This window comes from Vitis vinifera, chromosome 10 (genome assembly GCF_030704535.1).
Source record: "Vitis vinifera cultivar Pinot Noir 40024 chromosome 10, ASM3070453v1".
NCBI classification, from domain to species: Eukaryota; Viridiplantae; Streptophyta; class Magnoliopsida; order Vitales; family Vitaceae; genus Vitis; species Vitis vinifera.
The window spans coordinates 20038698-20102964 of NC_081814.1; the positions used below are offsets into that span (position 1 = coordinate 20038698).

The 64267-nt window shown below is 35.9% G+C and overlaps 3 long non-coding RNA genes across 7 annotated transcripts; all 3 read left to right on the forward strand.

Moving 5' to 3' along the window:
* The first annotated feature begins 15542 nt into the window (after positions 1-15542).
* LOC100241100 (uncharacterized) lies at positions 15543-17175 on the forward strand. Its single transcript, XR_002029404.2, has 3 exons — positions 15543-15857; positions 16220-16267; positions 16363-17175. It is a non-coding gene; the product is annotated as an uncharacterized LOC100241100 (long non-coding RNA).
* A 14845-nt stretch (positions 17176-32020) lies between these two features.
* LOC100854989 (uncharacterized) lies at positions 32021-41977 on the forward strand. Of its 2 annotated transcripts, none has more exons than XR_009466829.1 (4): positions 32021-32631; positions 35319-35469; positions 37546-37671; positions 39202-41977. It is a non-coding gene; the product is annotated as an uncharacterized LOC100854989 (long non-coding RNA). The 2 variants fall into 2 exon arrangements; XR_009466830.1 differs by having other exon boundaries at positions 39290-41977.
* A 2370-nt stretch (positions 41978-44347) lies between these two features.
* LOC132254541 (uncharacterized) lies at positions 44348-60053 on the forward strand. Of its 4 annotated transcripts, none has more exons than XR_009466832.1 (3): positions 44348-47253; positions 58282-59018; positions 59756-60053. It is a non-coding gene; the product is annotated as an uncharacterized LOC132254541 (long non-coding RNA). The 4 variants fall into 4 exon arrangements; XR_009466834.1 differs by having other exon boundaries at positions 58958-59018; XR_009466831.1 differs by having other exon boundaries at positions 58958-60053.
* The last annotated feature ends 4214 nt before the right edge of the window (positions 60054-64267 follow it).

The window sequence follows — 64267 nt, forward strand, 5'->3', positions numbered from 1 at the left end:
ATTGGCAACTTCAACAATATGATGTGAAGAATGTTTTCTTGCATGAGGACTTAGAAGAGGAAATTTGTATAAGCATTCCACCAGGATTTGAAGGAGAGGAAACGGTTAATAAGGTGTGTAGATTGAGAAAGGCCTTATATGGGCTGAAACAATCGCCCAAAGCTTGGTTTTGAAAGATTTGCTAGAGTGATGAAAGTAGCAACGTATAGACAGAGCCAAAGAGATCATACTCTTTTCATCAAACATTCGACCACAGGGGGAGTGACAACCTTCCTAGTATATGTTGATGATATTATTGTTACAGAAAATGACAAGAAGGAGAAACAAGATCTGAAACAGTGTTTGATCAAAGAATTTGAAATTAAGGAACTTGGAAGACTGAAATATTTCCTTGGAATTGAAGTCTCATACTCAAGATAAGGAATTTTTATCTCATAGCAAAAGTATGTGATAGATCTCTTGAAAGAAATAGGAAAACTTGGTTGTAAACCAGAAACTACACCAATTGAGCCAAACCAAAAATCAGGGGAAACAAAAGAAGAACTAGTTGTTGATAAAGAAATGTATTAGAGATTGGTAGGAAAACTCATTTATCTTGCTTATACACGACTAGATATAGCATACTTAGTAAGCATGATTAGTTAGTTTATGCATGATCTAAGGGAGACACATCTTCAAGCTGCCTACTGTGTGTTACACTACCTAAAAGGTAGTCCAGGAAAGGGAGTTCTATTCGAAAGGAATAATGCACTCACACTAGAAGCCTATAGAGGTGCAAACTATGCTGATTCATCGGTGGATAGGAAATCAATGTTTGGTTATTGCATGATGTTTTGGCCTTCTATATGTAGTCCTCAACCTCCATCTCTATTCTGCATTCCATTAGAACTAGTATAATCAATTCTTTTGTATGTATGTATGTACCCTTGCCATAAGTCTATTAATTGAAGGTTAGGTTGAGTGGATATTAAACCCTTTTATTATTGTCCAAACCAAAATCCCAACCCAACATAAAACAACTTTTGATGATTTTTTTTTTTTTTTGTCATTGTTACTTCTTACAACAATAAGAATTGATTAAAGCAAATCACCAAGCAAGTGAGGAAAAGAGACAATTAAATACTTGGTCATTGTATAGGTAATGACGTATCTCCCGTTGATGCTAGGATGACAAAATTGTATTTAAAGCTCCTGTTACATATAATCGGATAACCTATCTCATAATTGGATGTGGTAATATAACGATTTTAATTTAATTAAGAAGCATGCTATTTGTACATCGTAAGGATGAAAGTGAGGTTTCAATTATTTTGGAATCATTCTTGATTTCATTTTCATTATCACTTAAATTATCCAAACATGAGAATCGATAAGAAAATAAATAATATATTCATACCTACTTCTCATTCCCGTATCTCAAACATGCTCAAAGTATTATTTAAAATTTATGTTGTCATACTAATTGGGTGTTTGGCAAACCAACTTAAAGTGATTTAATAATTTAATTTAAATCATTAAGTAAATTAAAAATATTTGGTAAAATAATTTAATGATATGACTTAAAGTAAAAAAATAATTTTAAGTAATAAGTAAAACAATTAACTTATTTTTAATTTCATATCTTCATTTTATTTTTTTACTCTCATTTATCCTAGTTAACTTCACGATTTCCTTTGTTATTTTACAACTTCCACTATTACTCAAACTCTTTTGCCTTAATTATAATTTATGACTATAAATATGTCAATTTAATGATTTAGAATAATTTAAGTTAATTTCACCAAATAATCTTAATACATAAAGTAAGAATTAAATAATAAGTTTTAAATTAATAATTTAAGCATATTATTCATTTGATATATTTTTTGACTTTATATAAAAATTAAATAATTTATAAATATATAAATTTGTAATTAACTTTAATTATATTTGAAGGAATATTGTCCTTAGTTATTTCTAATTTACTTTTGAGGAACCAAATATAATTTTAGTGTGCTTTTTTTCCCTCTACTTTCAAGGGAAAAAAAATATTAAGGGATTATTTACTCATTTTTTTTAAATGAAAAAGAGGGCAGTTTAAAAAAAAATTATATTATTAAATGATTTAATATATATATATTTTGTAATAGAAAAAAATCTGTTTTTTTTGCTACATTTTTGTAATATTTTTCTTTTTTGCTTTCTTTTAAATTTTCTAAAAAATTTCTAAGTTTACAAGTTTAAAATATATATTACAAAAATTCGAGAAAAATATAAATAAAATAAAACAAAAAAGTGAAAAAATAGAAATAAATATTTTTTTTATGAATAAATAAAACATTGAAATATTATGGGGAATGATTTATTGACATTGTCCCGTTATCTAATTTAAAAAAGTACAATTTCTATCCTAAACATACCTTTTTTATTTAAATAATTTAATAAAACTCAATATGATTGTGGGCTTAACGGCATCAGAACTCGTTCAAGAAGGCAGCTCTCACGTGACGTCTTCAAAAGTGGGAGCATGCTCTTGCTCAAGAACACCGTTGGCTTCAAAAGTGGGGGAGTAGGCTGAGCTGCCAACATCAATCTGTAAAACCCATTACTCAGCTCTCATTCTCAAGGATCTCGACGTCTTTCTCTCCCTAAAAGTTTCCCCATAGGTAAGTTGAAAACCTAGTTCTTAAGTTTTATTTTCACCCATTTTTCTTGTAAATGTACTCTGTTTTCTCAATGAATGAATTCTCGTTGAAAAAACCGATTATGAGTTCTTGAAAACCTTTTTTTTTATTGGTTCCTGGGATAAACAGATTATGACCATCAACAGAAAAACCCTTCAATTGAACTGGGCTTTTTTTTTTCTCGGGTATGCTCCGTTGCTGTTCAGATGATCTAATGTTGATTTAATTTAGTTTAGTTAGTTTGGATGCCGAGAAAGGGTGAATCCCATCTCTGGACTGGTCCTAATGCAACCTTTTGGCCCTGTAAAATTTTATTTTCATTTTCTCTTCTTTTTCTTTGGTTTCTTGGAACCTAAACGGACCTTTTGGCCTCATTGGACAGGGGTTTTTGCAGAAATGGTTGGTACTTTTTTTCTTGATGTTGGTTTATCTTCTTGAGTTAACTACTAAAACGTGTTGGGCTAGGATGCACAGTGAAAAGGAAATTGACGATGAATTTTAATTTCTGGGGGTTTTTCTTTCAAGTTGATTTCTTCTCTTTGCATATGCATAAATTTCATTGTCTTTTCAATTGTAGAACCAATTGGTGCTTTTTTTTTTGGATGTCCTTTGGCTGGCGGCTTCTTCATTTCTGCGAGGGGGAAATTTTGATTAGTGTGAAAAAGTATTGGATGTATATATTGTGTTTGCATATGTTTTCTACTCTGATAGTGATTGATGATGCAAGTTAGAAAATCTCTGTGTGGTGTTCTTCGTTTCTTTTTGGATGAGCTGATTGTGTGTTGTTCTTCATTTTGTTTAGGATGAACTGATTTCAAAACTGTGTGGTTTACAGTGTTTCTCAATTTCCATACCCTATATTTGGCTCTTGGAAAATTTGAGGGAAAATGCAACGAAAAGAAAATATTTAAATAATAAAGAAAAAGAAAAATATAGAATTAAAGTTTATAAATTATTTTTACATCCTTCTTCAAACTCATTACACTTATTTTTCTTCTTTACAGAGATTAAACTATATGAATGAGGCCTACATAACTTCTTGGGCAGCCATAGTGGATCCACCAAAAATGGATGAAAGCCCAAAAGCGATCAGGTTCTATATTGTATCAAAAATAAAAATGACTGATTAATGGCCTGATAATCAGAATAAAGCTAGTTTAAGTAATTAAGTGGGGCCATTGGATCCTGACCATAGATTAAGATTTCAAAATAATTCCCTCCTTTTTACTTTCTACAGTAGCAGCTTTTCAAGACTTGTATGAGGAACTGAATCACCCACCACAGTTGGAGAAGTAGAGATCAGATGTTGGGGATCCATGTGATGAATCATGGAAGGGAGTCATGTTTTAGGTGAATTATCATTTTCATGTAATGCAACATAGGTCCTCTTTAACTATGTGCACAATTTGGATGATACGTGATGGACATCTTGGAGGCCAGCTCCATAATCTTTATAATTTGAAGCAACTATATGAGTTATGTCGATTTAGATTTAGGTTTATGTAAAATTATGTGAGTTTTATTCACTAATTGTTTTTTCAATTTATGCTTTCTATTAGGGATGTAAGCTCCAATGACAGTCAGGGTGAAATTCCTTACAGGTTACCCCTAGTGCCACTGATATATGAGATGCTTGATTATTAGTTTGTATTAGCATTCTTAATGATTTATTTAATTTTATCTATGGTTTCATTTTCTATAAATGCAGAAATTTGGCATGCTAGAAATTGAGTCAAAATACTTCTTAGTCTCACACTTTAATGAAAAATCTTCAATTGTTTGTCCTGGTATTGCTTATTTGTCTGGTTACTATAGTTGGTTTAGTTTAATGATTCAAAAAAGGAAATTTCATTCTTCCAGGGATTTGAGCCTCAATTCATTATTTGAACTCATTGGCAACGTGTTTGCGGGCTTACAAAAACTAAAAGAAATGTATAATTACTAGCCTGTATGACTTGAAAGGAAGCAAGACAGTTATACTATTGGTATTACATGGTGGTAGTGGTTTTTTTTTTTTGAAGCTTATGACACAATGATAAGCCCTCTTTGTATTGATGTTGTGTGTGTTAATGTTCTATCATTGGAGTGGAAACTAGTTGGCAGTTGCATGAATTATTTTATACTCATTTAGAAATCATAATGTTTATATATTATCTAGCCTCTTCTGTTGGTATCTTCTATCAGCCAAATTTCTAAGCCTTGAAAATCATATTTGGATCTATTGTCATAGGGATATATCATCAAGCTACTTTATTGAGTCTATATATGATCTTCTCGTCTGATCTCCCACTTGTAGGTTCCTTCATAGCAGTCTTTCTCATAACCCGTGTTATGTGTTTTTCTGATTATAAGACACGTTTTTTCTTGCCAAGAACATCCGAAGCAACCTTTTTAGTGGCATTATCCCTAGTTGGGACCACTTGTGGGACACGTGGCAGTAGACCCTCCATTCTGTTGGTAGATTTCAGAGAAAGACAGAGAAAACCCAGAGAGCAGGAGGCTCCTTTGGCAGTGTGGGTGTTGGTTAGAGCAGAGAGAGCAGGTTGGGGGAACTGTTAGAGAGAGAGTGTGTGGGACAGTTGGAGAGGAGGAGAGAAACTAGCAGAGGGATTTTTGTGATCATGATGGAAAAAACAGCAGAGGAAATCCGGAGCAAATAAAAACAAGCTATGGGGGGTGGGTGTGTTTCTAAGGTTTTTGAGAGAGAACAGGGGAGAGGCTTGGAAAAATGTTTTGAGAGCTGAAGTTGTGAGCAGGAGAGGGTGAAGTCTTGGTGGAGTTTTTCTAAGTGGTCTGAGAGAGGGAATTTTAAAGAGAGTGACAGGGGTATCCATTTCAGAGGGGAAGCTACGGTTTTGTTGGTCCTAGAGGAAGAGAGAGCGTTGGAAGCTGAGCAAGCTTTGCTTGAGAGGCTCAGGTATGCCCATTATGGATTTCATTCTCTTCATCATTTGTTTTTGCTGATTTTGAGCATTGTTTGCTGATTGGGTGTGAATATTGGATGTACAGACATTGCTTGTTGCTTTCTAAGTTGTTGATAGACTAGATCTTTCCGTATTCATATACTGCATCTTTGGTTTTCTTTGAGATTTATCTTCAATATGATTCAGCTTCACTGTGTATGGTATGAGAATCATGCTTCTGCCCCTTGTCTCTTTCACCTGCTTTTGGCCCTTTGATTAAAACATGAAAATGGACCTCATTCAATAGTTTGCTTGCTTGCTTGGCTCCTCTTGGGTCTCACCTGTTTTCTGTTTGTGTTTTTCTCTCTCTGTTAATGGAGGCCATGGGGTCAGAATTTAAAATCCATTGGGTTTGGGGAGATTGCGAGAGAAGGGTGGGGTGAGTTTCATTCACCACTTGATGCTTTCAAAGTAGATTGTGAAGGCAGTGAGGTCCGGGTTCAGACTGAGACTACCTTTGCTAGAGATCTGTCAGATGGATATCCCAAGTTTGTTAAAGCTGAAGGAGCTTTGGGATTGTACAAATGTCTTGTTCCTTTTTGGGGATGTCAGATTCCATATGCAATGATCAAATTTGCTTCTTTTGGGATCATTATTGAGTACAAGGATGCCATTCCTACTCTGAAGGATCAGTGCAATAGAAGTCTGCAACTTGGTGTAAGCTTTGCTGATAGATATGGCTGGTGTTTTCTGCTCTATTGTTTCTCATTCAGCTGATAATCTTGTGTCCTTCCTCAACAATCCTAAGGGAGTTGTGTCATCCCTTCAGCTTTGACTGTGCTAGTGCTATGACTGAGCAACTCCAGACAGCAAGGTGGGTACAAAGAAGGTTAAAAAATGCTGTGGAAACTGTTCAGAGGATTAAGAGAATGGAGCTAAGCAAAATACTTCTTTAAGGGGAAATTCAGACTTCTTAAACCAATGAACGTGCCTATTTGGACTGTCAATCCATTAATTATTATTTTTTTATTCTCTCCACTCCCTACATCTTCTTTGAAACCTTATAAACCCTAACTCTCTCAACCAAAGGGGTTTTCAGAGCTCAATCTTCTCCATTAATGGATGAACTGGAACAACTAGAAACTCACTCTTGTCACAAGGAAGCCATGCTTTGGCCTCCCAGCAACTTGCCCTTCTTGCTTACATCTACCTCAGATTCGCCCAAGTTCCCTTTGATCTGAGTTTCAATTTCATTCATCCTGATTATGATCAGATTCCTTGCATTGAGTCTGGTGCTTATGTGGCCTATAACAATAAGAAGAGTGGCAAACTTTTGAAGGGTATTCTGCATATTTATCTAAGTGGCCTGTGGATCAGAAGTTGCATTCAGATTTAGCATATGGTCTCTCAAGTTTGACATACAGGAAGCCAATTTTGTGGATTTACTGAATTCTTTGGAGCCTGGACATGCATATCCTGACGGGCAGAAAGGTCATCCTTTGCGAAATGGATTTCAAATACAGCTTTTAAATTTGGAACATGGATTCTATCAGAAATCAGATGCAGAAAGAATATCCTTGATAGGACCTAGTTCAGGACACTCCCTCCAATCACTTGGCTGTGACATGTGAATGATAAATGTCCTAAAGACACCATACCCATCAGAAGAACAAAGCAGGATAATATTTGTAGTGTATGTTCAGTGAAAAGATATGGAAGGAAGAGGCATGAGATCATTTCCTGCCAAGGTCTGCAGATCCAGACCTCAATCAATGAGAGTGGCCATCAGCATGGAGTTGTTTATGTTGAAGGAGATAAAAACTATGGAGTTAAAGCCACCATTAATGTTTGGGAACCCAAAATACAACAGCCAAATGAGTTCAGTTTGTCTCAACTTTGGATATTGAGAGACTCATTTGGTGAAGACCTTAACAACATTGAAGCTGATTGGCAGGTCAGTTCAGATCTACATGGTCACAACAATACAAGGCAACATCAAAGGAATCTCAGAAATGAAATATCTTTTCTCCAAGGTAGTGTTGCTTCAATTCTGATCATCACCAGATTCATTGGTTATTAAAGATGATTCGAAATCAGTCGGTTGTAGTGGAGAGAAAGGTTTTCCAGGTGAAGTCTGAAGATTACAATGGAGGAACGTGGATTTCAATAACAGAGAGAAGTCGAGGTTTTGTGGTTTCTTTAGGTTTTGGAGAGGAGGAGATGGGTTGGCTAGTGGAGCAGTTAGAGAAAGCTGTGGAGTTGGAGGATTCCAGGGGTTTCATTCGAAAAATGAGGGGCAAGACTAGGACTCATCTGATGGAGATATGTTTTAATAGCAGAGGGAGATATATGAAAATCACAGAATACGTTGCAAAGAGAAAACCTTTGGTCTTAGTTGTTCCAAGAGGTGTTAATGGCTGTGGGTGGGAAAACCTTAGGAAGGTGATTGTTTCAGTCCAAGAGATCTCTGTTCAAGCTGAAAGAGATTCGAAGGAGAAGCAAAAAAAAGCCTCAAGAGAGCAAAGGAATGTACAGAGGTGAGAGGACCTATGCTGATGTGGTGGCAGAGAAAGGAACTAGGAATGGTGCAGAGATGCCAGTTGGAAAATGGGCAAGAGCTGTGGTTTGTGAAGGCAAAGGAAAAATACGAGACTGGTGTGAGGTTGGAAAAGCTATAGCGAGAAGGGTGGGGATGAAAGGAATGGTGTCTGTAACACCCATTTCTGCTTACAAAGGGTGTTTTTTTTGTGGAAACTGCAAGGAAAGCTCAGTGGATTGAAGAACGAGGTAGTTTCACAGTGAGAGGAGAGGTTTTTGCTCTGAGGAGATGGTCGCCAAAAGAGAACTCAGTTGTTAATGGAAAATTTAGACGGGGGTGGCTGGAACTAAGAGGTCTCCCTTTCCACCTGTGGGATGAGGTGCAGTTGAGACACATTTTGCAGTAGTGGGGGAGGGTAACGAAGGTGGCGAGAAAATCCTTGAAGTTTGTTGATTTGTCGAAAGTAACATTGCGGGTGGAGATGCTTCCAAATGTCGTGCTTCCAACTCTATTAGAGGTAGAAGATGGAGAGTGGACATACATGGTTGCAATTACAGTCACTGGAGAAGATGACGGAGGAGACTCTATCAGGCCTGAGTCGAATCGCAGCAAGGACGAGCTGAGGTCAGCCGGGGGTTGCGTCTTGCAGAAGCCACAGATCGTTGAGGGGCTACGAGCTATTGACAGGACCATTGACTGCCATAGCTGGATGCCTCGTCATCGTTTCCATTTTAGTTCTTCAGATTCAAAATTGGCTAAGGGGGAGAAAGGAAAGGGAAGGTGGGTGTTGGGCCCAACGGCGGGAAGCAATTTCGGGCCAACACCAGACGTCTTTGAAGACCGTTCTGATTGGGCCCAATTTGGGGCGAAGGATTTTGGGCCAATAGCGGGTCCAGCCCATAAAGGATCCTCTAATGGCGGCCTAGCTATATCTTCGTCTTCAAAGCTCCAAAGACCAAGGCTCACGGCAAAGAATAAAATGTTGGAAGGTCTTCTTCAAGTGTCGTCAAAGTCGAAGGGATCTCCAGTCTCCGTAAGGCGCAGAGCAAGAAGTGGGCCACCGAGATTTGAGGAGGCGTCTTCTTCCCCGAAGCGAAGCTTTGAAGGAGCTGGCTCATTGGAGACAAATCGAGACACTTCTCGGGGCAAATCTCACTCCAGAAAGAGCGATCTCTCCACTGGTTTGGAAACATCCAAAGTTTCTACCGGCGAGATAGAGGGAGAAGAGGGGATTCTGCAATGCAAATTGATCAATGAGGTGCGTACTCCTTTCTCAGTTGTATCTGAGCGAGATCTTCCTCTATCTGGGGCTTTTGAGCCAAATCTTATTCCCGAAACCTCTGTTTTGGTTCATCCTTTTCGCTGTCACTCTTCTTCTTCGTTTCCGTTGGAGTCAAGCTACGCTTTTCAGCGTGGGTATGTTTTTATCTCTCCTGTGGTGAATGACAACCATCGTGGTGGTGCGTCCTGTTCGGAAGGTGTGGTGGTTCCCCTAGAAACCTCTAACCAAAAATTTAAAGACCGACCTCTCCTTAGGGAAACTCTCAACAACCTTGAGGTGCGTGGTGTCTCAGGTGAGGCTTCGTTCCCAGTGCAAGAACCTTCCACTCTCCTGTTGGAAGGTTTTCAGGTTGAGGGGCTTACGCCTCGGAAGATGGTCAAGGTTCAGTCGGTTCTGGAGAGTTTGAGGGTTAGAATTGTCAGGGATAATGGGAAAGGTGTGGAAGGAGAGAACAAGAGTGCTCTCTCTGCGGACAAGGTTTATTCCAGAAGAAAGAAGAAAAATGATTCTGGAACTCGAGGAGAGGATTAGTTCTGGGTGCGGGTTGTTTTTGTTCTCATGAAGATTTTAAGTTGGAATACAAGAGGTTTAGGATTTAGGAAGAAAAGGAGGTCTGTGAGAGGGTTTTTAAGTACTCAAAATCCAGATGTGGATCAGCTTCAGGAAACAAAGCGTGAAATTTGGGATAGGAGGTCAGTGAGTAGTGTTTGGAAAGGTAAAAGTCTGGATTGGGTTGCTCTTCCTGCTTGTGGGGCGACCGAGGGGGGGGGGGATTGTGATCCTGTGGGATTCAGTTAAGTTCAATTGTTCAGAGAAGGTGTTAGGATCCTTCTCTGTTACTGTAAAATTGAACTTTGATGAGGAAGGGTTTTTTTGGTTAACCTCAGTGTATGGCCCGAATAAGGCGGTGTGGAGGAAGGACTTTTGGATGGAGCTTCAAGACCTACATGGTCTGACTTTCCCAAGGTGGTGTGTAGGAGGGGATTTTAATGTGATCAGGAGGATATCTGAGAAGATGGGTGACTCTAGGTTAACAGTCAACATGAGGTGTTTTGACGAGTTTATAAGGGAAAGTGGTTTGTTGGATCCCCCTCTTAGGAATGCGGCTTTTACATGGTCAAACATGCAAGTCGATCCTATTTGCAAGAGGTTAGATAGGTTTTTGTTCTCTTCTGAGTGGGATTCTTTTTTCTCTCAAAATATTCAAGAGGCCCTTCCTAGATGGACCTCTGACCATAGCCCAATTTGTTTGGAAACTAATCCTTTTATATGGGGGCCGACTCCTTTTAGGTTTGAGAATATGTGGTTGCTCCATCCTGAGTTTAAAGAGAAGTTTAGAGATTGGTGGCAAGAGTGTACGGTTGAAGGTTGGGAAGGTCACAAGTTTATGAGGAAACTAAAGTTTATTAAATCAAAGTTGAAAGAGTGGAATACAAGGGTCTTTGGAGATTTAAGAGAGAGGAAAAAGCATATTCTTACGGACTTAGGCAGAATTGATCGAATTGAACAAGAAGGGAATTTAAATCTTGATCTAGTTTCGGAAAGGACCTTAAGAAGGAAGGAGTTAGAGGATTTGTTATTGAAGGAAGAGGTACAATGGAGACAAAAATCTAGGGTTAAGTGGATTAAAGAAGGGGATTGCAACTCTAAGTTTTTTCACAGAGTGACCACTGGAAGAAGAAGTAGGAAGTTCATAAAGTCTCTGATTTCTGAGAGAGGGGGAGACTTTAAATAACATTGAGGTTATTTCTGAGGAGATTGTAAATTTCTTTGGGAATCTCTATTCCAAACCCGAAGGTGATTCTTGGATGATTGAAGGGATTGATTGGGCCCCTATTTCTGAAGAGAGTGCAATTTGGTTGGATAGACCATTTTCGGAAGAGGAGATTCGAATGACAGTTTTCCAATTGAATAAGGAAAAGGCCCCTGACCCTGATGGCTTTACTATAGCAGTTTATCAAAAGTGTTGGGATGTGATAAAAGAGGATCTTATGAGGGTGTTTTTTGAGTTCCACACTAAAGGGGTAATAAATCAAAGTACAAATGCGACATTCATTGCTATGGTGCCTAAGAAAAGCCAAACTTTTAAAATCTCAGATTATAGACCTATTAGTTTGGTTACAAGTTTATATAAGATAATTGCTAAGGTCTTATCAGGGCGTTTACGCAAAGTTCTACATGAAACAATCTTTGGCTCTCAAGGAGCCTTTGTGGAAGGGAGACAAATATTGGATGCTATATTGATAGCCAATGAAGTGGTGGATGAGAAAAGAAGGTCAGGAGAGGAAGGGGTAGTTTTCAAAATTGATTTTGAGAAGGCCTATGATCATGTGGATTGGGGCTTTTTAGATCATGTGCTTCAAAGGAAGGGGTTCAGCCATAAATGGAGATCTTGGATGAGGGGCTGTTTATCTTCTTCTAGTTTTGCTATCCTAGTTAATGGGAATGCAAAGGGTTGGGTTAAGGCCTCTAGAGGTTTGAGACAGGGAGATCCTCTTTCTCCTTTCCTTTTTACTCTAGTAGCAGATGTTCTAAGTAGGTTGATGATTAGAGCTGAGGAAACTGGGATAACTAAGGGTTTCCTTATGGGGAGGGATAGGACTAGAGTGTCCTTGTTACAGTTTGCTGATGATACCATATTTTTCTCTAAAGCCTCTTTGGATCTTCTTCAAAACCTTAAGATTATCTTTTTGGTTTTTGGGCAAGTATCTGGTTTAAAAATCAACTTAGAAAAAAACACCATTTCAGGTATTAACACTAGGCAGGAAATGTTGTCTAGTTTGGCTTTGGTTTTGGAGTGCAGAGTGTCAGAGTGGCTTTTGTCTTATTTAGGCCTTCCTTTGGGAGGGAACCCAAAGACAATAGGATTTTGGGATCCAGTGGTTGAGAGAATTTCGAGGAGGCTGGATGGGTGGAAAAAGGCCTATTTGTCTTTGGGAGGGAGGATTACTTTAATTCAGTCTTGTCTGTCTCACATCCCTAGCTACTTCCTCTCCCTCTTCAAAATCCCTGTATCTATAGCTTCAAAGATTGAGAAGATGCAAAGGGATTTTCTTTGGTCTGGGGTCGGGGAAGGGAAGAGAGATCACCTAATCAGATGGGAGGTTGTTAGTAGACCAAGGGAGATGGGAGGTTTGGGCTTTGGGAAGACTTCTATGAGAAATAGTGCCCTTTTAGGGAAATGACTTTGGAGATTCCCTAGAGAAAGGAGCGGTCTTTGGCATAAGGTTATTGCGAGTATACATGGGACACATCCTAATGGATGGGACGCCAACATGGTGGTTAGATGGTCTCACAGATGTCCTTGGAAGGCTATTGCTCAAGTTTTCCAAGAGTTCTCCCCTTTTGTCCGCCTAGTGGTGGGCAATGGGGAGAGAATTCGGTTTTGGGAAGATCTTTGGTGGGGAAACCAAACTTTGTGTTCTCGATTTGCTGATCTCTACAGAGTTATTTCTGTGAAAAACCTTACTGTCTTAAATGTCCTTGGCAATTTCTTACCATTGTCTTGGAATTTTAACTTTCGCCGCAATCTAACGGATTCAGAAATTGATCTCCTTCAGAGATTAATGTCCTCCCTTCATTCTGTGCTTCTTTCCCCTTCTTCATCAGACTCAAGAGCGTGGTCTTTGTCTTCGTCAGGCTCGTTTTCAGTGAAATCTTTTTTCTATGCCTTGTTAAAAGATTCAAATCCTTTAATGTTCCTTCCGGCCAAGTTTTTATGGAGCTCAAAAGTCCCTTCAAAGGTTAAGGCCCTCACTTGGTTAGTAGCACATGGGAAGGTAAACACTAATGACAAGTTGCAACTCAGAAGACCCTACAAAGCCCTCTGTCCTCAATGGTGCATTCTTTGCAAAGGAAATGGAGAGTCGATTGACCACCTTTTTCTTCATTGTCCCGTTACCATTGGACTTTGGCACAGGTTGTTCAATCTAGTAGGTGTGATTTGGGTCCCTCCAAGGAGCATTGAGGACATGTTGGTTATTTCTTTTAAAAGCTTGGGGAACTCATTAAGAGGCAAGACACTTTGGAAAATTGCTTGCCTTACTTTGATTTGGATGGTGTGGCAAGAAAGGAATAATAGAATCTTTGAGGATAAAGGGAGAACGGAAGAGATGGTTTGGGATTTGATCCGGTTTTATTCTTCTCTATGGGCTTCTTGTACTGAAGCTTTTAGAGGAGTTCCTCTAAGCATTCTACAACTCAATTGGATTGGGGTTTGCGTTTCAAGAGTTTGAAGATTGTTGGGGTTTCTTTTGTTTTTAGAGTTCTATTGTTGGGTGTTTTTCCTTGGTTCTTGTGTAGGAAGGACCTCTCATCCTTCCCTTGGTTTTTTTCTCTTTCTTTTGTCTCTTTTTTCTCTCCTGTATTTGTTCTTTTATTAATATAATCTTCTTCGTTTCTGATAAAAAAAAAAAAACAATACAAGGCTATTCACTCATTGGACTAGTGATGCATGTCTGGCCACAACATGCTACAGTCTTCTCTGCTCAGGCTTTATTCCAATCGACAGTGAAGTAGCAATGGGCAAGATGGTACTTCTATGATGAAAGTTGAGGTAAAGGTGCAGGCTCCAAAGCTCCGCCATATGCATCTCAACTGTTTTGAAGTTGGTATACCCCAGAATGGTTAGACTCGTGAGCATACTTTGCTTGCCTTCATCCTTGGTGTCAAGGAAATAATAGGTTGTTGCAATGAGATGTATGCAACAACACCAAAGTATTCTAAAGCCAAGATGTTTACAAGATTGGTGGTATTGGCACTGTTCATGTTGGTTGTGTTGAAACAGGCATCCTTAAACTTGGTATGATTGTCACCTTTAGACCAAATGGAGCGCTACTGTGAAGCCCTTGTCCAGGAGCCTGAGGAAAACCAGAAGCAGATGCTGGAAGAATTGCAGAATCTTAGAATTGAGCACTCTACTTGCGTGTACGCAATTTCATCCACGAAGGCCCAAATGGAGACAATGAATCAAGACATGAATGAGCAGATCTTAAGATTTGCTGAGGATGGACATGACTTGGATTCCCTTAATCAGGAGCTTGAAATAAGGGCTATTACCTCTGAAGCAACACTTAAAAAGGCACATAGTCACTCATTATTAAGGATGAGTGCTGCTTGTGCCACTTGGCCATTGGTGGTATGCAGAGAGTTGCTGTTACTGCTAAAACTCCTCTTAGAATTAAATCTAAAGAAGTTTCTGAGATAAACTATAATAGATCTATGCAAGATAGGGGAAATTCTACACCTACCTCAAGTACTGCTGATAATCAGAAAAACGCCAAGTCAAAGGAAGGGCCAGACTGGAATCCAGACTTAAAATTCAGGAGTATAGGCAACCTACTAGGTTGTCCCTGCAGGCTTTAACCACCCCAACTGTGCTGTATCAAGTAAGACTGTTATTAACTGACCAAGAATCAAAGTTTGAAGTTGAAAATATGTTTAGAAATCAAATTGCAGGCAGGTACTAAATGTTTCGGATTGAATTCTTTGTGTCTGATTTCATTCTTCTTGAATTATGTTAGAGAATCTTGTTGTTGTGGGTGTTGCAATTGGGAATCGAATTACTTGGATTTGATTTGACTGTTCTGGATTCGTGTGGATTAATCTTGGTCTGATGAGTGTTGCGATAAAGAATTGAGGTTTAAGAATATTAATCTTGATATGTTTTGGCTGTTGCAATTGGGATTGAATTCTTTGTGTTTGACTCGATTCATCTTGATTTATGTTAGAGAATCTTGCTGTTGTGGGTGTTGCAATTGAGAATTGAATTGCTTGGATTTGATTTGTTTGCATTTTGATTTGATTATGCTACTAAATCTTTATTACTGGAAGAATTATACTTTCATATAAGACTGCTTTTGGTTCAATTCCACGCCAATTATACGTTATAATCAGGAAAACAGTTTCCCTAAGTTTGCTTTTTTAAGTTTATATCAAGGAACTCCTGATTTTAGGTTGTTATAACTCCAACTCTGTGAAGCTCAAGTACTCGTATAGTCAACCTAGGTGCAGATGCATTCAGAGCAATCTGTTTCAGATTACGATCACATTGAATGCGGTAATGGATTAAAGCCTCAATGTCCATTTAAGATACCCCGGTACCACACTCTCCTCCTCTTCCACTAGACCATCTTAAAGCTTCAGAATTTCCTCCCTCAACATATTAGGCCAGACAACATGACCTAACCTTTATTGATCTTTCCTTCCTCTTTATGTATCCTTGGACTCTCTTGCTGAGCATATATCATAACCCAATCCAAGTCATCACATGGTTCAAATAAATCTCTCCTCATCATCTTGCTTCAACCTCAATTCTTCCTCCAATTATAATTTCATTTTCTTTATTTCTTCACCATTAAAATTAAAATTACACTAATGATCAAGATTACTTCTTTCATGGCAGCACTGAGAAGCCTATGGAGATTGATCATCACTTTTATGAATTTGGGTTGGTGGAATACCATGTCCAGGTAAAACCTTTGGCAAGTTTCTCACATACTTTAAATACTACACTTTAAATAAGTTTTCCATTTTTTCCCCCGATCTTGATTGACCATTCACTAAACAGATTAATCAACTGCTCCATCATGTATCATGTATCATTTTTCATGGAAAAGTTACAAATTCAAAACCATGAGATAATCTAGACTCAAGAATTACTCAGTTTTGGGAATAAGGTGCATCCTAGGGCAAAAATAGTTTATCATCTTAGAACCATATCAAAATATTGACAAATAGTTTCAGAATTTATGACATTTTTGTGGTTAACAGTCTTCGAGTGAAGTAAGCGTTTTCTTGATTTCTCTTTGCTTATTGCGTTCATGTTGTCCAGCTTTGCTACTGACGCTTTTTAGGATAGTACAACTTCTGAAGCTCACAGGTATGAATGGTTTACGGTTCTTTGTTTATTTTGGTTGGTGTGTTATGAAAATGATATGAAATTGTCTCTGATTCTTGTTTCTCCTTGTTGATTAGTTTTTGGAATTATGTTGTCATGATGATAAAGAGGTTCTAACCACCTAGGTTGTCGACAATGTCCTGAACTTGGCGCAAGGGTTGCTCGACCTCGGCATCTATTCCGAAGATGTCCTCGCCATTTCTGTTCTCAACAGGTGCATCCTGCTATCCTACACCTTTGGTGGTGGTGATCATGTACTGTGGGGGCTCTTTTTAGAGCGCAAGTTAGCAGGACCACTACAAGAATAATTGGAAAATGGGGATTCAGCACCAAGCCTAAGGCAAATGAGGATTCAGAACCAACCGAAGGTTACCGGTTATCTCTTGTCTCACGCTCATCATTCATATTATGCATTTATTTTTTATTATTTTGAATTCTTGAATTTTCTTTTTAAGAGATAGTCATCGGAGAGGAGAGAATTTTCTAGCTCTGTTTTCCTCCTATGGTCACAGCTACTTAGAGAAAATTCATTGTTTAATGATTATAACAAATTGGGCCAAATTGTATATTTTTAATTTTATACATTTTGTTATAAATGCTGTTGCTTGATTTATTCCAAATTTAAAACTGAAAATAAGAAATTAGCCGAACTTCCTGATTTTCTTTAATTTCCTCCTCCCCCCCCAAAGAAAAGCTCCAATTTTAGCTTCATGTATAAGAGAAATTATTAAAATCATGAGCCTTATCCCATATCATAAGTAAGGATTGCATTTCTTTTCTTGTTGATGCTACCTGCTACTAGCTCTTTTGACAATCCATGAAATAGAGCTAGGTTCATACTCTGTTTCTGTGTTTTTCCTCCTCTGTTTATTGCTCTATTTCTTGTTGATGGTGGGGTGATGTCATCAATGGCCAATTTTCCGGGCGAGTATCGGAAAAAGGTGGAATCTCTGCGAGTACTGGAATACTGTCCTGACGAGTACCGAAAAATGATAGAATTAGTGTGAGTACCGGAAAATTGTTGAATCCGGGCGAGTACCGAGAAAAGGTGGAATTCGTGCGAGTACCTAAAAACTTTCCGGACGAGTACCGAAAAATGGTAGAATCAGTGTGAGTACCGGAAAATTGTTGAATTCGGGCGAGTATCGGGAAAAGGTGGAATCCGTGCGAGTACCTTAAAACTGTCCGGACGAGTACCGAAAAATGGTAGAATCGGTGTGAGTACCGGAAAATTGTTGAATCCGGGTGAGTACCGGGAAAAGGTGGAATCCGTGCGAGTACCAGAAAATTGTCCTAACGAGTACCGAAAAATGGTAGAATTAGTGTGAGTACCGGAAAATTATTGAATTCGGTCGAGTATCGGGAAAAGGTTTAATCCGGACGAGTACCGAAAAATTGTAGAATTAGTCTGAGTACCGGAAAATTGTTGAATCCGGGTGAGTATCGGGAAAAGGTGGAATCCGTGCGAGTACCTTAGAGCTGTCTAGACGAGTACCGATAAATGGTAGAAGCAGTGTGAGTACCAGAAAATTATTGAATCCGGGCGAGTATCGGGAAAAGGTGGAATCCGTGCGAGTATCGAAAAACTGTTCGGATCAGTATCGAAAAATGGTAGAATCAGTGTGAGTGCCGGAAAATAGTTGAATCGGGGCGAATACCGAGAAATGGTGGAATATGTGCAAGTACCTAAAAACTGTCCGGACGAGTATCGAAAAATGGTAGAATCAGTGTGAGTATCGTATCGGGAAAATTGTTGAATCGAGGCGAGTACCGGGAAAAGATGGAATCCGTACGAGTACCTTAAAACTGTCTGGACAAGTACCGAAAAATGGTAGAAGGAGTGTGAGTACCGAAAAATTGTTTAATCCGGGCGAGTATTGGGAAAAGGTGGAATCCGTGCGAGTACCGAAAAACTGTTCGGACCAGTATCGAAAAATGGTAGAATTAGTGTGAGTACCAGAAAATTGTTGAATCGGGGCAAATACCGAGAAAAGGTGGAATCAGTGCAAGTACATAAAAACTGTCCGGACGAATACCGAAAAATGGTAGAATTAGTGTGAGTACCGGAAAATTGTCCTGACGAGTACCAAAAAATGGTAGAATCAGTTTGAGTACCGGGAAAAGGTGGAATCTGTTCGAGTACCTAAAAACTGTCCGGACGAGTACCGAAAAATGGTAGAATCAATGTGAGTACCGAAAAATTGTTGAATCCGGGCGAGTACGGGAAAAGGTGGAATCCGTGCGAGTACCTTAAAACTGTCCGGACGAGTACCAAAAAATGGTAGAATCAATGTGAATACCTGAAAATTGTTGAATCCAAGCGAGTATCGGGAAAAGGTGGAATCCGTGCGAGTACCGAAAAACTGTCCGGACGAGTACCGAAAAATGGTTGAATCAGTGTGAATACCGAAAAATTGTTGAATCGGGGCGAGTACCGGGAAAATGTGGAATCCGTGCGAGTACCGGAAAACTGTCTTGACGAGTACCGAAAAATGGTGGAATTAGTGTGAGTACCGAAAAATTGTTGAATCCGGGTGAGTATCTAGAAAAGGTGGAATCTGTTCGAGTACCTTAAAACTGTCCGGACGAGTACCGAAAAATGGTAGAATCAGTGTGAGTACCGGAAAATTGTTGAATCCGGGCGAGTACCAGGAAAAGGTGGAATCCGTGCGAGTATCGTAAAAATAGTTTTTTAAAACAAAAAACAAGAAGCTTGTTTGAGTAAAAGAATTTGTATTGTTTTTAAAGATAATGTATTACTTTTATTTTATAAAAAAATTATAAAATTAATTTATAACAATATGAAATCAAATTCAAATTAAGTCTTATTAAAAATTAAAAATTAAATTTAAAATTATATAGGAGTTAAAGATAAATAATTTTTTTTAATTATGAAACAATTTTTTTATTGTAGTGAAACAAAATTTCTATAAGATAAAAATAATTTTAATATTCATTTTTAATACAAGTCGAATAAGTATTTTAATTAATTTTTTAAAATTTTTTGTTTGATCATAATTTCTCAAATTCAAATTAAGTCTTATTAAAAAATAAAAATTAAATTATTATATATGAGTAAAAGATAAATATTTTATTTTAATTATAAAACAATTTTTTTTATTGCAGTGATGCAAAAATTTCTATAAGATAAAAATAATTTTAATATTCATTTTTAGTACAAGCCAAATAAGTACTTTAATTAATTTTTTTAAATTTTTTGTTTGATTATGATTTCTCATGCTTTTTTTTAGAGACTTTTTTTTTTTTAAGTTTAAAAAATAATTTTTTTTAAGTTTAAAAAATAATTTTTTTTAATGATTTATAAAATTAAAGATATTTGATAAATTATTTTTATAAAAGGATTTAAAAAAATAAGACTTGTTCGAATAAATTATTATTTTTTTCTAAAAAACTGTTTTGATTTTTATAAAACATTTCAAATTCAATAATATAATATTAATTAATTAAATTTAATTGAAGTCTTATTGAAAATGAAAATAATTTTGTATACTATTTTAGTAGAAAATATACTATTTGATTATATGTTAGAAAGATGATATTTTATTATATTCATAAATTTTAGGTATTAATAATTTATTATTTAAGTGTTTAATTATTTTTAAAAATTAATAGACTTGTTAACAAATCCAAAGCATTAAGTTTTATTTAATTTGGAGTTAGGGAAAAAAATGAAAAATAATAATTATATGTGGAAGATAAATAATACAGTGTGTCTTTTTATTATTTTAAAAAACGGGTGAAAACAACTTTTAATTGTTTTATAAAAGGTGTTCTCTATTTCACTTATTTTTAAAAATTGGAAATAGAGAACAATAACCAAATAGTGTTATGAATTTTTAAAAAATGTTTTTTATTTTTAAAAATAGAAAATTGTTTTTTAAAACTATGTCAAAGTCGTAATAATTTCATTAATAATTTTTTAAGGATTTTTTAAAGTAATCAAATATAAATCACTTGATAGTGATAAAATTTTTATTTAAAAAGTAATCTATGATGTAAATATTATTAAAACTTAGGTAGTCAACTCTAAATTAAAAAATATTTGATGAAACCTAAAAATCTAAACATTTATAAAAATCTTTAAATTATCAAAAAATAACCTATCAATAAAAAATATATTTGATAAAATATCAAATATTTAAACAAAATTAAATTTTATTAGCAATTAAATAACATGTATTTGAATAATTGTATACGAATTTATGAATTAACAACTATTTAATTAAAACTAAAACTCTAAGCATTTAAAAAAAAAATCTCAAAATTAAATAAAACATCTTACAAACAAAAAATATTTAATAAAACATCAAATACAAAATTATAAAAAAATAATTTTGCTAGATCTATTTTTTTTGTATATTAGGATTCAAGTAAATTTAATTTAATTAATATTAAATAAATTTAAAAATAAAAATACATGAATATTTTATAAAATTTATTCCATATTCATGCTTACCTAATTTTTTTATTTTATCTTTTTTTTTCACAAACAAAATTAGTTTCATGGGGCAAAGTTGTACCTAATTTTTGAAATATATTGTTAAGGGATAAAATAATTATCAAATTGGAAATCTAACCCTTCACATGTTATTTATGAAAAAGTAACTGTAGACCCCCATTTGGGGCTCATTTTCTGCAGCTTGATTTTGCCAAGTGTCACGATCTCAAGGAGCCACGTGTCCATGCATGGTTGGTTGGTGAGGAATCAGGTTAGTGGTTTGGAGGACCAACGAGAGGTTGACACGTGGCAATGAGATTCCAAAGAAAAGCTGCAGGCCGTTGCAAGGGAGTGCGGGAGCTGCAGGAGAGAGAGGTGCCTTTTTCTGTTGGGGGAGGAGCGTCTCTGGCAGCTGGAGAGGGGGTGCTTTTTGCAAGGCTGCAGTTAGAGATATTAGGGGGAGGATTTTTCTTGGGCTGCGGAGCTGAGTGAGGAAGACGAGGGAGAGAAAATAGAGAAAAATCAGAGGAGAAGAGAGTGAGAGAGAGGATTCCAGAGAGCACTGAGAGGAGAGGTTGCAGAGAGGAGTCCAGGGAGAGTTTCCATTAGAGAGAGAAAAACAAAGGAAGAAGAAGAAAGGCAAACTGAGAAAGAGGGAGGAGAGAAGAGAAACAGAGTAAGCTACAGGAGGTATGGAGCAGAAAGAGTGAAGTAAAGCAACTCGATACCCATCTGGTCTTGCAAGAAAGAGGTGTTTTCAGGATTTGAGAGAGGAGCAGGTGGGATTAGAGAGGGTTCTCTGGCAGCTGCAGGGAAGACAAGGGAGGATCTCCAAGTAAGTTTATCATGGTTTTCCAGTCTTTTTCTTATTATGATAATTGATCCATCATTCTTCCTGCTATTTCTGGGTATTGTTTGATGGCTTGAGTGTGGATGCCCCCATTGTTTGATTTCTATTGGTTTCATGGTATGAATGTGGATTTATTGTTATAGTTTTTTTTGTCTCTCTTTCCTCTTGGGTTTTGCTGGAAAATAACCTCACTCTATTTCAATTCCACTGTGAAATGCTTGAGAATCATGACTTGTTCATATTGGCATGAATTTTCCCACCTAGTTAGCAGGCTCCCTGATAACCCATGAAGTGGAGCCTCATTTGATGATAACTTTATTTTGTTTTTCTTTTATGTTCTGTTTTCCATGGCTTCTTCTCTCTTGTGGCTCTTATCTAAATGCATGGGATGTGAGGAAAAGACCAGGATCTTCAAGATCTCCAAGCTGAAGATGTTATCAAGGATCAGGCAGGTCAGACTTCTGTATAAGCTCCACGACCCTAGGGAAATGGTCTGAGAAGGTCTCTCGTGAAGCTATGTAAGGTTGGCCGAAAGAGTCTTTCTATGTTTCAACAAGCAGTTTCTGTGGACTTAGTTGTGTGCTGGACTTGGGTTTTCAATGGTGGCCAGTGGAGAGCTTTTCGAAAATCTCTTTCTATTCAGGACGAAGAGGTGCTCAAAGCCCGAGATTTTGTTTTGAGTGAGGCAAGGAAGTATGAAATCGGGTTCATATTGTCATTAAGTAATAATTGGGGAGAATATGGTGGCAAAGCACAGACAACAACGGGCTCCCACTGGTCACGGTACTGCTGAAAATAAGGAAAGAGCCTTTCCATGCTGGCATGAGCATTGATGGAACCACCATTACCCTACTCTCGCGTGGCTATCTATTTGCCCAGTTTCTCATAACCACTTTCATATTAGCCTTCTCAAACCTCCCAGCATGCTGCTTTTTCTTTAAATCTCACGGATCAATTCATTCTCCTATGCCCTTTACCCTTCATGCATACTATTTCACCACTACAACCATTATCCCCACTTTCAGCATCATACCGAAAATGCCCATCAAACATCTCTTAGAATTTCATACCACTCATTCCACTAACTTCCAACTTCCGATTCCACACCATACCCACCATTGTAAATATAGTCCATGTTTTGACCCACCTTTCTCTTTTAGCCCATGCACAGACCCACCTTTAACAGACTCTACCCAATCATCCATAGATACCCACACTGTCGTCATACCTACTGCCCTATCCCTTCAACCTCTCTTTGATACAAACCTATTTCTCCAATCCCATTTTCTTCCCCAAAAGTCATCCATAGCCTTCATTAAAGTTCCAACTTCACTCATACACGTGCATGGGAAGCATGAAATACCTGAAAAGAAAGAAATAAAGAGGATGAGAGTGGCGGCAAACAGTGTTAATTTAGTTAGAGATCATGATTGTTGGGTGAGAATTTGTACCCACTTGTGGATCAGCCGGAACATGAAATGGCAGCTAGTATGATAGCATTCTTGCTTAGCTGTGGCACCAAGGGAAAGAGATATAGCTTGCCAAACTCAAGGATCATGATCCATCAACCTCTCGGTGGAGCTCGAGGTAGGCAAACTGATATAGATATTCAAGCAAACGAAATGCTGCACCACATGCTAATCTGAATGGGTATCTCTCCTACCACATCGGTCAAAGCTTCGAGAAGATCAACCAAAACACTGAACCGGAAAAACAAATAGCCATTGTAGACGCATCAGTTATGTCCCTCAGATTCCTCAAAGTTTCAGCCTCGGCAATCTGGAGGCGACAGATGTGGTTATCACTGCCATCACCTAAGAAAACCTGTATTGCTTCCACCTTCTAGCCCTGTAATTTCGTTAAATAAATGAGGGTGATTCCACCAAAGTGTCATTGTGTGAAATATAGGGGAATGACTTGAGTCAATACCTGGGCAACCTATTGTTAATCCACCCTCACCCCATGCAAGTCCGGGCTCGTCTTTTAATGCTGAATATATTTGGGTCAATGGACGCCTCCAGGGTATTTTGATGTACCCATTAATGCGAGCTGATCATCCACTCAAAGTCTCGAGATGGCGGGTCAATTTCTGGAAAAGGTAATTGAAGAGGAAACTTGTGCATATATGGACAGAATGGGACTCTGTTGCAAGGAAATTTAATGAGGACGTGTACGTTAAGTTCCTGGGCTTCAAAGGATTTGGAAAATTAGAGTTGTGCAGAGATGACACCCCCCATTTGCCAGCATTTTGGGACCAGAGGCACAAAATCAAGGCGGAATTGGAAAGTCTTTTATTAGTGCCCAAGTCAAGGACAGTTGACAGTTATTTGATATTCCGAGAAGCTTGGGATAGGATTCTTCCCTCATGATCTTGAATGGGTATATGACAATAGCACCAGTCTTCAACCCCGGGGTATTCTTACCCTGGACCCACTCTTTAAGCTTCTTAGTTGCATGGCCACCTTTGGCATGAAATTTTGGACCACTTGTCCTTGCTCCATTCTTTCCCTTTTGATTTTAAAAATAATCTTCCTGGAATTAAATACCATCTTGTAAATATTTTTCTCAAATTCTGATTTTCAAATAATCCAAATTTTCCCATTTTCCATCCTTAGAATTTTTGGATACCGAAATCCCATTTTCAATAAAATTTGGTTGCCATTTTCCTTCTGGCAAGCCACTTTTGCATTTTTTTTGTTTTTTAAAATGTTTTAAAAATAAGTAAGAATTAAATTCCGTAATTCCAAGTGATGGAATTTATGGAATTGATTCATGCAAAATAAAAGGGCTTTGGTGGGGGCCCAACATCAAATAAATTTTCTTTAAAATAAAATTGAGTGAAATGACACATGTGCTATTGATGATTTTGTATTCAGTTTAGTGACATGTATGCTATATATTGTGATCATTTGTTTTGTACTAATCTCATTTTCATGATAGCGCGTTGTTGTTTGCTGCTAAGGTACGCATTTTCTCTCACTTTGTCCATCTCTCATGCATGCTTCGATTCTCGATGTGTAATCATGTTGATATTCATTGATTTTCCTCATCATCGCCATGTTAGCTTCATTTTATTAGTAGAGACCCGACTTTAGGGACTTAGAGGGGTGCTATGGTCCACACCGTACCTTCCCGATAAGTAACCTGACCCCCGAACCCGATCCGGTTTTTCGTAGATCACCTTTTCCAAATAAGGAGTCACATTTAGGGTTTTTCTTTCTTATTTTGTTTACCCTTTTAAAAATAAAACAAAAATAAGTGGCGACTCCAAGTCATTTTTCAAACCATGAATAAAAATCATTTTTCAAATTAAATAAAAATCGAGCTCGCCATCGAGTGGGAAACGCATCGAGCAATCGAAAATGCGGGGTCCACAAAATGGCGACTCCACTGGGGACATTTTAGAGGGTCAAGCTTGAACTTAGAATGAAGCAAACGTGGCATTCGATTGGACGATCAGTGGATGCCCATTTCTTGATTGCACATTGAGGATATTTGATGTATACTCGGATTTTATATCTGTTCGAGACTTTTGACATTTTGATTATGATGATTGATTTTATCCTGATTGAGGCTTCTGAGGCCATGATTTTTCGTGCTTCACTAATTATATCTGTTTGCTACATCGACATTGCTGATTTATATTGATTGATCATATTGCATTGCTTAGCACATTTACTCTGATTTTGTCATGATTGTTCTGATCACCTCACATGCATACACTCACTACTGTACATCATTCGACTCGACATGCTGATCCACTTGTTGGTATATTATTTTGATCATCTTTGAGCGTGTTGTCTTTGTATCACTATCCATCTGATTGTCGTATTCTCGTTTATCTTGTGTGTGTACATTGATGATATATCTGAGATTTGTTTGATTGTGTGTTGGATGACTACTTTCCTTTGCGTGATTGCGTGCCGCTTGTCTATGTGGGTCGCACATCTATCCCCTTGTCTCTCACCCTCTAGTCTTGGTCATTTCTTTTCATTACGGTTCTCACTTTTGCAAGTGTGAGACCTTGTGTGTGCTTGTACTCTGACCAAGATAGAGGTTAAGAGTAGGGTCTAGCGACGGGCTATACCGATGTTTGGGAGCATTCTGGAGGAGAACGGCGCATTGTTGTCGATTGGAGTCCGATCATTGAAGACCTGTATAGCCCCGAGCTAGGTTTTATGGATATTGGTGCGACCAGTGTGTTTCATCTCCTGCTTTAGCTTCTTAGGGTTTTGGATGCACCCACATCGATCACTGTGCACTCTAGTTGACTTTCGAGCGTTGAGAGTTTGAGAGGATTCACCATAGGAAACCCCCTGGGATGTCGAGGTAGTGCATGTGCAGATGCGATGTCCACCTTGCATGGAAGCGCCCCGTCTTTTCTGAGGCGTGCAGAGGGTTGCGTACCGCTGGAGGGTATGATCGCTTCTGCTAGGGATTTTTTAAAGTCCACCCATATCCATTTAGAGCCACCTGACCTCGTAGGTTGAGCCGTAAATCCTTCGAGTAGGACTTCCTCCCTACACGTGGGTGCATCTGAGGGCCTTCAGAGCCTCTTTAGTTACAGTTCGGATCCAGTGTTCCCTCTTTTTAGTCTCCAGTTGAGAGTCCTCGAAGATTGGTATGAGTTTGAGTATCGGTTGGACCACCATTGTCATGTCACCTTGTATTATGTTTTTCACTCGATGAGTTTAGCATGTTTTCTCCCTAGGGTTTTCATTCTCATTTCTTGGCTCGACACACCCCTTCACTTTGTTATCACTCGCATGATGCTTTGGGATATGTTCATTGATCATCTTTTTACACTGTATGCTTATCACGGGCTCGGTACCTCATCATTTGTTTGATTCTTGGTTCAATTTTCGACTCGATGCTCATATTTTCATTACGGAAAGGTGAAAGGCGCATTTTTCACATCCACACTATCTTTGAGAGATTCGCCTTGATCACCTTATTATTTTTCTCTTATGGAGCTCGAGTTGAAGGTTGATTCAAGGATATATGTTTATAGATGGAGTACTGATCTCGTGATAGCGTGTTTTTCACACCTCTCTTTATCTCAGATTATTGATGGAGATTCTCTGGTCACATTTGTAGCCATATCGCAGTGGATACCTTTATGACTCTAGAGTTTTCGTCATACATCCAGATTTCAGATTGCCACCTCAGGACCATGTGCTTGCATGATTGTATTGTCACCTTTTAGAGTTTTATCTCGTGTCCTTCATCCATTTTGTTTGCATTGTAGGGAGTCAGTTTAGGAGTCAGTTGAGTCTGGAGTCACATTCTTGGAGGAGAGTAGGAGGTCGATTGATCAGAGCAGATTCATACCGAGTTCAGACAGTTCAGTTGAGATGTCAGACGAGCTAGCTTCCACACTTGCTTCCATCCAGGAGTTCATGGCCGGAGTCAGTAGACGCTTGGATCAGATAGAGAGTTCTCTCCAGGATCCTCATCCGGCTGGCATGGTCACTGACGAGACGATTCCTCATGCATCTCAGACAACACAGACTCGTCCACCTGGGGTTTCACTTGGTACTCCATTCCATCTGGTAAATCATTATGAGACCATTCCACCACCTACTGTCACGGTGCCACCTCCCATGGTTCCTACTATTGAGGATACTCGATTGGCCGAGCAGGAGGCCAAGGTTGAGAGGCTTGAGTCCATGATGAGACAGATCAGATTGCAGGACGGAGGTTTGACTTGGGATGACAGAGATGGCATACCGGCGGCTAGCTTGCCCGCCAAGTTTCGCATGCCAGACATTGAGCATTACAGTGGGATTGGTTGTCCCAAGATCCACTTGAGGCTATACAGCACGGTCATGAGAGCACATGGGATAGATGATGCACAGTTGGTGGCCCTCTTTCCTATGTCACTTAGTGGGGCAGCTCAGAGGTGGTTTGCTTCAGTTGAGCCTTCGAGACTTCGTACCTGGGAGGACATGGCTCATGAGTTCCTGACTCAGTTCGCTTTCAGTGCCGATATTGATGTGTCCAGACGAGAGTTGGAGGCCACTAGGCAGAGGCCAGAGGAGTCTATTTCTTCATTTGTCACTTGTTGGAGGGCAAAGGTGGCTGGTATGGTAGATCGGCCTAAGGAGTAGGATCAGATTGATATGGTTCTTCAGAACCTACAGCCGGGGTTCGCGAGACGTCTTGTGGGCATCCCATTTCAGGATCTCAGGAGTTTGGTTCAGGCAGCTTTCAGTGTTGAGGAGGCCATTGCTCGAGGATTATGGACAGATACTACTCCTTTCCCTGACAGTAAGGGGAAGAAGCTGATTGGACCATTCAGTAGATCTGGAGAGGTTGGTGCTATTAGCTATCAGCACCAGAGGCCTAAGCATCACTCAGCTTATAGGCCTCCTACAGTCAGAGCTCCTTTATCTCTTCCACAGTATCAGTATCAGCCGGATTATGTTCAGGAGCCTTACATTGCTCAGACCAGCACGCAGCCACGACCACCACATCCGAGAGCCACTACTCACCCGCTACCTAGGCCATATGCACAGAGGCCCGCGAGACAGTTCACTTCGTTGGGCATGACTTTGACTAGAGCTTTTGAGAAGCTCAGAGACGCTGGGATGATTGTTCCTTTGGCGCCGAGGCCTTTGCCCCATCCTATTCCTCCTCATTTCCGTTCACATGAGCACTACTTGTATCATCAGATTCCGGGGCACGATACTGAGCATTGTTCAGCACTCCATCATGCGATACAGGATTTGATCGATTCAAGGGTGGTTGACTTGGCCAGGCCAAGTGTGACCACCAATCCCCTGCCTACACATTCTACGCATACAGTTCCTCCTCCTCCTGGTCTTCAGTAGATTGATTTGGATATTGAGGGTACTGATGGCGTATGGTGTTCTGGGACCTTCCAGGATGAGGACTTGGGTCAGTCGGCATGGGTACATCACTTGGTAGCAGTTCAGTTCAGAGCATTTCTCATTTTGATTATGGTCATCATCAGACTCATTTCCATTTTGTTGAGTCCAGTTTTTAGTTCATCAGAGTTGTTTTTGTTTTGTTGAGTCCTGTTTTCGGTTTAGGGTCATTGTTTTTAGTTTCATGTTGAGAGTCTGGTCATTTGTAGTCCTTTATCGTTTCACACATGATGTACTCATTGGTTCATTTAGTGATATGATATTTTATCTGAGTATTGTGACATTTTCTCTCGGGAGTGAGTTTTACATATCTTGTGTTGATGCGTGTTATGCTTTCGATATGATACATCTTTCACTTACATCACGATCACTTTGGCCTGACCTATCATGGAGGATATTGAGCCTATCGACCTAGGATCGGGAGATCGACCTAGGGACTTTGAGACTGTGACCCATTTCACCTTTTGATTAGAGCAGTACCATACCTATATCCACACCTTGACTCTGTGGACTTGATGACTTACCCATTTTGAGCCTGACATGACACCACCCTTTGGTACTACTGTACGACTTTACCATCCATTGTTCGCTTTATCATGCTACAGTACCATTACCTTTCCTTTCCTTTCCATCATTTCCTTGATCTGACTAGGTAGAGTCCGAGATGGTTAGACCCGAGGTGAGCTTTACACGATGATAGATGGATCATGATGAGAGAGTGGCTTGATTGTTTGACGATGTTGTTGAGGTAGAGGAGACGTCAGGGAGCATCCGGATTTGAGTCATTACACACGACTTCAGGGAGCCGAGATGATTAGACATGGTGATTTTGTGAGATGGTGGTGAGTGACTTATGATGATGAAGTGAGTTGATTTTCAGAGGACATTGGTGGTTATCATAGAGCATCAGTGAGAGCTTTCGCACGATTTTAGAGGAGTCGCCATGACTATGGTTGGATGGATGCCAATCTTTAGTATTGACCATGTGGGATCTCGAAAGCACGATGTTCGAGGTTTTGGTCAAAGGATGGGTGGCCATCATTTCATGAGCCTATTTACTTTATCACCCTCACATATAGAGTTACCCGTTGCTAGCCTTTTGAGCCTCACACGAGCACATAGCCTTTTCTTTCATCACCTCATTTACCTATTACACCGGGTTGGGGACCCTGTAGTGATTGCATGCTATGTTTGGATACGTCATGAGTTCCAGACCTGACATACATATTCAGGCATCATTTCTCACTCTTCATTGTGATATTTTCCGCTTGGACATCATTTCATCACTATTTTCCGATATCACATACCACCATTCGTGATATTCGTTCTCTGTCTTTTCCTTTCCTCATTGATTACTCGACATTATCCTTGTTTCACCTTGAGTGGTGGTTTTTCACACGTCACTGCATGGAGTATTGTCACATTCTTTCCTATCATTCACCCCATGGGCAGTGGTTCAGAGATGTTATTTTGAGAGGTTGTCTTGTTAGTGAGGATTCATGTTACATTCGTATGTGGAGAGGGTTTGATCATTTGGGTATGTATTTTCATGGGAGATCCTTCACTATTGATCAGAGTATGCGCAAAAAAAAAAAAAAAAAAAAAAAAAAAAAAAAAAAAAAAAATTGAAATGAAAAATAAAAAAAGGATAGCGGATTGTTCATTTTATTATTCTCCATTGGGCATGTGTATGGACGTGCTAGTTTGTTTCATTGAGTTTATGTGTTAGAGAGAGCTCGTATGGGAGCTTATTCTTGAGGTTTATCTTGATGTATATTTTGGGTGGGAATATGATTCGCCCATTCAGTTTTTTGTGAGAGAGACGAGCAACCTTTCTTTTGTATCTCTGGATCATTGCTCTATCCATCATTCCATCTATTTCAGATGTGACTACTTTCCATGCTTTGATGCAGGGTGACCATCACTCACTTTTCTATCTCTTCGCCTTCTTTCATCTTTATTTTATCCCTCCGTTTCACTCCACTTCATCTTATCTCATTATTTTCTCATCCTGCTTGATGTTTGACATGAGTTCAGCATTTGCACTTCATGCTTGCTTATTCGATGTGACCATTCATTTATCACCATTTTTCGTGTGGGGACCCCTAGATTCGGGACTCATGACGTTTTCTATGCATTGCATATCATGCACGAGGGGTATGGGGATTGTATCATTGGGATTTTTGAGCCTAGTTTCCTTTCGTTTCTTTCACCCTATTACCTTGGTCTACGTTACGTCCCGTGTCTGAAGACCACCCTGAGGCCATTACTTCACATTGTGTTTGACGGCTCACACATGGGCAATACTCGAGCTTGGTCGGTGATTGTTCCTCGGAGCAGGATGGATGGGGAGTTGAGATGATGATTTACACTGGGGCATACCCCTCTTATCAGTGATGGAATTTATGGAATTGATTCATGCAAAATAAAAGGGCTTTGGTGGGGGCCCAACATCAAATAAATTTTCTTTAAAATAAAATTGAGTGAAATGACACATGTGCTATTGATGATTTTGTATTCAGTTTAGTGACATGTATGCTATATATTGTGATCATTTGTTTTGTACTAATCTCATTTTCATGATAGCGCGTTGTTGTTTGCTGCTAAGGTACGCATTTTTTCTCACTTTGTCCATCTCTCATGCATGCTTCGATTCTCGGTGTGTAATCATGTTGATATTCATTGATTTTCCTCATCATCGCCATGTTAGCTTCATTTTATTAGTAGAGACCCGACTTTAGGGACTTAGAGGGGTGCTACGGTCCACACCGTACCTTCCCGATAAGTAACCTGACCCCCGAACCCGATCCGGTTTTTCGTAGATCACCTTTTCCAAATAAGGAGTCACATTTAGGGTTTTTCTTTCTTATTTTGTTTACCCTTTTAAAAATAAAACAAAAATAAGTGACGACTCCAAGTCATTTTTCAAACCATGAATAAAAATCATTTTTCAAATTAAATAAAAATCGAGCTCGCCATCGAGTGGGAAACGCATCGAGCAATCGAAAATGCGGGGTCCACAGTAACCAATTTTTTTTTTACATAAATATCTTTTTTTATTTGAAGTATTTACAGGATTAAAAAAAATTTATTTTTAAAAGAAAATAATAATGACATTTTTCTCATGTAAAAAATATGAAGATTAAATTTTAAAAATTGGGTTTTGAGATACCTTTAATCAAATAACCCATAATTTTTTTTATTTTTTATTTTTCTTTTATAAACATAACTAGTTTTTAATATGAATAACCGATTAAAGGGGATGAAATTTTCTTATTTTTTCAACCTAAAAAATACCTATTTTTGATAAAAATGCCCTTATTTTTTTTTTTTTACAAAAGTAAACATTTCTTTTAAAATATATATGTAAATAATAAAAATATTGAAAGGTATTTATTTCAAAAATAGGTTACTCTTCAAATTCAAAAATGAGCAAGATTAGTTTTATAAATTTGGAATATTTTCATCATTTTTAATCAATTAATCTTTTTAATTGGGGCAAAGTTGCATTTTTATTTTTTTAACTTTCTAAAATTCCTAAATCCTTGCTCTCTCTCAACTCTTTTCTTCTGTTCTCCTCTCTATGTCCTTATTGTCCTCAGGTTCTCACCTTCTCATTCCAAACTATTTTTTTTTCCTGGTAGCATGGAAAGTGAAAGAAACTGGAGGTAGGAAGACGAGGCTCTTGTGTCTCATCTATGGTGGTATCTTCCTGGAGTGGAATCTAGGGCGCGGCGGAAGCCATACGCTTGAAAGAAGGGGAAGTGAAAGGCGGAGGACTTTTGGGTTTTATTGGCCGAGAAGCAAGGGCACGGTGTCTCTCCATGGATTTGGTTCGGTCTCGGTGTGGAAGCCCGGGGAATCAGCTTTGTGGATAGTGGTTTTGTGGTTGTGGGATTTTGGAAACCCTAGATTTGGTTCAGGGTAGGGTTGTGTGGTTGACTGATTAGGTTGGGAGCTGGGCTGCGCATGCGATTGACTGGGTTTTCATGTCGTCAAAACCACTGCCTTGGGATCGGAAGGACTTCTTCAAGGAGAGGAAGCACGAGAGGTCGGAGTCTTTAGGTTTGCTGCAAGATAGAGGGACTCACATCAAGTTTCTTGGGAGTTTGCTCGTTGGGATCGGCAGATTTTCGCCGCCCTACAGGTGAGCTATGAATCCCTCCGGGTTCTTGATTATTGTGATGAAATTCGTCGGTTTTGGTTTAAACCAAGAAAAAATAATCGGGTTCTTGGAAAATTTAGTTTCTGAGTCCTTTGGTTTTTTATGATCTGTTCTTTTTTGGTTTTTAATTTTGAATTTATTCTCTCCACGGATCGGAGTCTTTGTTTTGGGGAATTAGTATTTGATGATGATTCTTTCATGGTTATTGTAGATCTGTTTTTTTGAGTCCATTCGTTTGTTAATGCGCTGTTTGATTGCGCAGAAACATGTCCATGCACATTCATATATAGTTATTTACTTGTTTATTCTTAAACCATTTGCCAAGTGCTGGGGTGCGGTAAAGCCTGTAGATGAATTATATGACGCTTTGTTCTTTATATCTTCTAATCTATAGGTGGCTAAATTGGAGGTATAACGTTGACTCAACAAATTAAATGGGATAAAAGATTTCAGTTTTCATTTACATATCTGAGGATGTTGAGGGTGAATTAAATTATACAAAAGGGTATTAGCAGCAAAAAGAAGTGTTGAATTTCTGCTCATATCCTATGCAGAATTTGCTTTTCTGAATGTGATGTCTAATTTCTCTTTTAATTCAAACATTTGCTTTTTTGAACTATTTCTTTAACTTTTGTTTTGGTTCAAGTTATTTTTCTCGAGGTTGCCAACAAAACCTGAGTCATATATTTTGGGGCAATGATGCCACTATGGTCGTAATAGGAGAGAGAATAGGCTGAAGGTATTGATATTTCTTATGTATGCTAAGGTACAATAATGTGAGAGACTCATGTAAAGGGATGGGGAGGGTTTGTGGGAGGTTCAAGGTTCAAGTCCTAATGAGGACAAAAATTTACTTATAAAAATAAATAAATAAATAATGTGAGAGACTCATTATTGCATAATCATAGCTTTGAGAGGACTGATTATTATTTTTTATCAGAAGCAAGCATTTGATTTCATAGAAAATAAATGGTATGGTAAAAAGAGAAGGATTTATTCTCTAAAGAAGGATGAATAAGTCTAACAAAAAGGAAAAGGAGATATGAGTATGGAAAGACCCAAAGTACAAATAAACCCAAAAGTGTAAGTCAAAGTGGTAAAAATTTCCCCCACAAAGGGCACCTAGTGAGAGGCTCCTCGATTTGCCAAATGATCGATTTGATTAGCTGCTTAAGGAATCCAAGAATGGGGACTCAAGTCTCTAGCCTAGTGAGTAGCTTCCACACCCTAGAAATGAAAGGTCTCCCTCAATGTTCAATCCTTCTCTGGCTGTCTGGCAAATTTGGAATCAACTTTAACTAATACATTGATGGTTTCTAAAGACACCCCAACCTCAAAATATCCTGGATTGCCAAAGAAGCAGTTGTCAAAATTTAGCTTGAGGTAACCTGGTGGAGAAGTTTTCCACTTTGCATGAATTTCCAAAGACTTCTATTGGAACAATATCTTACAGGGGAAGGGTGGGCTCCATGATTAGGTTGATCATAGATCAACTTTTTCTCCAAGAAGCGGATTTGGAATAGGAGCTTTTTTTTTTTTTTTTGGTTTGAAGTAGCCATGACTTTGGTTGTAGTCAATTCAAAGAAAAACCCAGTTCACTTGCAGCCATGTTCATCAAAATGAACAAGTTTCATGATGTGAGCAGTCACTTGCCCTTGTATTTTAAGATCATCTCACCCCGTGGTTGACACTCCATTCCCCTTAGTTGTAGGTGCTTGTTCTATTTTGATTTGAATGGGCTAGGTCTCACGAGGTACATATGGCTGGCCCTTCGGGTGTCTCCAGTCCAAATGCTTTGAGCTCATTAAATCCCATGGAACATTGGGAATGCTGAAGTGCAAATAGAGGGAAAAAAGAAGACTCGAAGTTAATTTTTTTTGCTTCACATCTGTATTGAAAAGTCCCGACATTTGTCTTGGGTTATATTACCTGAAAAATAACAATTATGTCTATCCAACCTGCCCTTGATGCACTGGAAAAAATGATAAAACCTTGGTGGTCTGCAAAGTGAATTTGTGCCAAATAGTAAATATACTACTGGGGAATGGATGAATAAATTATTAGTTGTTTCTCTGCAGGCTGTAGACAGAATTCATCACGCTATTTACAACGCTTTAGAAAGCCTCCTCAACTGTAACAAATTTTTAGTACTAACCTTTTTGTTTACCACCAGCTGTGCAAAATCCTGGGACCAGAGTGGTGCAAGCTTGCAGAATTCTGAAATGTTGTATTTTCTCTAATTACTACAGGAAATTTGGAATTTAAAAAATTAATTAAAATTATTGCATAGGACCTAAGAATAATTTTCCTTTGTGACCCTTTTCTGCTTTTGTTGTTGGTATGGTAGTTGGACAGTGGGCTTTTTCTTCTATTTTGGAGGAAATATATCTTGTTCTGAGCAGATGTTGGGCCTATAAGCTGTGGATTCTGGATTAGGTTGTCATATTATGAAATAAGTGTTAAAAGCCAAATTAGAAATAAATGTCTTCTAACTGCGGATCCTAGATTTTGTTTGTGTAAATTTTTTGTTGGTCTATAAGCTGTATCCGAAGCTTACTTTGTCAGTCAACCTGGAGACTTATTTTGCTTCGACAGAGTAGCAAAGCGTTTGCTGGAAAACATGGATTCATAACTCTTAGAGACTTATTTTGGTGGGCTGATCGTTTCAGGACAGTTGGGAATTCATAGGAAGATTTGTCCAGAGATGGTTATTATCTTTTGGCAGAAACACTCAAAGATGAGGGTGAGAAACAGGTTGTTCAAGCAGTTTTAGTGAAACATATCTGGGTTAAACTAGTCAAAGATAACTTGTACCATCAGGTGTGGTTCTTTTCCCTCCCTCCTCTCCCTTCCTCTCTTATGTGGGCATTTTGTTGCATGTGTGCTTGCATTGTATATGAGGTCATGATCTACATATTAATTTATATTTCTGTGGTTTGAGTTACCTTTGCCTTTTGTGTTTCTGTACTTTCAGCTATCGTTGCCTTTTGTGTTTCTATACTATCAGTTATGTTTACCTTTTGTGTTGCATTAAGATTTGACAAATGGATCTGGAGTCTGTTTGGTGCAGCTGTAAATTTTGGCAAAATGCTTTTTCAAGGGGAAAAAAACTATGGATTGACAAGGTAGATACTAATTTGATAACTGCTTCTTAAGAATTATTTGTGGAAAGAAGCAGTATCTATCAATATGTAAACAAATCTTAAATTGTAGATCCTCTTCCTGTAAGCTCTTCTACAAAAGCATCTCACCCCAAACCTGAATGGAAATAGCCTTCAAGCTACTAGCTTTACTGCCCTAAAGTGCTTTAATGCATACCTACACGCTGAATAAAGCTTTAGCTATCATAAAGAGCTCTTAGGCAATTAGAAAGGTGCACACTGGGGGGCCTTATTGCATTATGATCTGTAGTTGGTTTTTATTTTTATTTTTTTTGCATTTCGACAATGTTCTGATTGACAATTTGATCATTGGTACCTGAAGAACAAGCAGTCGCTGGACCTCTCAGAGAGATATAAAAATCCTATAAATGTGCTCTCGTTTGTTGTTTTTGTAGATAGGCTTTGAGTGGTAGATTAGCATGTTGGGTGGTTTTTTCTTGCTTTTGTTGCATCTTGTATAAATTGTGTTTACTTGGTTTATGCGCTTTCTGCTAAGGTTTTTTTTTTTGTTAACTCATCTTGTTTTTCCTATTAAAGGCATCCTCAACAAAAATAATAATAATAATAATAAAAGAACGTCTGAAAAGAATTGAGTATATTCCATAATTGACTATTAGAAAAAGATGTTGAGCATGGATTGTGTTATTAGGCTTTTAAACAACTGCTAAAATACACTATCTTAGTTTACCGTTTAACAAATAAAAATAACTTGAGTGTGTTCTCTTACCTGTTTTCTCATCTTTGGTTTTTGTTGCCTTGAGGATGAGCACTAATCATGCGACTTTTATATTTTGAGTTATAAAGAAATCTTATGGAAATTGGAGAATACATACATAAAATTTGCTGACATAGATTGGCATAACTACTTGTAAATGGTTAATGAAGAAAGATATATGCCATAGATACTATCAAAGTGCTTACATGAATTGAAGTTTTTAATGGAAAAGTCCAAGTTTAATAGCTCATCCTCTGCATTTCAAGAGATATGTCTTGCTTGTCATGATCTGGAGTTAGATAATCTGATTCATAGGCTTTGTATTTATAAGTTTATCTGTATGTTTACTGAATGATTCTCCCTAATATAATGCATTTATAAATCCAAAACCTGGTTATATAAGGACTTGATGTTATTGCAAATATTTAAGGCTAACTCTACACTTCCTCCCTAGTTCTCCTCAAGTGCAAAGAAGCTAATTAAAAGAATCTTGGACCCTAAACCAGAGATGATAGGTCCATCTCCTCTTGTTCTTATGCCTTAAAATATAATAATCTTTCCTATTCTGGCAAAATTTTATACAGATTTTGTATAAAGAGTTTACTTCCCTTGTTAAGAAGAGAAAAAAGAGTTTTTCTTCTTTCTCTTCCTTTTATTATTTTGGTTTGGTTGGTGATTAGTTTGGTGTATGTTATATCATCCTTTAGTTGCATTAGCCATTATTTTCCTCATTGCTTATAACTCTGAGTTACTTGGTATTGCTATGGTTTGAAACAAGGGTTTACAATTGCTAAAGTCATTGAGAATGAGTGGTTTAAGAAGGGATATAAGCCACCTAGTTTTGAACAAACAGATGTTAGTCTTGATGATTGGGATGCTATCTTTGATGAATCGGGGGCAAGTATCTTCTTGTTGTACCAATTTCATTTAAGCATATTTTTCTTACACTCCTTGGTCAATCTATATGTCAATGGATTATTAGGGTGTGACATTGTACTTGATCTACCGTTTGGTGTTCAGGACTCTCAAAACCTTGTTGTGGAGAGGCGTGAAGAGTGACCTATGGCGCTTGTCACTTTGAATGCTTTTGATCTTATCTTGACATCTCAGGGTCTCAACCTCGGTACTCTCTTTGAAAAGCCAATGGTACGTTGTAGCTTTGATTGTTGTCAAGTTCAATGAAATATTAAGAATCTAAGTTTATTTATTTATTTGTGTGTAAAGTTACAGCTTCTAAGTGATATAATCAAGAATATCTTCAAGTGCCTAGGATGATCTTAGATGCTTTACTTGTAGGTTCTATTATATAATAACTTATGAGATTACAGCTTGGTTTATATCTCAGAAATAATTTTTTCACCTCTCCTCCACCAACACCACAACAACAAAAATTAAGGAGTAATTGTTGTCTCTCGTAAGTCATAACATAAGAATGCTTTTGATCTCATCTCGACATCTCAGGGTCTCAACCTTGGTACTCTCTTTGGAAAGCCAATAGTACATTGTAGCTTTGATTGTTGTCAAGTTCAATGAGATATTAAGAATCTAAGTTTATTTATTTATTTGTGTGTAAAGTTACAGCTCCTAAGTGATAGAATCAAGAATATCTTCAAGTGCCTAGGATGATCTTAGACGTCTTGATCTCAAAAGCATCTTACCTTTCACCATTTAATTGTTCAAAAGTCTATACAGATAATTCTATCATTGTGTTCTAATCTTTACTTGTAGGTTTTATTATATAATAACTTATGAGATTACAGCTTGGTTTATATATCAGAAATAATTTTTTCACCTCTCCTCCACCAACACCACAACAATAAAAGTTAAGGAGTAATTGTTTCTCTTGTAAGTCATAACATATGTTGCTTCAAAGTTACAGCTAGATAACTAAATGAGCTTTAGTTGTTTATTTAGCTATGATCTTATCCTAAACTTCCTCATAAATATGAAGCCTGCATCTAACATATTCTTTGGTCACCAGTGCCTTATTAAACAGGAGACAATATTTACATTGAAGCATCCTACCAATGAGATTATCAAAAAAATTGAGAAAACTATTATGCCTTTGGTTTTTAATGTAAAGAAAAATAACTTCAATGTCAATAAGCACTATCTTTTCTATTTAACATGCAATTTGCCATAACTCTTCTTCTTTACACAACTTTCCTTAGTGATTTAGAAAGAAAATTTATTATTAATCAAATTCGAGGTGCAAGATGAGAATTTGTAGAGTGGATGAATTGGTGCAAGGAATATGAGTGTTGCATGCATTGAATCTTGATTGCTTTGCTTGTGACCTTTATATTATCTTGAGCAGGCTTCCTCCTAATTGCTAAGTTTGGAAGATTGAATAGAACCGATGCACCTTAATTAGACTTGGTTATAGTTTTCTAACTTTCTATTTGGTCTGCAAATAAAATCAACTCAGGATTCTTGACTTCTCATGTCCAAAATTTTAATCTGATGATAGTCTCCCAATGATTAGTTTAGTTGGTGGCTTGTCTAAATCACATATATACTTGTCAGAGTTATGTGGAACTAAATGCTTGGCAAAATTACAAAAATACTCTTGAGATTTTCATGGAATTGAATAGTTAGTGATGCATGTCTTGATTTATTATGACAAAGTCATATGGTATTATTATGCTCTGCTAAAACCTTTGCAACCCACCTTAGATGAAACTTGAAGGGGAGAAATTTGGATGCAAGGGTCATTTTGTCTATTGCAATAGAGGCATTTCTCTCCTAGTTGCCTTGTTTGCAGGATCCCCTGACCATGAGTTCATTGGAACATTACCTGAAGATGTCTCAACTGGATGTCAATAATTTACTTGGACAAATTTTTGAAGTGACCCTTTGCTATACATGGTCAAGCTTTGAAAATCTGGGGGAGATACTCTAGAATTTCACAAGGTATGTATCTACTATCTCAATGCAATTCTCATATTAAATTAGAATGAATATTGAATTTTTATCCCGGGCATATTGGTTGCCAATATCTTGTTTGATGCCGAAGCCCTACCCTCTTTTATGTAAAAAGCATGTGTGATAAAATGTAGTGATGTTTATGCTAAAACGAGCTTCTACTACCTATCTTTAATTTATTCCAAAAGTAATTAGACCCCTAGATAGGGGTCTCTTGGATATAAGGACCTTAAATTCAATGTAAGACCTGTATTAAATTGGCTCCTTAGGGAATTGACACCCTGAACACAATATTATTTTCCCATGTTAGGAAAGCAGTCCATTTTTCTCTATAAATTATGATTAATAAATTCAATCATTCACTAAATTTGTCTTATGTGCAATTCTACAAGAACCTCTCAATTGGGTTGAAAGATATTGTCTAGAAATCAGGAGATGAAGTAAAAGAGGAAGTGAATAATGGTTAGTGTGCATTATAACATAGATTAACGCATTTTGCTTGAGTTTAAATCATTGTTCCTTTAATGGCTTTTAAATGGTGGTCAATACTTGAATTTATAAATCTAGCCATGCAATTGCATAGATAGAAAAAGAAATCATATGTAGAACTTGAGAATATTAGAATTTGTATGGTTTTTGAGAAAATTTAAACAAAAGAAAATAAAAATGAAACAATTTGTCGTTTCCTAAAAAATGAAAAAATCTCATTGATGAAATCTTATGCAAAAATTTGTTTAGTCCTTTCTCTTAGGGTTTGGTTCTTGCAAAGTAATACTTAAGTTATATAACAACAACATGAATATTCTTTATTCCCCTGCATAAGGTTCATCAGTTTCTCGAGGAAACTTCATTCTTCAGTGACATGCAATAATTGTTTTTGAAAGATGGCTACTGTAAACATAGAATCAATATGAAAGTTTATATACATGTCACTTATAATTAGTTGCCATATGCTCTAACCATCCATTCGTTAGTGCATGCATGTTGCCTATTCTTGGTCTTCACATTTTATAGGCATGGAGATGATACTACATTTGGCTTGTGGTTGTCTACATGGTTTTGGAAATTTTGGATACGCATGTTTGAGGCCTTTTGGTTTTGTATGTCGTGGAAGATACAATTCCACCAATGGATTATGACAATGTCTTTTAATGCATTGCGGTCGATATGTCATGGCAGGAGAGATTACAAAAATACATAAAGAGGTAAATCTATGTTATCTGCTAATAAAAATAACACCTTCTTTGTTTTGGTGGGATTTGTGAACTAAAAGAAATGTTTTTGACTCACTAACCTTCTACATTTCATACAATGTGTCCAAGTTGGGGAAAGACCTCATAAAGCTGACCTTGGTAAGCAGAATGATCTTTTTCTTGTATGATTCAGTCTATAAACATTTGGATGTCTTTCTTGAAACCAAAAAAATCATCAACAATTGAAATCTTTTAATTTTCCAATCACTACAAAATTTTAAAACCTTAAAATGTGTGTGCGAGAACTGTTCCATTAAGCATTGATTCTTTCATTAGGAATTAGATCTGGCTTTTATAGTAGATATAAAAGAGCTTTAGCTTTTTAAAACATAGACAAAAATAAAAGGAAAAATAAAAAGTAAAACAAACCGAGTAAATTGCATAGGCCTATGTGGCAATTTTTTCAAACAGGAACTAACTAGGCCAAGTATCTTGAACATATCAATTATTAATTATAATCAAAAGTTTTGAGCTTAGAATTTACGAAATCCAAAAGCGTTTAAGTTAAGGAAGGTGCTACTTTTAATGGTGCATATGGATTCATTTGATCAGAATGATAGGTAATTATGTTCATTAGTAGTGTGTTTGACACTAATATAACCATTGGATTGTTCTTATGAGATCCTTAATTTTCTAATTTAGATGATCAAGCCTCTTAACCAGCCTATGGTAGAATTCCACTCTTGATTGAAGGAAAGGAAAATTGTTGGGTTGAGGAAAATCCATTGGAGTTTCAATTTGAAAATGTACTTGGAGATTTGGTCTCTAAGGGGTAGAGTATTTTCTATGATAATGACTTCTCATACTTCTACATGTTTTTTCTTGGCTAAATTTTAGTTCATGCATGTGTATTAGGCCTACAAATATATCTGATAAACAATTCTCAGGACAATATTTGAAAGTTTTGATATTCAATCTAATTGCATAGAAACTCTTTTTTAGGTTCAAACCAGGGAATTCTCAATTCAAGTTTTTTTATTTATAGAGTTTTTTTTTTCTACCAAATTTCTTTTGTGAGGGCATATGTATATATAAAATAATTGTTGATACTTTATTTGAAAGTTTTGAAATTCAATCCAAAAGCATAAAACTCTTTTAGTTAAACCTTGTAGTCTTTTTTTTTTTTTTTTTCTTTATGAGAAACAACAAAATAAAAAAAGAAAGGACTAATGGTTTCCAACAACAACACTGCCGAGATCTGCCACTTCAAAAACCCCATTTCCAATTTTTCGTAGCAGAAACCCTAATTTCCTTGCGGAAAAATAAAAAAGAAAGGACAGAAAAAAGAGTTAAAAGGAGCTTCAGCAAGGGCGTGTTTGGATGTAAAGGTTTAGGAAGGACGGCGCTTGCAGGTGCCCTCGATGGTGATGAAGCAAACGGCGCAAAAAAAAAAAGCAAGATTATGGCGATTATAACACCAAATGTGAGCACATCCATTTCCTTTTCATTAAGCCTTTTAACCTTTTCAAGGCGTATTTTTTTCTAAACAGCATTGCTTTCCATCACCGCCGCCACTCTGCTCACCCATGGCATCAGGATGAGGATATATACTATATATAAATCCCTTTTTTTATATTAGAAACAAAAAGAAATGATTATTTGGTGGAAAAGTCTTTGGTTTGAATCATTGCATATATGAAAGGTTTGGAAGACTCAAATAGGATGTTTCAGTATTCACTTCCCCAATAGGTAAGTTTTGTAATTACTGATTTCAAGCTTAATACCTGAAGCTTATTTGCACGTATTAATTGAGATTAATACAGTTTTATTACAAACACCCTGCCATGTTGGGTCTGCACTTAAAAGTCATAATCAGCCTCGAGATGCTAAGCACGTTGCCTTTTCACTCATCATTTACCAAATGATTCCTTGGTTTTTACAAAGTATACGTACCAAAATTCTCGCGGAGAGATTTGTGTAATTTCTTGAATTCTAAGACAGGAAATGGGGATTTCCCGGGAAATCATGACAAATTATGTGTACAGATTCCTCGTGAATTTGCTGGGACTTTAGTTTTCTAAGACATGAACCTGGATATGGCATTGCAGCTGTTCTTGGAAACTTACTGAATGCTTGTTCAGCTATGAGTTCTCCACTAGAAGGAGTCTTTATGGAATTGATGGAATTAATTATTCAAGTTCTCTTCGAATAAGAGTTTATAACTGTAACAAAGTTGGATGATGCTTCTTGGGATTTTATAAAACCTGAAATTTTTGCATCTGTAGAAGCTACTGTTCCTTGACTCCAATACTGCAGCAACAATGGACTCAGCAAAAGTACTGCTCATTATTGTTGACCATCATTTTATCTATGTTAAAGGAGAAAGGGCAGGCTGCCCATTTTTCCTGGCATCTTTCCACCTACAGGTGTACACATATGCATGGTCACCTTCTGCATGCCGAGTCACAGTCTCAACTGAGCCAGAAGCTACACTTGATGCTCTGTTCATGAATGGGGCAATCATGAAGGTTGGAGTTGCTACAGATTCTTCTTACCAGGGAAAGGGTCTTACTGTTTTTATCTTTTGGGCCACCAAATTTGAATCAACATAATGGCAGTGTCATTGGCTTAATGGTGAGAAAATCAAATCTTGTTGCTCCTTTAGCTCAGTTTGCTTTTGGACTGGGAATAGAGCCTTGCATTGATGGAATAAGGGCATCAGTACTTTTGGACAAGTTCTGTCAACTTTTAGGAGGAACAAAATCAAAGAGATTTTGGGAAAAATGAAAAAGAAAATGAAGGTAGACAACAAACCCTAGGGCATATATACTCTATTATTTCTTTTCTATATAAAATTATTATTTTTCAATTTCTTTTTTCGCTAGGCAAATTAGCTTAAGATTAAACAAGATTTAATGTGTTAAATTTGTTAACAACTCTATTAATTTTTAAAAATAATTTAAAACTTAAAATAATAAACTCGTTAATACCATAAAATTTTTAATATAATAAAATATCTTTTTTCTTACATATAATAAAATAGTATATTTTCTACTAAAAATAATAATTTATGATTTTATTATAATATTATTGTTTATGTTTTACTAAAAACTATATATTTTTAATTTATTTTTAATTACAAAATTATTTTTATTTTCAATAAGACTTCAATTAAATTTAATTAATTAATATTATATAAATTGAATTTAAAATGTTTTTACAAAATCAAAATATATATTTTTTAAAAATAATAATAATAATAATAATAATTTATCTGAACAAGTCTTTTTGTTCTTTTATTTTTAAAATCCTTTTATAATAATAAATGATCAAATATCCTTAATTTTATAAAACATTAAAAAACTTTTTTTTTTTTATTCTTTAACATTAAAAAAGTTTCTAAAAAAACATAAGAAATCATGATCAAATAAAAAATTTTAAAAATTAATTAAAGCACTTAATTGACTTGTATTAAAAATGAATATTAAAATTGTTTTTATATTATAGAAATTTTTATTTCACTACAATAAAAAAATTGTTTCATAATTTAAAAAAAAATTATTTATCTTTAACTTATATATAATTGTGAAATTAATTTTTATTTTTTAATAAGACTTAACTTGAATTTTATTTCATATTATTATAAATTAATTTTATAAAATAAAAATAATATATTGTTTTTAAAAACAATACAAATTCTTTCATTCAAACGAACTTCTTGTTTTTTGTATTAAAACATCATGTCAAACACTCTAGTTTTTTAAAAATTCTAAAAAACTATTTTTAAAAACACCAAGAACAAGCCCTATATTTTTGCAATTATTCTGATGCTTGGATGAGATAAGGATGAATACGTGTGTAATGGCCAAGGCATGCATAGAAGGGCATTTCTTTCATGCTGCAATTTTGATCTCCATGCATGGGATCCAAAAGACTCCAGAAGGTTAGAGGCACGTGCATTCTGGATGGCTATCACACATGCGCTCCGGGTGAGATGGAGACATGCATTTGGCATGACGATGAGACTTTTGAGAAGGATCCATTTTCTTCCGGGACATGACATCATGATGGTTTCGAGAAGAGTCTCATGTGAGGGAGCATCACCATAGGCCATGCAAGGAAGTTATTGCCAATCACATTTTTGAACTGCCAGGCATTTAGGAGGCCGTTTTTGGGGAAGTCTCCGGAACAGGAATCTTTTTGTTGAGGGATGCACACCACACCGGGAATGGCGTAACAACTGTAGTTCCAGAGACTTTTGAGGTTGAAAAAATAGAGACTTCATTACCGACGAAGAAGCTCTTTTTGGCATTCTTGGAAATGAGACTTCGTCGCCAACATAGAGATTTTGGGCATTTTTTGGAGTAGGAGAGTTCATCACCGACAGAGGGAGTCACTTTTTGGGTGTTTTATGGAGGAGCGCAAATTCTCATTGAAAAAGGCAAGTTCATAGCTGCCGGAGTAGTTCACCATCGTTGAAGCTTGTGGTTCGTTTCATCACTGTCGGAGTAGTTCGCCACCGTTGAAGCTCGCTGGTTCGTTTATAGAGAGTCATCACCGCCATTAGAGTTCATTATCATCAGAGAGCAATATTCCCCATTGCAATCCACCGATAGTGAGAAAGGATCATCAGACACCCATATTTGGAGCTTCAGGATCTTCATATTCGAGGATAGAATCGCCATTTTCCTTGGGATATCCATTTTTCTGAGGGAACAAGAGATCACACTTGCATCATTATTCTTTTCTGGTTTCCGCGAACATCACAGGAGATTTTTCTACCATTTCAAATCAGTGCTCACCATTCTTCACCCTCATCTTGTCTGCAAGAGATCGCCATTCTTGTTATCCTTTTTTCCTGCACTCTTTTTAACTTTTCTTTTTTTCGTTTGGTTGCCGAGAAAATCTATATTTTCCTGTCCTTAAGTTTCTAGGAAACCACAAACTTGAAAGTATATTCTCGCCTTTCAAATGGGTGTTTCCAAGATTCCTGCTCTTTTTTTTTTTTTCTTTTTCTTTCCCTTCCTTTGATTTCTCAGCAACAAAAAAGATCATATTTGGAAATTGTTCCGCAACTAGGATCGCTAACCCAGTAGGTCATTAACGAAAACTGTTTAGTTAAGAGGAAGAATTTTTGTCATGATTTCCCCGGAACCCTAATTTCTGTTTGGTTGCGCAGAAAAAACAGGGAAAGACTCTATTTATTTCAGTTTCAAACAATCGCCTATCCTTGGATTTGCTATTTCAGCTTGGAGTGTTTCTAGAGAGAGAGCTAAGAGGGAGGAGATTGGAGGTTTATGGTGATCAGGTCTGATGAAACAACTGTTTTGACTAATCATTCCACTATTTAGATTTCTTGATTATCTGGTTTGCTTGTCTAACTGTTTCAACCTGTTGATGATGCTCGATTCTTTGTTTCTCGACGTTACTCCGCTGGGCCATGCACTTTGTTTCCTTTCCGAATATAAAATTTTGAATGGAAATTTTGAGGAAATTAGGGTTTCCCATGATGAGATTGGATCTATAATTGTTGGAACCCATGGTCAAATTCTTGAATTACTATTTCGGGATACCCTAATTCCCTGTTTTTGGTATAAAGATAAAGATTTCAGTTCAGTTTCAAGGCAAAGCTCTACATTTAATCTCTGTTTTGATCTTCTTTAGCTATGGATGCCGACGAGCATGGTAACAAACGGGTGTTTCAACGACTTGGAGCTTTGAATTATAGTGAAAAACAACAAAAGGTTTGTTACCATTGGAGGGCGGGCAGGCAGGTGCAACAAGTTCCCCTATCCGTACCTACCCAGAGAATTACCAGGTCCTCCTCCCCAACAACACCAACCATTCATAAGCAATGGATCATTGTCCAAATGGCCAAATCAAGGAGTACATGACGATCACAGCTTTTCTGGTGCATGAAGAAGTCCTAAGTTTAATCCTACGTGGGGGCCGGTTCACGACGGTGGTGCAGGCAATAGAGCTCAAGGTAGTGGCGCGGGCAATAGAGTATTTAAGAAGATTGAGAAGCTTTGTAATTATTGGCTTCAAGGAAATTGTAGTTATGGGGATAAGTGCAAGTTTTTGCATTCTTGGAGTGTTGGTGATTGTTTCTCTGAGTTTGACATAGCTTGAAGTGCATCAGAAGGTAATAAATTTGTTTGAATTTTGGTTACATTTGGAGTTCTTGTGCATTTGAATGGATGGGTTGATTTATGTTTATTGGAGTTCCGCAACTAGGATCGCTAACCCAGTAGGTCATTAATGGAAGCTGTTTAGTTAAGAGGAAGAATTTTTGTCACGATTTCCCTGGAACCCTAATTTCTGTTTGGTTGCCCAGAAAAAAAAAACAAGGAAAGACAGAAATTGACTGCCTGAACTTTGGATGTTGCTTTTGCTTCGTAGGGTATTAGATCATTAGAAGATACTAAAAAATAAAGAGTAAAAAACAAAATGGTGGCTATCAAGGTACATATTAGCTCTTATTCTTATCTAACTCCTTTTCTTTTCCTTTGTTTTGAATTGTGATCAAACTTTTCGTCTCCATAAATGTAGGGAAAATTGAATGCAGCTTCAAGTCAGGTTGCAGGAGATCAAAAAAATCTAAAGAGTGGTACATTTTACATTGTTTCTATAATGAGAAATTTTATATTCTCATGTATTATTAATTGGATGCTTAATTTAGTTTATAAAAATTATTAGTTTGATTGTTTTGTTGATACAATGCTTAGTCTAGTTTCTTTTAAAAATCATTAGTTTGGTTAATCTTTTGATCTCATGTTTAGTTTACTTTTCAAAAAATCATTAGTTTGGTTGGTTTGTTGATGTTGTGCTTGGTATAATTCTTTTAAGAACCATTAGTTTGGTTACTCTATTAATCTCATACATAGTTTAGTTTTTAAACATTATTTGTTTTACTAAGTTTAGTTTCTTTTAAAAATCATTAGTTCAATTAGTCCGTTGATCTCATATTTAGTTTAATTTTTAAATATTATTAGTATGGTATATTTATTGATACTATGCTTCGTTTAATTTCTTTTAAAAATCATTAGTTTAGTTGTCCTTTTGATCTTATGCTTAGTTTAGTTTTGAAAAATTATAAGTTTTGTTGCTTTGTTGATATAATGCACAATTTCATTTTCTTTAAAACATATTAGTTTAGTTATTATGTTGATCTCATGTTTTGTTTAGTTTTTAAAAATTATTAGTTTGGTTGCTTTGTTGATATCATGGTTTGTTCAATTTTTTTTTTAAAATAATTAGTTTAGTTATTTAGTTAATCTCATTTTTAGTTTTGGTTTTAAAAATTATTAGTTTGGTTGCTTTGCTGATATTATGCTTAGTTTAGTTTCATTAATGTGAAATTAGTTTAGTTATTCAATTAATCTAATATTTAGTTTCGTTTTGAAAAATTATTAGTTTGGTTACTCTGTCAATTTGTTTGGTTTAATTATCCTAAAAATCATTGGTTAGATTATTTGTTTAATCTCGTGCATAGTTTAGTTTTACTTTATTAGTTTGGTTGCTTTGTGGATATCACCTTTAGTTTAGTTTCTATTAAAAATCATTAGTTGGGTTATTCCGTTGATCTCATGTTTAGTTTAGTTTTTGAAAATTATTAGTTTGGTTGCTTTGTTGATATTTTGCTTAGTTTAATTCTATTATTAGTTGATCTCATATTTAGTTTAGTTTCTAAAAAAATTATTAGTTTGGTTGTTTTGTTCATATTATGTTTTGTTTAGTTTCTTTTAAAAATTGATTTAGAAGCAATCTATAGGTGAAAAAATCGAGCGTGGGGCAACGTGCGGTGACAAGCAGGGAGAGCACAAAAAATCACCGATTGTTTGAATTTTAAAAAAAAAATTATGTATATTGATATTTTTTTAATTATTCATTTTTAATTTATCTTTTATTTTAAATTTATATTATCATTTTATTTTTAACTACTTTTCATATTTATCTCATTAATCCTATTTTAAAAAATTATTATCACTTCACTTTTAATTTTTTATTTATTCTTTTAATTTTATATTTTAAAAATATAATTTTACTAAAAAATTGCTACAATATAAAAAATTAATGAAGTTTGAATATTTTAAAAATTAAAATTAATTTGATAAGATAAATTATTAATAATTTTAATTATTTAAAAAAATTAATGTTAATAAAAAAAGTTGTCAGCACATATTTATAATAAAATTTTAGAAATTAAATCTCAAATAAAATATTTTATAGAAATCAATTTAAATTTTTGTTTAAAATGTAATAAAACATGTTTTAATTTTTAAAATAAATGAATATAAATATATTAAAGGAATTTAAGCTAATTTTTTTAATAAAAATTTGATAAATATTATCTATAATCGTATTTATGTTAATTACACTTACAAAAGAACTTTAATATGTGTATTTTTACTTATTTTATCATTTTTTTTTAAGTTTTCTAAATATTTTCATGAATTTTGAACTATTTCTCTTCTATCAATATTTTTGTCAAAATATTCATCGATATTTATCCGATATATTCAATATATCCGTAAAATCCAAGTACCGATATATCCGTGTTTACCGATATTTTAAACCTTGGTTATGCTTGGTATAATTCTTTTAAAAATCATTAGTTTGATTACTTAATTAATCTCACACTTAGTTTAGTTTTTAAACATTATTAGTTTGCTTACTTTCATGATATTATACTAAGTTTAGTTTCTTTTAAAAAGTCAGTTATCTCATGTTTAGTTTAGTTTTGAAAAATTATTACTTTGGTTTCTTTGTTGATATTATGCTTACTTTTGTTTTTGTTTTCTTTTTTTTGGAAAAAAAAAAAAACCATTAGTTTGGTTGTTTTGTTCATATTATGATTTGTTTAGTTTCTTTTAAGATTATTAGTTTGGTTATTCCTTTCATCTTATACTTAGTTTAGTTTATAAAAATTATTAGTTTGGTTGCTTTGTTGATATTATACTTAGCTTAGTTTCTTTTAAAAATCATTAGTTATGTGGTTATTCCATTAATCCCATGTTTAGTTTAGTTTGTAAAAAATTATTAATTTGGGTGCTTTGTTGATATTGTGCTTAGTTTAGTTTATTTTAAAAATGATTAGCATGGTTATTTTTTTTTAATCTCATGCTTAATTTAGTTTTGAAAAATTATTAGTTTGGTTATTTTGTTGATCTCATGTTTAGTCTAGTTTTTAAAAATTATTAGTATGGTTGGTTCATTGATATTATGCTTAGTTTAGTTTCCTTTAAAAATCATTATGTTTTGTTTAGTTTTTCAGTTTATCTCATATTTAGTTGAGGTTTAAAAAATTATTAGTTTTCTCATCATTGGGATAATATCCTAGGTCCTATATAAGTTTATTCTTTGTTTATTTTGCTTTCCCGTCATTGGGACGCCATCGTAGGTTCTAATATAAGTAAATGTTAGTTCATTTCGTTTCTCATCAATAGGACTGCATCCTAGATTGAATATAAGTTTCTTCTCTCTTCATTTGGTTTCTCATCATTTAGACACCATCCTAGGTTCTATGTAAGTTTCTTCTTTGTTACTATTGTTTTTCATCATTGGGACAACATCATAGGTTGTACCTCAGTTTATTCTGTGTTTATTTCGTTTCTCATCATTCGGAGGCAAAGCTAGGTTCTATCTAAACATAATCTTGTGTTCCATTGGTTTCTCATCATTGGGACACAATCCTAGGTTGTTTCTAAATTTAATCGTTTGTTCCTTTGTTTCTTGTCAATGGAGCACCATTCCAAGATTCTAACATAGTTTATTCTTTATTCATGTGGTTTCTCATTATTGAGACAACATCCTAGGTTGTATCTAAGTTTCGTATTTGTTTCTTTTGCTTTTTATCATTGCAGCACCATTAATTTCTATTTCGTTTTATTCTTTGTTCATTTTGTGTCTGATAAGTGGAATGTTATCCTAGGTTCTATTTAAGCTTAATTGTTTGTTCCATTGGTTTCTCATCATTGGGACACCATCCTAAGTTCTTTATTAGTTTATTCTATCTTCATTTGGTTTCTAATTATTGGGACGCCATCCTAGGTTCTATATGTGCTTAATCATTTGGTTTCTAATTATTGGGAACAACTTAGGTTCTTTCTCAATTTATTCTTTGTTTGTTTGGTTTCATATCACTGGGAAGACATCCTAGGTTTTGTATAAGTTTAATCGTTTGTTCATTTGGTTTCTCATCATTGTGACACCCTCGCTTCTATTTAGGTTTCTTCTTTGTTCCTTTGGTTTCTCATCATTAGGACACCATCCTCTATTCTATCTTAGTTTATTATTTCTTTGTTTGGTTTTTCATCATTGGGGCATCATCCTTGGTTCTATCTACATTAATCATTTGTTTCTTTAGTTACTGAATATTAGGACACCATCATTGGTTTGATTTTACTTTGATGCTTATTCCTTTGGTTTCTCATCCTTAGGACAATATCCTGGGTTCTATATAATGTTATTATTATTTTTTATTTACTTTCACATTATTGGGATGCCATCTTAAGTTCTATCTAAAGCTTAAACGTTGGTTCCTTTTGTTCTCATCAATAGGACTACATCCTAGGGTGAATTGAAGTTTCTTCTTTGTTCCTTTGGTTACTAATCATTGGGAAACCATCTCAGATTCTATCTAAATTTCTTCTTTGTTACTTTTTTTTCTCCTCATTGAGACACCATCATATATTTTTATCACATGTTATTCTTTGTTCATTTCGTTTCTCATCATTGGGATGCAAAACTAGGTTTTATATAAAGATAATTGTTTGTTCCTTTGGTTTCTCATCATTGGGAAGCCATCACAGGTTGTTTCAAAACTTAATCATTTGTTCCTTTGGTTTCTCGTCATTGGGACACCATCCTATATTCTAACTCAGTTTATTTTTTGTCAATTTGGTTTCTCATCATTGGAACACCATTCTAGGTTGTATCCAAGTTTCTTCTTTATTACTTTTGTTTTTTATCATTAGGACACCATTCTAGTTTCTATATCAGTTTAATCTTTGTTCATTTGGTTTCTGATCAATGGAATGCTATCCTAGGTTCTTTCTAAGCTTAATCATTTGTTCCTTCATTTTCTCATCATTGGGACACCATCCTAGGCTCTTTCTCAATTTATTCTTTGTTCATCTGGTTTTTAATTATTGGGACGTCATCCTAAGTTCTATCTAAGTTTGCTTTTTGTTAGTTTTGTTTCTCATCATTGGGACACCATTCTACTTTCTAATTATCCTTAATCGTTTGTTCCTTTACTTTCTCAACATTGGGACACGATCATAGGTTTGATTTAAGTTTGATGTTTGTTCCTTTGGTTTCTCATCATTGGGACACTATCCTAGGTTATATCATGTATTCTTTGTTTATTTGTTTTCCTATGATTCCATTCTTGGTTCTATCTTATAGCTTAAACGTTAGTTCCTTTTGTTACTCATCAATAGGATTGCATCTTAGGCTGAATCTAAGTTTCTTTTTTCTTCCTTTTTGTTTCTCATCAATGGGATTGGTTCCCAGATTCTATCTAAGTTTCTTCTTTGTTACTTTATTTTCTCATCATTGGGACACCATCATAGGTTTTGTTTATTCTTTGTTCATTTTGTTTATCATCAGTGGGATGCGTAACTAGGTTCTATATAAACATAATCGTTTGTTCCTTTGATTTCTCAATATTGGGTGGTTCTTTCTAAAGTTAATCAATTTGTCCTTTGGTTTCTCATCATTGGGACACCATCTTAGGTTCTATCTCAATTTATTTTTTGTTTATTTGGGTTCTTAACATTGGGTACTATCCTAAGTTGTATCTAAGTTTCTTATTTGTTACTTTCGATTCTCATAAGTGGGACACCATTCTAGTTTCTGTTTCTGTTTATTCTTTGTTCATTTGGTTTCTGATCAGTGGAACGCTATCCTAGGTTTTATTTCAGCTTAATTGTTTTTTCCTTTGGTTTGTCATCGTTGGGACTCCATCCTAGGTTCTTTCTACACTTAATCATATGCTCTTTTTTTTTTTCTTGTCATTTAGGACACCATCATAGGTTATATCTCGATTTATTCTTTGCTCATTTGGTTTTTCATCATTGGGACACCATCCTAAGATGTATCTATGTTTCTTCTTTATTACATTTGTTTCTCATCATTGGGAAACCATTCTAGTTTCTATCTCAGTTTATTCTATGTTCATTCTCAATTTAATATTTGTTTCATTTGATTTCTAATTATTCGGATGTCATTCTAGGTTCTAAGTATCTTTTCTATTATGTTTGTTTCTAATTATTGGGACATCGTCCTAAGTTTTTTCTTTTTTCATTTGGTTTCATATATCATTGGAAAGATGATAGGTTCAATATAAGCTTAATATTTTGTCTATTTGGTTTCTCATCATTGCGACACCCTCCTAGGTTCTATCTAGGTTTCCTCGTATTTCTTCTTGTTTCTCATCATTAGGACACCATCCTATGTTCTATGTTAGTTTATTCTTTGTTTATTTCATTTCTCATCATTGGAACGTCATCCTAGGTTTTATCCATGTTTCTTCTTTTTTCCTTTAGTTTCTCATCTTCGCTACACTATCCTACGTTTTATCTCCGTTTTCTCTTTATCTTTAAGATGGATTCTTATGAGTGGTGCGCTTTATTAATACTTCTTATCTTTAAAGGGAGAAATTTCTTATCGTTTTAGTGGCGAACTTATGTTGTTAACTTACCGTTTTATTTCCTGAAAATGGTATCACCTCCAAAGGATGAGTGGTTTTTAATAATCTCCAAGACCTCTATGATCTTTTTGCCCGAATCTCTAACCTTCAAAGGGTTATAAGGTAAGTATTTAGAGGCAAAAGCCATGAGGATTTTGGTATCTAAGGGTTTCCAAATTAGAGTTGAATTTAAATTCATTTCTAAACTGAACAGGACTTTTCTTGCCAATTAAGAGAACTAAAACCACTTGAGTTGGATTAACCGCTTAAACACTTTTTAGATGTACGTTTGATTGCACAACAACTCTTGAATTTTGATGGAGAGAAAGCCAATATGTAAAAAGATTTCTATGTTCAAATAAAAATTAGAACAAAATTCCCAACACAAAAACAAGAGTCAATATCGAACAAGGTTATCGAAGAATTCGACTCTGTACGAATTTAACTCATAATCACTATCACTATTAGAATCATTCATGGATACAACAAAAGCTAACATGTCATTGGGATTGTACCTTGCATCTTCAAAAGTTATAGAAGCACTGTCCTATCTAAATTTAATAGTTTGTTCCTTTGGTTTCTCATCGTTTGGCAACCATCCAAGGTTTTATGGAAGTTTATTCTTTCTCCCTTTGGTTTCTCATCTTTGGGAAGAATTCGTAGGTTCTATCTCAGGTCATTCACTGTTTCCTTTGGTTTGTCATCATTGGGACGCCCCGTAGAACCTATCTATGTTTAATTATTTGTTTCTTTAATGTCTCATAGTTTGGGCACCATCCTAGGTTCTATTTAAGTTTATTCTTCAATCCTTCTATTTCTATTATTGGAACGCGATCTAGGTTTTATCTAAGTTCATTTGTTTGTTGCATTCGTTTTTCATCATTGGGACAACTTTTTAGGTTCTATCTAAAGCTTATTCCTTTTTTCAATTTGTAACTAATCATTGGGACATGATCCTTTGGTTTCTTATCGTTTGGACAACATCTAGGTTTTATGGAAGTTTATTCTTTCTCCCTTTGGTTTCTCATCTTTGGGACGACATTGTAGCTTCTTTCTAAGGTCATTCATTCTTTCCTTGGGTTTGTCATCATTGGGACGCCCCCTAGGCCCTATCTAAGCTTAATTTTTTGTTTCTTTAATTTCTCATCATTTGGACACCATCTTAGGTTCTATCTATGTTTATTCTTCATCTCTTTTGTTTCTTATCGTTGGAACACCATCTAGGTTTAATCTAAGTTCATTTTTTTGTTCCACTCGTTTTTCATCATTGGGACAGCTTTCTAGGTTCTATCTAAGCCATTCCTTTTTCCCATTGGTAACTAATCATTGGGACATGATCTTTTCGTTTCTCATTCTTTGGAAACCATCTAGGTTTTATGGAAGTTTATTCTTTCTCCATTTGGTTTCTTATCTTTGGGACGAGATCGTACGTTCTTTGTAAGGTCATTCATTCTTTACTTTGGTTTGTCATCATTAGGATGCGCCCTAGGCCCTATGTAAGCTTTATTGTTTTTTCGTTTAATTTCTCATCGTTTAGACCATGTCTTAGGTTCTATCTATGTTTATTCTTCATCCCTTTTGTTTCCTATCATTGGAACGTGATCTAGGTATTATCTAAGTTCATTTGTTTGTTCCACTCATTTTTCATAAATGGGACAGCATTCTGGGTTCTATCTAAGGTCATTCCTTTTTTCCATTTGTAACTACTCGTTGGGACTTTTGCCTTTGGTTTCTCATTGTTTGGACACCATCTAGGTTTGACGGATGTTTATTCTTTCTCCATTTGGTTTCTCATTTTTTGAAGACATCGTATGTTCTTTCTAAGGTGATTCATTCTTTAGTCTGGTTTGTCATCATTGGGACGCCCCCTAGGCCCTATCTAAGCTCAATTATTTGTTACTTTAATTTCTCATCGTTTGGACAACATCCTAGGTTCTATCTATGTTTATTCTTCATCCCTTTTCTTTCCTATGATTGGAACACCATTTAGGTTTTATCTAAGTTCATTATTTTTTTTCCACTCGTTTTTCATCACTAGGACAGCATTCCAGGTTCTATCGAAGGTCATTCCTTTTTTCCATTTGTAACTAATCATTGGGACATGATCGTTTGGTTTCTCATGGTTTGGACACCATCTAGGTTTTATGGAAGTTTATTCTCTCCCTTTGGTTTCTCATCTTTGGGATGACCTCATAGGTTCTTTCTCTCATTTAGTCTTTGGGACTTTTGCCTTTGGTTTCTCATCGTTTGGACACCATCTAGGTTTGATGGAAGTTTATTTTTCTCCATTTGGTTTCTCATTTTGGGACGACATCGTAGGTTCTTTCTAAGGTGATTCATTCTTTACTTTGGTTTGTCATCATTGGGCCGCCCCCTAGGCCCTATGTAGGCTTAATTGTTTGTTGCTTTAATTTCTCATTGTTTACACACCATCCTATGTTCTATCTATGTTTATTCTTCATCCCTTTTGTTTCCTATCATTGGAACGCGTTCTAGGTTTTATCTAAGTTCATTTGTTTGTTCCACTCGTTTTTCATCATTAGGATAACTTTCTAGGTTCTATATATGCTCATTCCATTTTTCCATTTTTCCATTTGTAACTAATCATTGGGACACGAACCTTTTCTTTCTCACTGTTTGGACACCATCTAGGTTTGGTGGAAGTTTATTCTTTCTCCCTTTGGTTTCTCATCTTTGGGACGACATCGTAGCTTCTTTGTAAGGTCATTCATTCTTTCCTTTTGGTTTCTCATCATTGGACGTCCCGTAGGCCCTATCAAAGCTTAATTTTTTGTTCCTTTAATTTCTCATTCATTCATTCTTTCCTTTAATTTTTTGTTCCTTTATTCTTCATCCCTTTTGGTTCCTATTATTGGCACATGATCTAAGGTTTTATCTAAGTTCGTTTGTTAGTTCCTCTCGTTTCTCATTAGTGGGCAACATTCTAGGTTCTATCTAAGGTCATTCCTTTTTTCCATTTGTAACTAATCATTGGGACATGAACATTTGGTTTCTCATTGTTTGGACATAATCTAGGTTTAATGGAAGTTTATTCTTTCTCCCTTTGGTTTCTCATCTTTGGGATGACATTGTAGGTTCTATCTCATGTGATTCATTCTTTCCTTTGGTTTGTCATCATTAGGACACACCGTAGGCTTTATCTAAGCTTAATTATTTGTTTCTTTAATTTCTCATCGTTTGGACACCATCCTCGGTTCTATGTTTATTCTTCATCCCTTTTGTTTCCTATGATTGGAACACGATCTAGGTTTTATCCAAGTTCATTGGTTTGTTCCACTCGTTTTTCATCACTGGGACAGCTTTCTAGGTTCTATCTAGGCTCATTCCCTTTTTCTATTTGTAACTAATCATTGGGACATGATCCTTTGGTTTATAATTGTTTGGAAACTATCCAGGTTTTATGGAAGTTTATTCTTTCTCCATTTGGTTTCTCATCTTTGGGATGACATCGTAGGCTCTATTTAAGGTCATTCATTCTTTCCTTTGGTTTGTCATCATTAGGACGCCCCATAGACCCTATGGAAGTTTAGACGCAATCAAGGTTTGCTCGAAGTTTATTCTTTCTCCCTTTGGTTTCTCATCTTTCTGACGACATCGTAGGTTCTAAGGTCATTGATGCTTTCCTTTAGTTTGTCTTCATTGGCACGCCTCCTAGGCCCTATCTAAGCTTAATTATTTGTTCCTTTAACTTCTCATCGTTTAGACACTATCCTGGGTTCTATCTATGTTTATTCTTCATCTCTTTTGTTTCCTATCGTTGGATTGCGATCTAGGTTTTATCTAAGTTCATTTGTTTGTTCCACTTGTTTTTCATCTTTGGGACAACTTTCTAGGTTGTATCTAAGCTCATTCCTTTTTTCCATTTGTACTAATCATTGGGACATGATCCTTTGGATTCTCATCGTTTGGACACCATCTAGGTTTTTTGGAAGTTTATTCCTTGTCCCTGTGGTTTCTCATCTTTGGGACGACATCATAGCTTCTTTCTAAGGTCATTCATTTTTACCTTCAGTTTGTCATCATTGGGATGCCCCTTAGGCCCTATCTAAGCTTAATTGTTTGTTCCTTTAATTTCTCATCGTTTGGACACCATCCTAGGTTCTGTCTATGTTTAGTCTTTGTCCCTTTAGTTTCCTATGATTGGAACACCATCTAGGTTTAATCCATGTTCATTTGTCTTTTCCACTCGGTTTTCATCATTGGGATAGCTTTCTAGGTTCTATTATGCTGATTCCTTTTTTCCATTTGTAACTAATCACTGGGACTCGATCCATTGGTTTCTCACCGTTTCGACACCATCTAGGTTTGATGGAAGTTTATTCTTTCTCCCTTTGGTTTCTCATCTTTGCGACGACTTTGTAGCTTCTTTCTATGGTCATTCATTCTTCAATTTGGTTTTTCATTATTGGGACGCCCCGTAGGCCCTATCTAAGCTTAATTGTATGTTCCTTTAATTTCTCATCGTTTAGACACCATCCTAGGTTTTGTCTATGTTTATTCTTCATCCCTTTCGTTTCCTATTATTGGAATGGCATCTAGGTTATATCTAAGTTCATTTGTTTGTTCCACTTGTTTTCAATCGTTTGGACTGCTTTTTAGGTTCTATCTAAGCTCATTCCTTTTTTCCATTTGTAACTAATCATTTGGACATGAAGCTTTGGTTTCTCATTGTAACACCTAGTACTAATGAATTAAATAGGCAATAATGATTATTTTAGTACTTAACTTTAAGCTTGCTTAATTAGATGTTAAAACTATTTAGTGCTAATCATATTTAATTATGAATTAAACTTTGATTATGGTTAAGTGGGATTAGTTAATGACCTAAGCATGCTTATTAGGTTCTTAGGGACTAATTAGGGTTATGAAAACCTAAAGGACTAATGGGCAATTATGGGTTTTATTTTTGATAACTTGAAGGACTAAAGTGCAAAATTTGGAAATTGGAGTTAGTGGAATGCCACCTCCTACTTGGGTGATTGGTGGCAGCCATGTGGGCGGCCACCTCATGCTTGGGTGCTTGGAGACCCCTTTATAAGGGGGCTGCAGCTCGTTTTGCACCATTTCACCTGCAGCAACTTGGGTTAGAGAGAGAAAGTGTAGATTTGAGGTAAGCAAGTTGTTTAATTTTGTAATTTTCGTTTATTTTGGTTCCTAATGGTATGTTGAATAGAATTAACGGTTAAAATTGTGTAAAAGTTGAGTATAATTAGCTATAAACCTGTTTTAGTTAAAAATCACAATTAATTAAAGATTAAAGTATTTTAAGTTAAGTATTTTATTAATGGTAAGATCAGCATAAATCTTTGTTTAATTTGGTTTGATTGAAAAATAGATTAGTAAACATGTGATGAATTGGGTTATTTGGACACTTGGGATTTGTTAATAGGTTAGGCTTTAAGAAAATCAAAAGAATTAGTGTTTGGTAATTAATTAGGGAAATTAATATGCATTGTAAATATTGTTTAATTCAATTCAAATTTGATCTGAAAACATGTAGGATATAGATTAGAGAATGTGAGAATTAAAAATTTGCAACAATAAACTATATAAATTTTCATGGTTAGGAAACCTAAATTATGTTGTTTCATTTCAGTTCCTCGTAATAGGCAAAGATCGCCTACTTAGAAGAAACACAAAAAGGAAGTCGGTGTAAGGTAGGGAATTTTATGCTATTCTATGGTGTATCTGATTTCTTTTCTTGAATTATTTGTTGGAATTTTATGTTATTTCTATGATTTCATAAAATCTTTTAAAGTGTCATTGCATCTCGGTTTATTGCATTGAAATGTTACCATGATGTTGGAACGTATATTGGTATGAAGATTCGTGGTTTTGTGTTGTCGAAATGGTTTATGGTGTGATTGCATTGCAAGAAGGATATGGAATTATCACAGATCATATTCAGAGAATTTATTGGTGGCGAAGTGCTTATGTGATGCTACAGGCCTTATCATTTGATATATTGTTTATGTGGGACCGTGGGTCCTTGGGTGAAAGTCCCTAAAGCCCTCGAGGAAGACACTCCGATGTGGGTGTATGGGGTTGGTCCTGCCCTTGGGTATGAGTCCCAAAAGACACGGGGTATGACTTGCCCTTGGGTGATGTCCCAGAATAGTCATTATTATATTGATCGAGTATCTTGTGGAGCATTGATATCTACTGTGTAGATTATTGGGAGTCAGCAAATTATCAGTTGTGAAAGGATGGATGGGGAAAAGCAATGATGAAACCAACAAACACATGCATACATGTTTGGCATGATTACACATTTGTTAATGGTTATGAAATGTTCATCATGCATGTTATTAAACGTTTAATTCAAGGTTTTACCTAGGATGGTTATAAACTTTCCTACTGAGTTGTGAACTCTACCTATTCCTTCCACCCATAGATGCAGGTCAGAAGACCTATGCAGGAAAGAATGCTTGAGCAATGCTTTACTGTGATTGGATGTTGTTTGCTCATATTGAAAGTCTTTTGAGGCCATGCCTTTTGTATCAAGACTACACCTTTTGTTGGAATGATGTAATGTATATATTTGTTAGATACACTTGTAGTATGGGCTACCCATAGTAAACAATGGGGTTTGGTATATGTAAATTAATGTTGTACAAGTTTCTTTTGTGAAACAAAACATATTTTGTTAACTTAATAGTCACAATGTTTAATACAGGATGTACTCTTTATAACAGGTTTTCCATCCTCTTTTTTAACAAATTCAAGTAGGAACTCAACATTTAAATTTTTGAGAGCACTTATACTATATTTGAGTATCAATTCTTTAGTTGAAGAATAAATAATAATCATAAGAAAAAAAAAAAAAAATTGGGGTGTGACAGTATGAGTCCCAAAAGACATGGGGTATGACTTGCCCTTGGGTGATGTTCCAGAATAGTCATTATTATATTGACCGAGTATCTTGTGGAGCATTGATATCTGCTGTGTACATTGTTGGGAGTCAGCAATTTATCAGTTGTGAAAGGATGGATGGGGAAAAGCAATGATGAAACCAACAAACACATGCATACATGTTTGACATGATTACACATTTGATAATGGTTATGAAATTTTTATCATGCATGTTATTAAACGTTTGATTCAAGGTTTTTAAGGGTATACCTAGGATGGTTATAAACTTTCCTACTGAGTTGTGAACTCACCCTATCCCTTCCACCTCTAGATGCAGGTCAGAAGACCTATGTAGGAAAGAATGCTTGAGCAATGCTTTACTGTGATTGGATGCTGTTTGCTCATATGGAAAGTCTTTTGAGGCCATGCCTTTTGTATCAAGACTAAACCTTTTGTTGGAATGATGTAATGTATATATTTGTTAGATACACTTGTAGTATGGGCTACCCGTAGTAAACAATGGGGTTTGGTATATGTAAATTAATGTTGTACAAGTTTCTTTTGTGAAACAAAACATATTTTGTTAACTTAATAGTCACAATGTTTAATACAGGATGTAATCTTTATAACAGGTTTTCCATATCCTCTTTTTGAACAAATTCAAGTACGAACTCAACATTTCAATTTTGAGAGCACTTATACTGTATTTGAGTATCAATTGTTTAGTTGAAGAATAAATAATAATAATAATAAGAAAAAAAAATGGGGTGTGACACTTTCTCCCTTAGGTTTCTCATTGTTTGGACATCATCTAGTTTATTCTTTCTCCCTTTGGGACGACATCATAGGTTCTATCTAAGGTCATTCATTCTTTCCTTGGGTCTGTCATCATTGGGACACCCCCTAGGCCCTATCTAAGGTTAATTGTTTTTTCCTTTAATTTTTCGTCCTTTGGAAACCATCCTAGGTCCTATCTATATTTATTCTTCATCCTTGTTGTTTACTATTGGAACACCATCTAGGTTTTATCTAAGTTCATTTTTTTGTTCCTCCATTTTTTCATCACTGGGACAGGTTTCTAGGTTCGATCGAAGCTCATTCCTTTTTTCCATTAATAACTAGTCATTGGGACATGATCCTTTGGTTTCTCATCGTTTGGACGCCATCTAGGTTTTATGGAAGTTTATTCTTTCTCCCTTTGGTTTCTCATATTGGGGACGACATCATAGGTTTTTTCCTAAGGTTATTCATTCTTTTCTTTCGTTTGTCATCATTGGGACGCCCCCTAGGCCCTATCTAAGCTTAATTGTTTTTTAATTTAATTTCTCATCGTTTGGACGCCATCCTAGGTTTTATCTATGTTAATTCTTCATCCCTTTTGTTTCCTTTCATTCGAACGCCATCTAGGTATTATTTAAGTTCATTTGTTTTTCATCATAGGGACGACTTTCTAGGTTCTATCGAAGCTCATTCCTTTTTTCCATTTGTAACTAATCATTGGGACATGATCCTTTGGTTTCTCATTGTTTGGACACCATCTAGGTTTGATGGAAGTTTATTCTTTCTCTCTTTGGTTTCTCATCTTTGCGACAACTTTGTAGCTTCTTTCTATGGTCGTTCATTCTTTAATTTGGTTTGTCATTATTGGGACACCCTGTAGGCCATATCTAAGCTTAATTGTATGTTCCTTTAATTTCTCATCGTTTAGACACCATCCTAGGTTTTGTCTATTTTTATTCTTCATCCCTTTTGTTTCCACTTGTTTTCAATCGTTTGGACTGCTTTCTAGGTTCTATCTAAGCTCATTCCTTTTTTCCATTTGTAACTAATCATTCGGTCATGAAGCTTTGGTTTCTCATCATTTGGACACCATCAAGGTTTTATTCAAGTTTATTCTTTCTCCCTTAGGTTTCTCATTGTTTGGACATCATCTACTTTATTCTTTCTCCCTTTGGTTTTCTCATCTTTGGGAGGACATCATAGGTTCTATCTAAGGTCATTCATACTTTGCTTGGGTCTGTCATCATTGGGACGCCCCCTAGGCCCTATCTCAGGTTAATTGTTTTTTCCTTTAATTTGTCGTCATTTGGAAACCATCCTAGGTCCTATCTATATTTATTCTTCATCCCTTTTGTTTACTATCATTGGAACACCATCTAGGTTTTATCTAAGTTCAGTTTTTTGTTCCTCCATTTTTTCATCATTGGGACAGGTTTCTAGGTTCGATCGAAGCTCATTCCTTTTTTCCATTAATAACTAGTCATTGGGACATGATCCTTTGGTTTCCCATCGTTTGGACGCCATCTAGGTTTTCTGAAAGTTTATTCTTTCTCCCTTTGGTTTCTCATATTGGGGACGACATCATAGGTTTTTTCTAAGGTCATTCATTCTTTTATTTCGTTTGTCATCATTGGGTCGCCCCTTAGGCCCTATCTAAGCTTAATTGTTTTTTCCTTTAAGTTCTCATCGTTTGGACACCATCCTAGGTTTTATCTATGTTAATTCTTCATCCCTTTTGTTTCCTATCATTCGAATGCCATCTAGGTATTATTTAAGTTCATTTGTTTTTCATCACAAGGACAACTTTCTAGGTTCTATCGAAGCTCGTTCCTTTTTTCCATTTGTAACTAATCATTAGGACATGATCGTTTGGTTTCTCATCGTTTGGACACCATCTAGGTTTTATGGAAGTTTATTCCTTCTCCCTTTAGTTTCTTATATTGGGGACGACGTCATAGGTTTTTTCTAAGGTCATTCATTCTTTTCTTTCGTTTGTCATCATTGGAAAGCCCCCAAGGCCCTATCTAAGCTTAATTGTATGTTCCTTTAATTTCTCAATGTTTAGACACCATCCTAGGTTCTATCAATGTTTATTCTTCATCTGTTTGGTTTCCTATCATTAGAAGGCAATCTCGGATTATTCTAAGTTCATTGGTTAGTTCCACTCATTTTTTTTCATTGGGACAACTTTCTTGGTTCTATCTTAACTGATGTGTTTTTTCCATTTGTAACTAATCATTGGAACATAATCCTTTAGTTTCTCATCGTTTGGAAACAATCTAGGTTTAAAGGAAGTTTATTCTTTCTCATTTTGGGACATCGTATGTTCTTTCTAAGGTCATTTATTCTTTACCTTGGTTTGTGATCATTGGAACGCGGACAGGCCCTATCTAAGCTTAATATTTTGTTCCTTTAATTTCTCAAATTCTTCATCCTTGTTGTTTTTTGTCACTGGACGCCATCTAAATTTTATCTAAGTTCATTTATTTGTTCTACTCGTTTTTCGTCATTGGGACAACTTTCTAGGTTCTATCTAAGCTCATTCCTTTTTTCCATTTATAACTAATCATTGGGACATGATCCTTTGGTTTTTCATTGTTTAGACACCATCTAGGTTTTATGGAAGTTTATTCTTTCTCCATTTGGTTTCTCATTTTGGGACGACATCGTCGGTTCTTTCTAAGGTCATTCATTCTTTACTTTGGTTTGTCATGATGGGGATGCACCCTAGGCGCTATCTAAGCTTAATTGTTTGTTCCTTTAATTTGTCATCGTTTAGACCTCATCCTAATCTCAGTTCATTTGTTTGTTCTACTCAATTTTCGTCATTGGGACAGCTTTCTAGGTTCTATCTTAGCTGATTACTTTTTTCCATTTGTAAATAATCATTGGGACACGAGACTTATGTTTCTCACTTGCTCGATACTATCTAGGTTTGACGGAAGTTTATTCTCTCCCTTTGGTTTCTCATCTTTGGGATGACATCATAGGTTCTTTCTAAGGTCATTATTCTTTACTTTGGTTTGTCGTCATGGGGACGGCCCCTAGGCCCTATCTAAGCTTAATTGTTTGTTCATTTAATTTCTCACCATTTTAGACACCATCCTAGGTTCTATCTATTTTTATTCTTCATCCCTTTTGTTTGCTATCATTGGAATACCATTTAGGTTTGATCTAAGTTCATTGCTTTGTTCCACTCGTTTTTCATCATTGGGACAACTTTTTAGGTTCTATCTATGCTTGTTCCATTTTTCCATTTGTAACTAATCATTAG